This window comes from Asparagus officinalis, chromosome 4, assembly GCF_001876935.1.
Source record: "Asparagus officinalis chromosome 4, Aspof.V1, whole genome shotgun sequence".
NCBI lineage: Eukaryota > Viridiplantae > Streptophyta > Magnoliopsida > Asparagales > Asparagaceae > Asparagus > Asparagus officinalis.
The window spans coordinates 89760066-89832154 of NC_033797.1; the positions used below are offsets into that span (position 1 = coordinate 89760066).

The 72089-nt window shown below is 37.4% G+C and overlaps 1 protein-coding gene, 1 long non-coding RNA gene and 1 pseudogene across 2 annotated transcripts; all 3 read left to right on the plus strand.

The window, feature by feature from the left end:
* On the plus strand, nt 30672–43226 carry LOC109837830 (annotated as a pseudogene).
* On the plus strand, nt 38271–39248 carry LOC109837831. Its single transcript, XR_002246468.1, has 2 exons — nt 38271–38931; nt 39160–39248. It is a non-coding gene; the product is annotated as an uncharacterized LOC109837831 (long non-coding RNA).
* LOC109837829 (protein FIZZY-RELATED 2-like) lies at nt 44480–54207 on the plus strand. The gene is made up of 10 exons (XM_020406198.1): nt 44480–45149; nt 45255–45377; nt 45469–45573; nt 46892–47071; nt 47200–47262; nt 47393–47587; nt 52414–52515; nt 52629–52691; nt 52788–52856; nt 53615–54207. The coding sequence occupies exons 1-10, from the start codon at nt 44661–44663 to the stop codon at nt 53666–53668; spliced, it is 1443 nt and encodes a 480-aa protein (XP_020261787.1). The 5' UTR covers nt 44480–44660; the 3' UTR covers nt 53669–54207.

Below are 72089 nucleotides of genomic sequence, written 5' to 3' on the forward strand. Positions count from 1 at the left end.
AGTCAAGAAGTTGTTCAACCAAAGTATGCCAACTTTAATGAAGAGGATTCTTCAGAGGTGATGCCAACGCCAAGCTCGTCAAATCGCCAAGGTCTTAGAGGAGGTTGATGGACTCCGCTATCACACCAATCTGGAATTTAGGAGGCGTCAAGCAACTCAGCAGCCTCAACAACAACCACCTCCTCCAAGCCGTCAACAAACGAATGGGTCTGTGTCAAAAGGACTCGTTCAACTCTCGAGGGGCGTATCCGGAAATGTCGCGCACTTATCGTGCATGCACGTATTCTTGTGCAAAAGGTACAAGAACTATAGAAGGAAGAGGTGGCCAAACAACCACCGAAATCCAAATAAGTATGGGTGCTAAAGGCCAAAACAACGTCAAAATCAACTCGAAAAATATCTGAAAAGTCTCCCATAGGCCAAAACATTCCACACTATTTCGTACCTATGAGAAACAGTCCTGACTATTTCGTACCTGTGCAAAACAGTCCACACCGTTTCCCACCTGTGTGAAACTGTCCTAACTGTTTTGCACAGGGGTCTAGCTCTACGGGCGTTTCTCAGCTTCTGTTAGCCTCTGTTCCTACTCTGTCTGCTTCCGTACCTCCAATGAAGCCTTACGGCACGGTTGATCTATCAAAATTCAAAGTAATGATGGCAGATCAACTCAGTTCTATGCACAAGGATCGAGGCAAAGCTTCGGTAAAAGAACGCAAAGCTCCGATGATCAAAACCCGAGCAATTCCTCAGACTGGGGTGTTTGTGGTGAAAGTTGATATCTTCATTGCTAAATCTATTACACGTTTATCGATTATAGATTCAAAGTAAAATTAGTCTTTTATAAGACTTTCTTACACAATGAAAATAAGAAAAATACAACTCTCTTCAAATAAACGCAACGGGTGTTTATCGCCCGCTGCTTGCGTGGGATCTTGGCCTGTGACGGGGACATTGATATCCGTGGACCACCAAACGATCAGATTAGATCCGGAGCTTTGTTGATTCTTGAAGGAATCAAGAAACCGAAACGCTTATCTCGGCAACAGCGAAATAATTGCTCTTCTTAAGATCACCGTAACAGGGTAATCTTAAGGAACGAACTAGGCTCCAGATCTGATGAACTCCTCTTCTTTATGCCGAAGAATCTTCTAAAGTCTCCTCCTTCTCTCTGAAATTCATGGCTCTTCAGTCCTCAATCCGGCAGGGCTTCACCAACGCTCGAGAATTCCAGATCTGAAAAAATGAAGGGCCTGAGACTGTATTTATAGGCTTAGGGACCCTTATTTTCGGATAAAAATGGCCAATTCCCTCTTATCCTCAGTTGTAACCACTTAACCACGTTCTTGGATAGATTCAGATCAGTTGGAACAAATATAGGTGGTTAACGTCGAAAAACGGCTCAAAACAGCCAAAAACAGCATTCTGGGGGTTGCGGACACGCGTGGGTGTCTTGGCTTGGCCGAGGCACTCGTGGGTGTCTCGGCCAGGCCGAGACACCTCTGGTTGTCTCTGACATTTTGGTTCTAACTTCCTCATATGAGGCCTGGCCGAGACACCTCTGAGTGTCTTGGGTATTTTGGCTCTAACTTCCTCATATGACCTCCAAATAACTTGATTCTAGATGTATTGGAAATTTGACAAAGATATCTACAACTTTTATGTTTTGAGTTTCTTCAGATTCTAATCGAATCATGGCCAAAATTATCATTCTTCTTTGAGATACCAACACTGTCTCGGAATTCTAAGGCAGTTTGTACTATCTTTGATATTTTGGCTTTATCTTTTACATATGATCCCTAAATGACCTGATCCAATATGCATTGGAAATCTAATGAAGAGGTCTACAACTTTCATGTTTTGGGTTTCTTCATATTCGAATCGAATCATGGCCAAAATTACTCTACAAAGTCCGAGACACCTTTGGGTGTCTCGGCTTGGCAAAGACACCAATGGGTGTCTCGGCCAATCCGAGACACCAATGGGTGTCTCGGCCAATCCAAGACACCTCTGGGTGTCTCAGCTTGGCCAAGACACTTTAGAGTTTCTTGGCCAAGCCGAGACACCTTTGGGTTTCTCGGGTTGGCCGAGACACCTCTGGGTGTCTCGCCGAGGCCCGGGACGTAGTCCTGCACGTTCTGTCCGTTTTTACCGTATCTTCGTCGTCCGAACTCAGAATCATACGATTCAAGATGCATCAGAAATCCATCGAGAAGATATACAACCTTCCATGATTGAATCATTTATGGAGTGGATGGTACATGGAAGACATTTCATCTTTTGTAAGTGATGCGGAGCTCCCGGTCAGTTCGTTTCCTCGTTGTTCTGCAGTTCCGTTGCTTCACATAGTTCGTCGACTCACTTCATGCACTTGTCAACGTTAAATGAGCTTTTGTGACTTGGATAGTATTGTTCATCATCTTCTTTCTATCTCGAGCCACGTGTGGGGACCTATAGGTAATTTTTTACGCCTACAGATACCCCCTCCAAAGTGTTTCAGTCTCGTTTCTTTTATAGATGAGCCTGAAATACTTTGGATATGATCTATCCAACCTTCATTCGGTGTAAAAGGACCTGTTGATAGCTTTGATTCTTAACTCCTTTGATTTTTAATCTATTCGATGTTTTGACGAATAGCTGAAGTTCTCCCGGCGTTGCGTTTATCGTCTGGCCATCGTCGAAATCTTGAATCAAAACCGGTGAGTTGATTTTGGCTCGTATCATTGAGTTAACTTTGAACTGACTATCTCTATCATGATATATTAACTTGTATTGACTTTCATCACAACGTGTTGACTGGCGTTGACCTAGGATTACGAGTTGCCCGGCGTTGATATAGGGTTTCGGGTTGCCCGGCGTTGACTTTTTTATTGCAACACGTCGACTGGCGTTGACCGGTGTTGACCGGTGTTGACCTAGGGTTTCGGATCGCTCTGCATTGACCTTTTTATCATTACGCATTGACTGGCATTGACCTAGGGTTACGCGTTGACCGGTATTGACCTAGGATTTCGGATCGCCTAGCGTTGACTTATTTATTACAACGCATTGACTGGCATTGACCTAGGGTTTCAAATCGCCCGACGTTAACACAGTTTATATTTGTACGTTCGCTGGAGTATACACAGTTTAAGCTCTTAAGGTATTGGAGCATAGCGGTTCTAACAGTTGGGGCTGCAGGACCAACTGTTAAAACTGATTCGTCTGTAGATATGGATCTTATCCCGACGTTGTTGGATGATCGAGTCACGAGACCAACTAATAGGGCTGATGCGTTAATGACTCTCACATTCATAAGATTTTTGGTAAACCCTCAGCCATCAATGGGTTTGATGAGCCTTTACCGACTACCGTTTGAGTCAAGCTAGTATGCGAATTGTTTAAGTCCGTTCCGCATGTAACATTGTGTTAAAAGAGTTAACTCTTTTAGTTCTCACGGGAATAGACTACCCGGCCGCATGTATCAGGTGCAGACTCAGGATTTTTGGCAAATCCTTAGCTATCAACGGATTTGACGTGCCTTTACCGATTACCATTTGAATCGGGCTTACATGCGGATTGTTTAAGTCTGTTCCGCATATAACGTTGTGCTAAAAGAGTTAACTCTTTTAGTGCTACGATATTGAATACGTAGACTTCGTCTTTCTCACAGAATAGACTACCCGGTAACGCGTGTTAGTCGTCGACTTATCCCTTCTTAGGATTCAGGATAAAATACCCCATATTGGTATTCTGGTGTCTTCTTTAATCGGTAAAAGACTAAACCGGCAACGCGTGTTAGGTGTTGACTTATCCCTACTTAGGATTCAGGATAAAATTCCCCATACGTATGAGGCACGGATTATGGTGTTATTAATAATAACCTGCCACAATATCAAATATGTGGGCTTTTGTCCTTTTTTACGGTCAAGGGCTAACCGGCAACGCGTGTTAGACGCTGACTTATCCCTGCTTAGGCTTCAGGATAAAATTCCATATATTCGGATTCTGGTGTCTTTTTCATTCGGTGAAAGACTAAACCAGCAACGCGTGTTAGGCGCTGACTTATCCCTACTTAGGATTTGGGATAAAATTCCCCGTACGTGTGAGGCACGGATTACAGAGTTGAAGAATGGTGTCGAAAAAAATAGGAGAGGAAGAATTTTATATTCTATCTCCAGTTGTCAAGAAAACTCGAAGTGGGATCTCCACCCTAAGAATCCGAAAAAGTAAAACTAGGAATGGGATCTCCACTCCGAGAATCGAAAATATTCAAGCAACCCTAACTTTTATAGGATTGGTTGCTTTATCCAATAAAAGAATTCCTCATTTATTGAGGTGGAATTCCGATTTTGGCCCTAACTTTTATAGGTCTGGCCGAATAGGAAAAGGTATAAGTCTTTCGTTTATTGAAAAGGGGCATATCAATTTTGGTCCTAACTATCTGCAGGTTTGACCGAGTGAGGTTGGAAGCAATCCTAACTTTTATAGGTTTGATTGCTCAAATTAAAAGTGGACCTCTCGTTCATGGAAGGAATCAAGAAAGGATTTTGGTTGTGGTCCTAACTGTTTAAATGTTTGACCAAGATGGGAATTTGAGACGACCCTAACTGTTTAAAGGTTTGATCATTCAATTTGTGGACCTCTCGTTCATGGAAAGAATCGAGAGGGGATTTTGGTTGTGGTTCTAACTGTTTAAATGTTTGACCAAGATGGGAATTTAAGACGACCCTAACTGTTTAAAGGTTTGATCGTCTAATTTGTGGACCTCTCGTTCATAGAAGGAATTGAGAGGGGATTTTGGTTATGGTCCTAACTATTTAAAGGTTTGACCAAGATGGGAGTTTGAAATGACCCTAACTGTTTAAAGGTTTAATCGTTCAATTTGTGAACCTCTCATTCATGAAAGGAATCGAGAGGGGATTTTGGTTGTGGTCCTAACTGTTTAAAGGTTTGACCAAGATGGGAATTTGAGACGACCCTAACTGTTTAAAGGTTTGATCGTTTAATATGTGGACCTCTCATTCATTGAAGGAATTGAGAGGGGATTTTGGTTGTGGTCCTAACTGTTTAAAGGTTTGACCAAGATGGGAATTTGAGACGACCCTAACTGTTTAAAGGTTTGATCGTTTAATTTGTAGACATCTCATTCATGGAAGGAATCGAGAGGGGATTTTGGTTGTGGTCCTAACTGTTTAAAGGTTTGACCAAGTAGACAGTGGGAGTAGGAGTACAAATCACAGTAGGAGTGTTGACTTGTACAAGTCACTCAGAGGGGGTTCCTGGTGTTAAGTGACAAATACTTAGCACAGAGGGGTTCGACAATCATCAATGATCAGGATATTAAAATTCCAAGTATTATGTCTGGAATTTAACAATGAGAATGTTAAGTGCACAGACGCATTGGAAGTTTGAGTGGATTCCACCGAAAGGAATTTTGATGGTCCCATCATTAATTAGTCTGATCGGTGGGTATTTTGTGGTGGAAGACTGTGAGTCGTCAAACACCAATGGGAGTTTTGTGAGGGAAGATTGATCCAACAAAGTGATCGAATCTCGTCTCAGCAAAAGAGTATTCGAAAATCACCATGGGGGTTTAGTGTTTATCACTTTGTTTATAATGATCGGGTTATCCCTAAGAAAATTACATATAGCATTCTTCCGGGAACTTCCCGTTACATGAACTATCCACCCTCAGCTTTTCTTACAAAACTGGGTTTATCATTATATTTAGCTGTATGATCGGGTTATCCTTAAGATTACCATGCATGGCACCCTCCAGGAACTTTCCGTGAAAGAAAGGAAATAGTTTAGACTCATATACTTGTTGGAGTATCGAGGAGCAGTTTATACTCGTATACTCTTCAGAGTGGGTGTACCGTCATTTAGCTTATTCTAGCTTTATGATGCCAGAGTCGATTAGAGCTTGAATCTTATTCTTTAGACCGAAACAAACCTCAGTAGGATGGAGAACCCTCCTGTGATACGCACAGTAGTTTGGGTCCGTAACCTTCTTAGCTCCCTCCTGATCTTTAATAGGTGGTAGCTCAATCTCACTATTATTCAGGAGGTACTTAAAAATATCCTAAACTTCATCATTCTTGAAAGAGTACTCTTTTTGGAGTCTCGGATCTGGAGTCCTTTGCTGCTTTTGAGGTTGTTGTTGTGACGTCTGATTATTATCACTAGCAACCACAGGCATTGACTGCTGGCTTCTTTCGATCTTCTTCCTTCTGAGGAAGCATTCAGCTTATTCACCGTGCATCTTCTAATCTCTCCAAGTCTTGGATGGGTTTAATCCCATAACTCCCAACACGTCTAAGGAAAGGTTGTTATGGCAAGTTTGCAGGATGAATTCCTCCATGATCGGATCTCGGCAATTTATCGCCTTGTTCCGGAAGTGTTTAACAAAGTCGACGACTATTTCTCCATCTTTTTGCTTCTCATCGAAGAGTGTCCTGATGGATATCTCGGCGTCATCATCAAAGAAGTTGCCGAGGAATGAGCTCTCCATATCGTCCTAGCTGTTGATGCTCCTCGGCTTAAGACGACGATACCAATCGAAGGTAGGCCTACGAAGGGTGCCAATGAACGACCGAACCATCAGTGCTTCATTACCGGATACCATGCCCAAGTAGGACTTGAAGTAGATCAAATGTTGAGTGGGTGAGCCCTTCCCGTTGAACGGTATGAAGTTGATCAGGTTGAATCTGGCCGGATACGGGATCGACTCCCACTCTCTCGGGTAGGGACATGGAATGTCGGTCTTCTTCACCTCTCGAGCAGATATTAGAGCATTGATTTTACTCTTAAGGTCTTTCATCTATTCTTCCTCGTCTGTATCATGCTTTGGACAATTTATGAGAGGAACCATGCGGCCACCCCCGACATTATCATCTTTGGTGGGACCACCCCCGGTGTTATTATTCTTAGTGGGGCCACCCCTAGCATTTTGATCAACGAGAGAGTTATCAATATTAATGTGTTCATCCTCATCTGAATCGTTAGCTGCTTGGCTAACATCGTTGCGACGACTGGATTCACCTATCTGATTGGACAAAACTCAGATTTATTGGTCATGCTCTTCCCTCATCCACAGCATAGCCATTTCCATTTCGAACTTGAATGCTTTCTTCTACTTGGCTAGAGCATCCTTAACCATTTTGGCTACTTCTTCGGTGTTAATCATAAATACTTTGTGGGATTGTCCTGGGCTGGATACTGTTTTGTCAGAAGCGACTGCAGAGTTAGCATCTGATGCTTCATCATCTGAGGATAATCCCCTCTGCATTCTCTGATAGTCCCTGCATCTAGTGGTCCCTGCGTGTAGCCGAGTCAGACGATGCGATACAAGGGGATCAGAGCTAGAAGATCGAGTCGACTTTCCCTTATCAACCATGTTGATGGTGACCGCGGATTGTTTAGGTCCTACAACTTCAAGCTGGAGCCGAGACATTAATTGAGCTATTCCCGAATTGACTCTTCTTCCTGGAGAAAAGTTAGGGCTAGACTCGTTTGAAACCATCGAAGACTTTTCCTTGTTGACCATGTTAATGGTAACTTCTGGGAATTCATCATCTCGAACGACCGATCTTCTTTTGTGATAACGCCTTGATTTGGGTTTCGACGCTTCAGAGAAAAGCCTTTGGAACACCGAGACCCTCTGTGGAGCGGTCTTGGGGCAGCTACACGCTGATAATACTACCCTGATAAGTTTGGTACACGGACAGTGAGAGTCCGCTTACCGGGTACTTTTCTTTCAAGATTTATTCGTACCCCTAGCCTGATAGTACAACTCATCAATGTTGCGGTCAGAGCAACCTATCGGTTGTTTACATAAATTCTCAGGTATAACATGTTCGTCTGTTTGACGTGTTTTCTTCTGAGTAAACAACCCCTTGTTGGTGTCTGCAGGAGTCACACGTTTAGAATCACACTTTTCTGAGGGTGAAACCTTAACGGGCTCCTGGCATTCTGTACGCACCCCCAACAGGCGGTTATAGGAATCAATTTGTTAGGAGATCGCGTACGACCCCCAGTCTGGATGTATGCTCGGGGTTCCTTCAACTGTCCTAAGCGTTCCTTAATAGACGCCTTACCTCAATCTTCGTGTAGAGAACCGAGGTGATCCTTCAATGGAATTCTAACTCTGGAAAGCTCCATACCATTGTAGGGTTCTACCGGAGGCGTGGGAGCGGTAGGATCGGGATCCAAAGTTGACGAAGGCTGGGGAGCAACGTCGCCTGCTTTTGCCTTAGGCGTTGATTTAGCCTTTGGCATCCAAATTTGTTTGGATCTCGACGATCTCTTAACCGCCTCTTCCTTTTGCATTTCTTGTGCTTTTCGCACCAAGATCTGGGCATGCGCAAGAAGTGCGCGACACTTCTGTATGCGCTCAATAGTGGAACGGTTCCGTTTGACACAAACTCATTCGTTAGTAGGTGGTTGGGAAGAGGTTCCCTAAGCTTGCTGCTAGAATACTTAGCGCCTTCTGAGTTTCAAATCCGTATCATAGCAGATCCCGTCAACAGGCTCCAAAGCCTTGGCAAATTGACACGTGAGATGTTAACGGCGCCTTTGACGAGCCCTCTTCGTCAGCACCAGTGCACTTTCAATGGGCAGCTCCTTGACTTTCGAGGAGTTATCATGAACATTAGATCTGGTTTCTTTGGTGGCCGGAGAGGGGTCTTCCACTGCATTCGGGTTCAGATCATCAGCCCTGGTATTCGGATCTGAAGGCACGTTCTTCATGGCAGTGGTTTTCCTACGTTTGCAAGAAGAAGATCTGGAGGAGGAGGAGGAAATATATTCCTTGAATTTCTGCTGGTCGAATTCGTATTCGACCTCTTCGAACACCAGGATCTTGATCGTCGGCTGTGGCACGACAGCTTTGGCGGCGAAGCTGTTGGCTCCTACTGTGGTCGCCAGCTTGTTTGTGGTGAAAGTTGATATCTTCATTGCTGAATCCATTACATGTTTATCGATTATAGATTCAAAGTAAAATTAGTCTTTTATAAGACTTTCTTACACAATGAAAATAAGAAAAATACAACTCTCTTCAAATAAACGCAACGGGTGTTTATCGCCCACTGCTTACGTGGGATTTTGGCCTATGACGGGAATGTTGATATCCGTGAACCACCAAACGATCAGATCAGATCCGGAGCTTCGTTAATTCGCGAAGGAATCAAGAAACCGAAGCGCTTATCTCGGCAACAGCGAGATAATTGCTCTTCTTAAGATCACCGCAACGAGGTAATCTTAAGGGATGAACCGGGCTGCAGATCTGACGAAGTCCTCTTCTTTATGCTAAAGAATCCGTTGAAGTCTCCTCATCCTCTCTGAAATTCGTGGCTCTTCAGTCCTCAATCCGGCAGGGCTTCACCAACGCTTGAGAATTCCAGATCTGAAGGCCCTTGGGCTGTATTTATAGGCTTAGTGACCCTTGTTTTTGGATAAGAACGGCCGATTCCCTCTTATTCTCAGTTGTAACCACCTAACCATGTTCTTAGATAGATTCTGATCAGTTGGAACAAATCCAGTGGTTAACATCGAAAAACGGCTCAAAACAGCCAAAAACAACATTCTAGGGGTTGCGGACACCTGTGGGTGTCTTGGCTTGACCGAGACACTCGTGGGTGTCTCAGCCTAGCCGAGACACCTCTGAGTGTCTCGGCCTGGCCAAGACACCTCTGAGTGTCTCGGATATTTTGGCCCTAACTTTCTCCTATGACCTCTAAATAACCTAATTCTAGATGTATTGGAAAGCTGACAAAGAGATCTACAACTTTTATGTTTTGAGTTTCTTTAGATTCGAATCAGATCATGGCCAAAATCGTCATTCTTCTCTAAGACAACAACACTGTCTCGGAATTCTGAGGCAGTTTGTACTATCTTTGGTATTTTGGCTTTATTATTCTCATATGATCTCCAAATGACCTAATCTAAGATGTATTGGAAATCTAACGAAGAGATCTACAACTTTCATATTTCGAATCAAATCATGGCAAAAATCACTCTACAAGGTCTGAGACAACTTTGGGTGTCTCGACTTAGCCGAGACACCAATGGGTGTCTCGGCCAATCCGAGACACCAATGGGTGTCCCGGCCAATCCGAGACACCTCTAGGTGTCTTAGCTTGGCCGAGACACCTTAGAGTATCTTGGCCAAGCCGAGACACCTTTGGGTGTCTCGGGTTGGCCGAGACACCTCTGGGTGTCTCGCCGAGGCCCGGGACGTAGTCCTGCGTGTTCCGTCCATTTTCACCGTATCTTCGTCGTTCGAACTCGCAATCATGCGATTCAAGATGCATCGGAAAGCCGTCGAGAAGATCTACAAGCTTCCATGATTGAATCATTTGTGGAGTGGATGGGATATGGAAGACATTTCGTCTTATAGGCAATTTTTGACGCCTACATGGGGGTTGTACAAACACTCCCGTCAAGCCAAATGCCTTTGAAAGGTGTCCGGCCAAACAAACCAGGACACCTCAAATATAGTTGTTCATGTGACGTGCACATAAGAGGCAAGGAGGCCTCCCCTTTTGGGGGAATTCCTGTCACTTCTTGCCTGGGGGTGCGTGTCGAAGTCCAGGAGCCCGTTAATGCTCGACATCCGTATGCGGGTGGTTTCAAATGTGCAACTCCTGAGAGTGCCAATATGTTGTACATTCCCAGAATAAGACGTATCCGTCAAAATATGACGTTGTACCTAGGAAATAACATCAACAAGTGATGGAGTTCTCCAATCATCATGCCGACGAGTCGTGCCATCAGTCTGGGGGTATGAACAAATCTCGAAAGAAAAGTTCTCGAGAAACAAGTTCTCATTTTTCATGTGAGAGACTCATCAGGGTAGTATTATCAAAATATAGCTGCCCCATGACCATTTCACAAAGGGTCTCGGTATTCGAGAAACTTGTAACTGAAGCATCAAAGATTAGATCAAAACGCTTCCATGAGAGAAAACCCGCCATCCAGGATGATGAATTCCCTGAAGTCACAATCAACATGGTTGACAAAGGAAAGTCTACAATTGCTTCAAATGACTCTAATCCCGAGTTTTCTTCAGGAAGAAAAGTCGATTCAGTAATAACCCAATGAATGTCTCGAGTCCGGAGGAGTCATAAGACATAGGGATTACTCGAGAATGCATGAAGGGCTATCTTCGGATGACAAACTTTTGAATACCTGTTCCGCAATTGCCTTTGATGACACAATGTCCATCATAAGGTCCGGCAAAGGGAAAGCAAAGGAAGCGTTCATGATCACTTCGGATCAACTAACTCAAATGCTTCAGGATGCTCTAAAGAGGCAACAAGAAGAACTCAGGGCTAAGATGAAAACAAAGATGGAGTTGGCCATGTAGCAAATGAGAGAGTTGCAGACTCAACGACTTCAATCTCCTGAGTCCAGTCAGCAAGTTGAATTAAGCCACCGCACTCAGAACATCGCAGATGATAGTAATCTAAAAGTAGACAAAATCATTAAGGCTGATGCACCCCTCAATAACACTGGGGGTGGTTCAATTGATTTTTCTCAACGTCCTCCGAAGGAAGATATGGGCGAGGATAAGAAGATGAGAGAACTCGAGAGCAAGGTTAATACCTTAATGTCCGCTTGAGAAATGAAGAAGATGGGCATTCCATGCCCATATCTAAGGGAGTGGGACACAATTCCATACCCGTTGAAGTTCAATTTGATTAACTTCACGCCATTTGACAGGAGAGGCTCGCCAACCCTACACTTGGTTTACTTCAAATCTCATTTGGGTATAATCTCTGGGAATAAACCATTGATGATTCAGTCATTCGTAGGTACCCTTCGCTGGGCCGCCTTTAATTGGTATTAATGTCTCAAGCCAGGAAGCATCAACTGTTGGGATGACATGGAGAATCTATTCCTTAGCCATTTCTTCGATGATGACACTAAAGTGTCGATTAGAACTCTTATAGATGAGAAGCAAAAGGATAGGGAGATGGTTGATAATTTCATCAAACGCTTTCGTAACCAGGCGATAAGCTTCCAGGATCCAGTCATGGAGGAATTCATACTCCAGACCTATCATAACAATCTTTCCCTGGACGTGTTAGAGGCCATAGGAGTTGTAGCTTCAACCACATGAAAAGAGTTAAAACTACACGGTGAACTGGCCAAATGCTTTCTCAAAAGAAAGAAGGTTGAGCATGCGTATCACAAGAGGGTCCATCATCCAACTAAGACTTGTTTTACTCTGAAGAAAAGCTTTTAAGACTTGGTTGATGTTGGCGTCATATTGACAAAACAAGCCAAATGAGGATGGCAATGACACCGATGAGTACACGAGTATAAACTACTTCTCTATGTACCTCCAACAGGTACACAAGATTAAACTAATTTCCGAAACTCCAAAGAGTATACGAGTATAAACTAATTCTCCATGCTCCAACGCCTTAAGAGCTTAAACTATATAGACTCCAGTTAACATATGAGTATAAACTGTTCAATGCCGGTCAACGCACCACAATGAAAGTCAAAATCGGTCAACGCATTACAGCGCAAGTCAACGCTGGTCCACGTGTGATAAATGAAGGTCAACGCCTATCAATGAGTTATAATGAAAGTCAACGCCAGTCAACGTGTTGCAATAAAAGTTAACGCCGGTCAACGCATTGCAAAAAAAATCAACACCAATCAACACGTCCATAATAAGTCTCAATTGCACTAAACGTCTCGATAATTTCACCAAATAAAGCTCAGGAAAAATTCCAGGTCAACAAATAATCCTTGGGAGTTCAATCATGATTCAGATACAAACTTCCGACGAAGGTGACCAGTTCAACATCGATTCAACAATACGAGCTAATTTAGAAATCTACACACCAGTTTTAGTTCAAGATTTTCAGATGATAAACACAATGCCAAATTTTTTTAGCTATTTGACAAAATACTGAATAGACTAAAAGCTGAATAAGTCAAAGAATTGAAGGCTGGGCGTATCATATCCAAAGTATTCTAGTCTCCTCTATAAAAGAATGAGGCTGAAACACTTTGGATGGAGTATCTATAGGCATCAAAAATTGCTTATAGGTTCCCTCACATAGCTCGAGATGAAGAGAAGACGATGAACGTTGATGTCCGAGTCAAAGAGGATTATCCGATGCCAAAGGGGAAGTAAAGGAATACACGAGTATGAAGAACTAAAATTTCAACCATGATACATTTCAAATCCAAAAAATCTCAAAAGTCAAAAGTCGTAGGTATCTTCTCCAACTTTCTAATGCAACTAGAATCACCTCATTCCAAGGTTGGATGAAAGAATTACAACCAAAATACCGAAGGTAGTATAAACTATTTCGCAGCCATGTGTGAAACAACCAAGGTGTTTCGCACATAGTGCGAAACGCCCAAAGCTGTTTCGCACCAATCAACTTCATGGGATGCATTTTTGTCAATTTTTGATCTGTTTCAACGGTTTTGGAGCCTCCCTAACTGCCTTGAAGCTATCCTTAAATGTGGGAGAGTTGTTATTAGCTAAAGATACGCTCTTCTCCACGAACATGACATCTGAAGTCTATAAATACCCCCCTCCTTTGTCATTTGTGAAGCGAAATTAGCAATTGACAACGTGCTGATTAGGGAGATCTGAGCAATGGCAAAGCCCTGACGTTTTGGAGAGTAAGGAGCACGAATTTCAGATCTAAAGGTGAGTTATTGGTGAGTTCTTCAGCATAAAGAAGAAGAGTTTAAGAGATCTACAGCATTTCCACCTTTGCCTGGGATCAAACATCAATTTAATCTTGAGAAGGGTATTTATCTTGTATTATTGAGATATTTACTTATGTTCTTGTGTCTCTCACAAAACAAGAACACCGAGCCTTAATTCCGTTCAACCCGGATCTGGTTTTTGGTGATTAACGGATCAATGAGTCCCCGGCACAGGCAAAGATCTCATACAAGCAACGACCGATAAACGATCATGTGTGTGTTTCTAGGAGATTTTTGTTTATTTCTTTTGTATAGAGAATTCTTATAAAAAGGCTCGCTCTTTTGAATCTTGTAATTCAATAAACGAGTTGTAATAGATCCACAAATGAAAATGATTTCCAACGCAAACACCTGCCTAAGCTCGGTCAAAGTTACATATTCACCCCTATCAACTGGGTAAAAATGCCCTCATCACCTACTGACCACGGTAAGCAATCTATTGCTAAGAAAGACAATTATTAAGCAATCTATTGCTAAGAAAGACAATTATTGCACACTTGGACTTAGAACTTATTTAGTTCATTGATCTCCTTCTTCTCCGCTCAAACTTAAAACTAACATGTTCATCAGAGGAATCACCGGAGAACCCAACTTCGGTCCTCTAATGTGTTATGGTTCTGCAGATCTCTCCTCCTAATAGGGAATCGGCCACCAAAAGATACAAAGGGAACCCCAACATATATGTTGTCGACCTTAAGCCCCGTTGTTGTTCGGGATTAGCCCTTAATCGTGTTGTTGAGAGCTCAAACATTAACATTGGTGCCCATCCTGGGGCCCCTTCATCTCTTTTTGAGAAAGTGGGCGATCCCCTATATTCGAGCCTCGGAATAAGAAGTTGCCATCTTCGTTTGAGCGCTACGGCTGTCAAGAAATTTTGTTGTAACGCTACAATGGTAGGTTGTCATAAAGTATAAAACATTTTGGAGGATACCTCCCCAAAATATACTTAAGAATATACTCTCATAATAAGGGATATTTTTGTGCTATGTACTGACCTGTAAGTGTTTTTCGGCACTCGATCTTCATCGACTCGACACTAAATGACCTAAGAGATTGGTATCATTCTCATGAATAAGCCCAAGGCACGTACCCCGACACTGTCGAATTTGACATATAAGATCCTGGTACCCATTCGGGGTAAAACCACTACACATCATTAAATTCAATTGTCTTTGATTCAAAAGACCTTGGCATCATTCTCATGAATTAGCCCAAGGCACATACCCTAAGACCTTGGTGTCATCACGAATAAACCTAAGGCATGAGATTGAGTCGTCCTTAGCACAAGGAACAAAGCTAAGTCATCTTAACCTGGGAATATCTACAAAGAAACTCGTACTCAAATAAAGAAGATTGTAAATTCATAAAACATATAAGAATGCATTCACAAAGGTACACAGTTTAGTTTGACCAAAATAAATCTATTTTCATTCATATATTCAAAATATTTATAGTAAAAAAATGTCCTAGCAAAAAAGAAAATACATCTAAGCCCCTAAGGGGCTAGTCTCAAAGAAGGCACAGTACTAGGGGATGGAGCAACACTAGAGCTTTGGGTAGGCTTGGGAAAAGCGATGCTAGGTCCAGGAGCATAAGTCAAGTGTGGAGTGGCAATGGTAGTAGTTAACAGAGGAGTAGGCTAAAGCTCAGACCTAACCTCTTAGTCACCTTCCTCTTCCGGCCGATTCACCCAGCTATCATGGGCAAAACCCTTGCCTGTTCCCTAGGCCGACTCTTCAACGTCTTCAGCCCCACTCTTGGCATCGAGCATGAGCCCCTGTCCTTGCCTCTCTATCTCCTATAGAGCGTGAAGGCTGTTAGCCACTCGCGAAGGATCGTAGAACCGCTTAGGGCCAATTTTAAGCTCAGGCGGGAGCTGCATCTCCAGGAAGTCAAAGCTAGCCTTGTATGCCAAAGCCACCTCCAGCTTCCTAAGAGTACCATTGTGGTAATCCTCAATGATCATGAACTGATAGGTCTCAGACTCCATATAAGCAAGGCAACCCTACAATGCCTGCATTTTAGCTAGAGACAACATGCGTTGTCTCTTGGCTTCCAAGGCTTAGCCACCTGCCCTAGCTTTTCATGAGCAATTTGCTCCTCCTTCAGTTGATACTACAGAGTCTCACCATTCTAGGGAGCTAATCCAGCTCATTCATATGCATCGACACTTTCCTTCCTTTCAACCTCGATCTCCTCAGACAAGTATTTTATCTTCTCGTCCCACTCGCGGAGCTCATGTTTGAAATGGCGGTGGTCTTCTTGTAGCATGCTGATTTTGGCCAAGTTCTTACAGTTGGACGACTTTATGTTCTTGACCATATCGTCCTACATCTCCACTTCTCGGCACCATTTACTATCACTTCTTCTCTAGGCTACCAACTCCTCCTCTTTGGCAGTCAACTTCAGAAGAGTTGTCTTAAAGTTGCTTTCTAAGCTTCTGACTCTTCTTAGAGCTTGAGGTAGAGGTTTCGTGCATGCTCGAACCTAGCAAATAGTTCCTACTCTACCAAAGCCCTTCGAAGCATATAGCACTTCAGGGACTGATATAGGTTAACGTCTAGCATCAGCACAAGGTCGTCATCCTTAGGCAAGAAGAACTACTCCAAACTGTTAGACCCTAGAGGGGGGTGATTAGGGTCTTATGCTAATCTAATCCGATTTAATGCCAATTAAAAACTAATTAACAAATATATTCTTGCAAGATAGATATACAAAGAGTTATGTGCAAGAATATGCAATATACACAAGGTGATATATCCTATATGATAGAAATATATAAGCTCAATGGTAAACAAATTAACTACAAATGTGATAGGGCAAAATGATCAACAAGCAATACACAATGGCGATGTAAGATATGAATATGAAAACAAGTGCGCCAATGCAATCACAAACAAAGGATATGTTTACGAGGTTCTGTCCCCACGACCTACGTCCCCGCTCCTCACCTCGAGGAGATCTCCACTATCACAACCGGGTTTTCTACGTTCACCCGAACAACGTTTACACCTCACAATACAATCACTATGCAATCACACCTCACACACTAAGTGTTGGTCCTAGCCCGTGTCCTCCTCCTCAAGTGCTCGGTTACAACCTCTCTCTAGGCACGTCAACCGACGCCACTCCTCTTGGATTCGACCCCGTCTCTCACCACACACTTCTCTCGGTGTACAAGTGTATTACAAGTGAATCCTCACAATTAGGCACAATATGATAAATGATTGTTCTCTCTAATAAGGTGAGAACTCAATTAAGCACAACTCTTAGTCACAAACCCACAACCCCAAATTATACTATGAATGTAAATACAATAAGCTCAATAGGTTGTGTGTGAACAAAGAGATAAAACAATATAAACTCAATATGAAATCTAGCTCATGAAATTAAGAACAAACTTATAAAATACTAGAATTGAGTTTAATAAAACTTCTCTATAGATGACAAGAGAGTAGGAGAAGAGTGAATGCTCAAACACCAAACGATGATCTCCACTTGCTCTTGTGAAATTGAATTCACAAACTCAAACCCTCAATTGCTTAAAAGCTTCTTAAACCAAACTTAAACAAACACTAAACAAGTTTAAACCCTTGTTAAACTATTTTAAAACATTCTCTAGTCACTTTAGAAGTATGAGGGCATGGGGTATATATAGGCTCATGAAACAAGTCCAAAAACCAAGAAAAACACCCCCAAAACATTAAAATAAACAAAAAAACAGAACTAGCCATTACTGTGCAACGGTAACCTGACCGGTCGACCGCAGAGCATCGTCCGGTTGACCGCACTGTTCACAGCAACAAAAAAGGCTCTCTGGACATTTTCCGGTCGACCGCGGTGACACTCCCGGTCGACCGTGTTACTGTAGCACTACACATCTAGTTTTGTAAAATCAATTAAAAATAATAAAACAGATCCAAAAATTATTAAATTTTGTAGGAAGGTTCTAGACATGTAAAATGACATGTTAGAGAAAGAATTTCTGAAAAATAATTTCCCAATTGAGAGAAATAAATATTTGAACACAGATTTACAGTTTCTGAAAAACTGCTGACATACACGATTTTGTAAAATCAATTGGGCATAGTAAATCAACTAAAAAAATAGTAAAATTTTGAGAAAAGTTTCTAAACATGTAGATAAACATGTCAAAGAAAGAATTTCTTGAATACCGCTTCCCATTTATGAAAACTTATCTGTTTTGTAAAACATGCACGAACATGTGCACGAACAAAAACATGATTTTGTAAATTCCATTAAACATAGCAAATCAATTCCAAACTTGATGAAACTTTGCAAAATGTTTGTAAACATAAAAACAAACATGTTGAAAAAAGAATTTCTCAAATTAAATTTCTATTTGTGAAAACTCATGTATGTTGCAAGTATGTCCAAAACATGAAAACCCAAAACCATGCATATATATATAACTATATATATACATAGAAACCAAATACGTGTGTGTATATGATATTGAGCTTAAGGTACTTAACACACATAATATAAAATCTAAACTAAGTTACCCAAGATAGATCTTTATCTTCAATAAGCTTGACTTGGTACACTCGCGGATGAAGCTTGAACTTGATCTTTAACTTTGAATTGCATAAGCTTCACTTCACAGTTCCGCCAACCTCCTCTTGATATCGTCGTTATGGCGCAATCCATCCATCCTCCAACATATTGTTTGCCTAGAATAAATACGAAAACACAAACACTAGACAAATAACATTAGATGTAAATTGTTTGTTAAATCACATCAAAACAAGAAGGCCAACAATCTCTTTCGTATAGTGAGGTCACTGCTGTACTAGTGAATTATCAACTTCGGAAGAAGGATAAGGAGGCCTCCAACTCGTTGTTTGCCTAGAATAAATACGAAAACACAAACACTATACAAACAACATTAGCTGTAAATTGTTTGTTAAACATCATCAAAACAAGAAGGCCAAAAATCTCCCTCTTTTTGATGATGACAAACAATTTACAAAAAGGATATATGCATGAAAGGAATGCATATAAACAAGAAAGAATATACTCACAATATTTCTTCCCCTTTGACAACATCAAAAAGGGGACAAAAGAATTTAGAGAGCGAAAGCTCCCCCTACAAATAAGCATGGGTGAGTATGAAGCAAGTATAGGGATTGCTCCCCCTATCAAAATGCCTCATGAAAGTAATAAAGAAAGATCATGGCAAATATGTGATCAAGCATAAATGAAAAGATATGCTAAGCATCACTCACATACAAACAAGATACAATGAGGACACATAATGATATGACATTATAAAGATAGTGGCTCATTTATAAAAACCATGTAAGAATAGATTTATGAAATCAAAAGAAGAGGAACATGAGAATCATGCAAAAAGTTTTCAACTGAAAACAAATCAACCAAAAGAAATCATAAATCAAAGTTTAAATCCAAAAACGATGTTTGATTAATGAAGAAATTTTTCTTTGTAAAATTTAATCAAACCACATATAGAATACATTATAAGGCACGAATAGATGATCCATAAGCACAAACACATAAATATCATCATATAAGTGAAATATAATGAATTCAAAGTAATAATTCAAAACAAAATCTTTGATAAAAGAATTTCAAGAGAGGCAATAATATATCAAGCTCTTAAGCTTGTTCTAACCCATATAATCATTCTAGCATCCGGTAAACATGATTTGGGAATAAACACCCAATAAACCCGGAGGGTTATATAAATGCAAACCTCTCATTAAAGCAAAACCAATGATCATGAAAACAAAAGAATTTTGCGAATAAAAGAAATTGTTTTCATAAAAGTTTAAAATGCATTTTTCAAAACCAAGAAAGAAAAAAATAAAAACACTAAAATTCTTGATTTAAAAAAAATCATTTTGGCACCCAAGAATTCTTGGTGCCGGATTGTTTAGGGACATGACCCCTATCATTCAAGCTCAAAGCCCTAGGGTTATGAACCCTCTTGGGCACATATGGTGCACGAACACGGTCATAACAAAAATTACTCAAATGACCATTCCGATTGCAATATGTACAATGGAAAGGAAGCATTTGCTTATGTTGACCATTAAAAGGTGCACGTGGAACATTTGCAAACAAAGGTAAATTATTTGAAGCTTTTTGCAAATGTAAAACATTATCAAAACAAAACTTTCCTAAGTGGCCAAATCTACCACAAACATTACATTTGTAAACATGTGGTCTACTAGAAACATTTGGCAAATGAGACTTATTTTTCAAATCAAAACAATATTTGGCCAAATGACCAAAACGACCACAAATAACACATTTAAACACATGAGCATGCTTATGATGAACATGATGAGTATGTGCATGTGTATGTGATGAAGAAACTTGATGAGATGCACAATGAGCTTTAGTATTCTTATATTTATGTGCATCATAGCAAAATTTAGATAAGTGGCCTTTACGACCACAAATTGAACACTTGTAAACTTTGCTATAAATATGTGCATAGTGAGTGTTGGATTTAAAGGAATTAACACGAGACTTTGCACATAAGTCCATAAGTTTCTTATTATTAACAATGCATGTTTTAAGAGTTGAATCTAAAGATGAAATGCGATTTTTAACAATGTTCAACTCATCATTAGGCACATATGCATTTGAACTAGAAGTAGAACATGTATGATTATCAATTTTATTTCTAAAGCTTTCTACTTCTAAAAAGGCATTATCTTTAGCATGAGATAAGCTAGACAAGGATGAGGTCAATTTTTTATTTTCCAAATTTAATAAGTCATTGTTTTCTTTAAGAATAGTATTTTCATTTTCAATGACATCAAATTTGGACACTAGCTTTTAAGATCAATAAAGTTATTTTATAATTTTGTATAGGCATGAGATAATCTTTCATATGCACAAGCGAGTTCATCAATAGATAAATCATTATCGGAATCGGAATCGCTTACTACACAAGAGTTATCCTCTTGTGGCCGAGTGCATGAACTTGAAGAAGAATCCTCCAAAGCTTGTCGGATTGCCTCCAAGTTCCCCTGATGTGCTTCATTAAATTTCTAAAGTTTGTAAGCACTATCAAAATGAACAAATTTGTTAGAAAAGGATGAGTCAAAAGCATTAAGCAAAAATTCTAACAACATTCATTGTAAACATTTTATTATCATAATCGCTCCACTTGGATTTCTCCAATGTGGGCATAATGTAAGCACAATCAATAACTTCCCATAAATCAATATTTCTAGATTGCACAAATAGTTTAAATCTAGAAGCCCATTGTGCATAGGGGAAATTAATGAATTTAGGAGCAACATTTGATTCATAGCCTAAACGAAATACATTTATATTCATAATATATATATGAAAATATGCAAGCAAGATAAAAGTAATCATAACTAGATTAGCACAAATAAGATAACTTGGATCTTTAACTCAAGGTGGTTAGACCTTAAATCAAAGAGCACCAAGCTCTGATACCAATTGTTAGACCCTAGAGGGGGGGTGATTAGGGTCTTATGCTAATCTAATCCGATTAAATACCAATTAAAACTAATTAATAAGTTATCCTAGCAAGTATAAAATACAACAAGATATGTGACCTAGGATAAGTGATATACACAAGGGTAAACAAAATAAACAAGATAGTGAATGATATAAATAGTGAGCAATGAACAATGGCGACAAGATATATAAACATAAGATTAAGTGCGCCGAAGCAAACTCAAACACACAATATGATCACGGAATTCGGACCTTCCGTCCTACGTCTCCGCTCCCCACTCCCGGGGAGAAATCCACTAACACAATCCGGTTTGGAAGCCGGAACTTCTTCTACACACTCAGTTTACAAGTTCATCGAAAACTCTCACACAACAAACACTATGCAATCACACTCTACACCCACTAAGTGTTGGACCTAGCCGTGTCTCCCTCAAGTGCTCGGTTACAACCTCTCCCTAGGCACGTCAACCGACGCCACTCCTCTTGGGACGATCCCCGACTCTCACCACACACTCCTCACTCGGTGTACAAGTGTATTACAAAGTGATTCTCACAATAAGCACAAATATGACAAATGATTGTTCTCAAAACAAGGTGAGAACTCAATTAAGCACAACTCTTAGTCACAAACCCACAACCCCAAATTATACTATGAATGTAAATACAATAAGCTCAATAGGTTGTGTGTGAACAAAGAGATAAAACAATATAAACTCAATATGAAATCTAGCTTATAAAATTAAGAACAAACTTATAAAATGCTAGAATTGAGTTTAATAAAACTTCTCTATAGATGACAAGAGAGTAGGAGAAGAGTGAATGCTCAAACACCAAAGGATGATCTTCAATTGCTCTTGTGAAATTGAATTCACAAACTCAAACCCTCAATTGCTTAAAAGCTTCTTAAACCAAACTTAAACAAACACTAAACAATTTTAAACCCTTGTTAAACTATTTTAAAACATTCTCTAGTCATTTTAGAAGTATGAGGGCATGGGGTATATATAGGCTCATGAAACAAGTCCAAAAACCAAGAAAAACACCCCCAAAACATTAAAATAAACAAAAAACAGAACTAGCCGTTACTGTAGCAACGGTCGCAGAGCATCGTCCGGTCGACCGCACTGTTCACAGCAACAAAAAAGGCTCTCTGGACATTTTCCGGTCGACCGCGGTGACACTCCCGGTCGACCGCATTACTGTAGCACTACACATCTAGTTTTGTAAAATCAATTAAAAATAGTAAAACAGCTCTAACAATTATAAAATTTTGTAGGAAGGTTCTAGACATGTAGAATGACATGTTAGAGAAAGAATTTCTAAAAAATAATTTTCCAATTGAGAGAAATAAATATTTGAACACAGCTTTACAGTTTCTGAAAAACTGCTGACATACACGATTTTGTAAAATCAATTGGGCATAGTAAATCAACTCCAAAAATAGTAAAATTTTGAGAAATATTTCTAAACATGTAGATAAACATGTCAAAGAAAGAATTTCTTGAATACCGCTTCCCATTTATGAAAAATTATCTGTTTTGTAAAACATGCACGAACATGTGCACGAACAAAAACATGATTTTGTAAATTCCATTAAACATAGCAAATCAATTCCAAACTTGATGAAACTTTGCAAAATGTTTGTAAACATAAAAACAAACATGTTGAAAAAAGAATTTCTCAAATTGAATTTCTATTTGTGAAAACTCATGTATTTTGCAAGTGTGTCAAAAGCATAAAAACTCAAAACCATACATAACTATATATATACATAGAAACCAAATACGTGTGTGTATATGATATTGAGCTTAAAGTACTTAACACACATAATATAAAATCTAAACTAAGTTACCCAAGATAGATCTTTATCTTCAATAAGCTTGACTTGGTACACTCGCGGATGAAGCTTGAACTTGATCTTTAACTTTGAATTGCATAAGCTTCACTCCACAGTTCCGCCAACCTCCTCTTGATATCGTCGTTATGGCGCAATCCATCCATCCTCCAACATATTGTTTGCCTAGAATAAATATAAAACACAAACACTAGACAAACAATATTAGATGTAAATTGTTTGTAAATCATCATCAAAACAAGAAGGCCAACACAAACCCCTAGTTTGCGCGAGCTGAGACTCCAGAACTAAACCCCTCCTATCAAGACACTACCTAGGCTCGAATCTAAATTCCTCGAACGACTCTTTATGATAGCCAGACCGACTCTGGACGACCTCATTAGTAGCATCTTCAATTAACCCCATTTCTTCACATTAAGCTTATCGATGCGGTAGGGGAGAGGCCATCCGATTTCCCGAGCAGAGGACGCCCCTTCAGCAACTGGCTCCTTTCCATGCCAATAAGCCGACTCAGTAGGTGTATCAGGGGCCGCCTCCCTCTCTGCTGGGGCCTCGACCTTTTCAGCCTTAGTCGTGATCATCTCGGTCCTTATTTCTATTTTAGGGGACCTGTCGTCTACAAAGATGACATCTAGAGGTAGGGCCATAGGAGTTTCTTAGGCAGGGATGACCAAAGAATCGCCCTCAATAGCTTCATGGGGAAGAGGGATCTCGCCTGATGGATGGCTCGCCACTCCCCTCTGGATAGCAGAGTGTGTGCCCGCCTCCCTCATAGCTCCAACCTTGTCTTTAGGAGCCTCAATGCTTCTAAAAGAGCCTTGACTGTCTACCTTCTTTAGCCATCTCTTTTTCTTTTCATACCTCTCGACCTGAGTAGTGGTGGATATCGAACCAGCTAGTCGAGTCACGATCTCGGCTGCATTGCCTGAACCCTCTCAGCCTCCTCAAGGGCTAAGTTAGAGTGGAGGCACTTCTTCAGCCTCATTAAATGCCCTCTCTGAGTTCGAGCGGGTAGGGCTACTGGCACCATCTCGGTTTCCTCCAAGCCTAGCATCAATACAGCTGACTGTGTTTCATCACCTGCAGTTGGAGGAACTAAAGAGATGCCCACAACTCATAGTAACGAGTTGTCAAATAAGTTCTTGCTTCGACGGGAACCGGTGTAGGCCCTGAACTTGTCAAGTGCATGCTTCTCATTGCTCGATGACAGACCTAGCCTCAGCACATCCTCATTGATCTCAAGCCACATGGAGTAGGCCAAGATAGCATCGCCTCTAAAGACCCATACAAATCTCTCCTCCCAATCCTTGTTGGACTCGGGGGACATTTGAGACAATTTTGTGACCTCTTAAAATTTGGAGGTAGAAGTGGCCCTCCTGCTGATTCACTTTCACGTAGACAAGGTGGCCAAGAATTCTCAAGGTTGGCTTGACTCCTAACTAATGGAAGATGACAAAAGTCCCACTAGAGGAGTGATGGAGTTCAGCTTTATCTGTGACGGTGACACCCCCAAATATTCAAAGATGTAGTGGAAGAAGTGGTGGAGTGACAAATGCAAGACATACTTTAGATGCTTTAGGTACACCAGAGCTATGTTGCCACCATGGTCGAGGACTACCTGTGTACGCACCAGACCTAAATAGCGGGAATGCCTTGGGGGCATCAAACTTGTCGTAAAGTGTTTCCATCAACAATAATAACACTTTGAGTGGAACTTCCAAAGATGCTTGATCTGAGTCTTGTTCCAAGCTACTGAAGATGAAGATGTCATTTGTCTAGAGATCACCAGAGAAGAATGCAAGGATCACCAAAAATCTCTCATGGAGTAAGAAAGAAGATGAGTTTTTATTTGAAATAACAGAATCCCCCCATCTCAGTGCAACCATACTTATAGGCAAAGGAGTCGATGGGTGGCGAGATAGCAATAGCCAACCCGGTCTTTGACAGACGACCGAGATCATTTCCAGAATACGAGGCAACCACTCTAGAATCAAAACATCATTTGCCTTGATTGGCTCATAATCCTATCTTGAGAACTTATGTGGTGGCAAATCAAGATCTTCTCTGACGTTAGAAGCATCATATCAGAAACAACCCTCAGCAACCCCTCATAAATGCGCCTCGAGACCCGACTAGTGGTAATTTAATTTCACTCGGATTCGACCACCCGACTTCAAGCGAAAGGGGCCAATGACATGTCATCAAATGACCTGAGTGTTAATACTCCCCATGGAGTTGATACATGTCCCAGATTATAGGGACCTTATCATCTCTTGACCCTAGGCAGGAAGGGTCCATTATGTCATCTCTCAACCCTTAACAGTAAGGGCCGAGTCGAGAGACATTCTCACTCAAACTCGCCATTTGAGTCGGCCCCGCTCATTCACTCTAACGACTAGAAAGGTGGTACTTATCGGCCCTCTCGTAGCCAAGGCGAGAGGCATCATTTGTCAACCCACTCACATAGCCAAGTCCAGAGGTGTTTTGTCCTCGAACTCCTTGCCAACAACTGGCCACCATCCTATCAACCTTAGTCAGCATCATCATTACTATAGCCACAAAAGTCTCCATTGTTAGGCCCTTTTGTTTTGATGATGATTAACAAACAATTTATAACTAATGTTGTTTGTTTAGTGTTTGTGTTTTCTATTTATTCTAGGCAAACAATATGTTGGAGGATGGATGGAATTGCGCATTCACGGTCATATCCAATGGAAGTTAGCGGAATAGTAGAGTGAAGCAATGCAATTCAAGTTGAAGATCCAAGTTCAAGCTTCATCCGCAAGTTTACCAAGAAGAGCTTATTGAAGATCAAGATCAAGCTTGAGTATATTTAGTTTAGGTTTTTTATATTATGTGTATTGGTACTTTAAGCTTAATCATATACACACATACACGTTTTTAGTTTTGTATATATATAGTTATATATACATGTTTTGGTTTTATAAGGTTTCAAGTTTAAATATGAAACAAATGAATATAATTGGAAAATACATACTTGTTTCATGTTTATATACTCATATATGATTTCATCGATATCAAGTTTATATAGTTCAATGAAATCATGTTTATTGTTTTGAAAGTTTGCAAAACATGCATTTTTGTGAAAATGTTGAGTTATTTGTTTATAGACTTAACAATCATTATATACATATTTCATTAAGTCTATATAATCACTTTATAAAGTTTCAAAACATGGTTTAATCAAAATGACAAAACAACTGTTGTTCATTTTCATGTTTTAGACTATTTTGAAAATGAAGAGATTTCTCATTTGGGAGGTGTTTTTTGAAAACCAGTTTTTGTAACATGTGTATTATCAAAAATCATTTCCCAAAGTTTTATATTTTTATAAATTTATTTGATATTTTTTAAGGTAGTTTAAAAATCAGATTTCTACTTTAAACAGGCTGTATATCTGTTATCAGTCGACTGGTCAGTCGACTGATGAAATCAGTCGACCAATCAGTCGACTGAAGAAATTGCCTGCAATTCAAAAAAAAATTTGTTTTGTTTTGATCGACTGATAAGGTCCGTCAGTCGACTGATGAGCTGGAAAACGCCTCTAATGGTCAGCTCATCAGTCGACTGATGAAAGCCGTCAGTTGACTGATGCTGTAACGGCTAAATTTTTTTCCTGGTCGACTGATGAAAGCCGTCAGTTGACTGATGCTGTAACGGCTAGTTTTTTAGCCTTTTACAGATTTAAGTTTTTGATCTTTTTGCCTTGTTTTCTCTTGGCTTTGGGGTTCCTATAAATATCCCCACATATCCCCAGTTCTAATTACACAAGAGAATGTTTTAAGAAAGTTTAACAAGGGTTTAAAGTTTAGTTTAAGTTTGTTTAAAAAGCTTTTAAGTATTTTTCTAGTTTTGGTTTGTGAAGAGAATTTCACAAGAGAAAGTGTAGATCATCCTTTGGTGTTTGAGCATTCACTCTTCTCCCTCTCTCTTGTTATCTATAGAGAAGTTTTCTAAACTCAATCTAGCTTTGCATTTATATATAATTGTTTGATTATTATTTTTCTAAGCTAGAGTTTATTTTGAGTTTAGTTTGATATTGATTTATTGAATCTCATTGTTACACACACCCACTTGAGCCTTTTGTATTTTCATACATAGTATAATTGGGGTTGTGAGAGATTGTAACATTGAGTTGTGCTTAATTAAGTTATCACATTGTTTAGAGAATAATCATTTATTGTTAGCGAGTGTAATTGTGAGGATTCACTTTGTATTACACTAGTACACCAAGAGGAGTGTGTGGTGAGAGACAGGGTCGCCTTAAGAGGAGTGGGGTAGGTGGTTATACCTAGAGAGAGGTTGTAATTCCTAATACTTGAGGGAGACACGGGCTAGAGACCAACACTTGAGGTGGTAGTTAGTGTAGTTATATTGTGAGATTGTGAACGTTGATCGGTGAGCGTTGAAAACTTATATTGTGAGATTGTGAACGTTGATCGGTGAGCGTTGAAAACCGATATTGTGTGGTGTAAACATTTTTGGGTCATTGTTGAAAACCCGGTGTGATAGTGGATTTCTCTCGAGAGTGGGAAGTGGGGAGTGGAGACGTAGGACAGAAGGTCCGAACTCCGTGATCATATTGTGTGTTTGCACTGTTTACATTGCCCTATCACAATTGTATCTTTTGTTTATCTTGTTTTACCCTTGTTTATATTCCTTATCCTTGCTAATAACTCATTGCATATCTTATTTGCTAGGATAACTTATCAATTAGTTTTAATCAGTATTAAATCGGATTAGATTAGCATAAACCCTATTCACCCCCTCTAGGGTTCCTTCCTAGTGGAAATAGGGTGCTTTCATCCATGACTCATCGCCTTTCATCAGCAATATGCCTCCTTGGTCGTCATCACATCAAACTCATAGATGACTTATCTCATTTGTAGCTGACACCTGTAAAGCATTTGTCGACTCAGCTGCCTTCCTGGGCTTGACTTAAAAGTTACATATTCACCCCTCTCAACCGAGTATAAATATCCTCATTGCCTACTGACCAAAATAAGCAATCTCTTGCTAAGAAAGGTGATTACTGTACACTTAAACTTAGAACTTATTCTGTTTATTAGTCTAATTCTTCTCCACTCAAGCTTAATACTAACTTGATTGTTGGAGGAAAGGAGAACCTAACTCCGGTCCTCTAACGCATTGTGGTTTTGCATAACTCTTGTCCTAATAAGGAATCAGCCACCAAAGGGGACGAAGGGACCACCTAACATCTTCGTTGTCGACCTTAAGCCTCGCTGTTGTTTGGGATTAGTCACTAATCCTATTGTTGTGAGCTCAGACATTAACACATGTATAACCAAGTAATGAGAATGTTCATATAGGTTAATTAATGAGAAGGATTTGGACATCTCATAGATAACGTGTCACCTAGTGTTGTATTTGAGCGCTAGTGCTAAATGAGCATGTGCACATAAACTAAATAAAGTAAGAATCCAGGTAATGTTCCTAGCAGGTACACCAAGCACACATTATCCCACGAGAGATTTCCCTAAGCAAGATCAAGTAAAAATTGATTAGTTAGACACATACACTATCTGTAGATCACATTGCAAAAGTAGTGCACTGTCGTTATTATCTCTGTATTGATGTTGTTTCAATTATCTACTTTTGTCTATTTTATGTTATGGATTCGTGAGATGCATGTTCTTTTCATGAAAGCAAGCAAAGCGAACAGTTATATAGCCTTTCTTATGCTTAAATCAGTCATGCATTTATAATGCAAGTTACATGTACACAACCCATCCTTCATTTTACACTTGTTGCCAGCTTTCTAACAGTCATGGTTTGCACATTAGTGGCGAACTCTGACCTTTCACCCCTTCTTTTAGGCACATCAGAATCTAATGATCTTCCGTAGATGGAGTTTCTATCGACCAACTTGTCTATCCATTTATTTAGTTATGTTTCAGCCTTTTTACCACAACTTGTTGTTTATATTCTCCGCTGCTATATAGTGGCTCTGATGTATTTAATAGTTATAGTAGTTATTTCATCCTTATGAGACCATGTGGCCTGTTTTTATGTATCCTAGTTATATGACATTGAGATGGGATTCATGGTATCTTTTATGTGCTTTGTTATCTATGAGACTTATTAATATTTGTTAAGTATCATGTTTCATTATGTATTAGTATTGAATAATTGCTCATGTTGTATATCAATTCCTTGTATTTGATATTTATGTGTGATTTTGTGATTCTATTTATGTATGGTGAATGAGATGTATGTACCGACTATTGTTATAGGCTTAAGTATATACTTTTATGGTGGTGTTTGACTCGATTGAATATGCTGCCTAGTCACATGCCTGACAGCCGCTTCTGAGACACGGAGCATGATAGAAAGGGTTTTGTTTGCCCTCTCTGTTCTCCCAAAATCAAATACAAACATATTCTTTGGTACGCTTGAATGCGTGAGAATAGAATGTTTATTCTCACATCACATTAACACATCTTTTTTGAAAGCTAGAAATTTTATTCCTACTTCTCATTCATTCTTACATTTTATAGATATAAGCAATTCCTATAAGATGTTGCGTCTTGTTTGGTACGCATGAACCGAGTCCAATGAGAGCGGAATGAAGTGAGGAATGAAATGAAATAAATGAAGGAATAAAATGCTCATCTCTATTTTCACGTTTGATTGTGATAGAGAATAAAGTGGGAATGATAATCCTTTTTATTTATTTGGGTAGTTAATAATTAATCATAATATATTTAGATTTTATTTTAACTTTTATTCTTATTTAGGCGAGAATTTCCATTCATTACCATCTTATTGGGTTATATTGGGAATAACCATTACCATTCCTACGTAAAGTAGGAAATAATGAGAAGTGTGAACGAGATTTCTAGCCTTAAAAAAAATTTGTGTTTGGTATGAATGAGTGAGAACTGAGAATTTAGATTTCATTCTCACATACCAAACAAAAACGTTAGGGAATGAGGATTCCAAGTTAAGCGAAAATCAAAAAAATTATATAAATTCAAAATATGGCATGATTCCTCATTAATTACTCAATTGAAAAGATTTTCATTTGCGCTTCATTTTTTAATCGTACCAAAATCTGAAAACAAAAATGATCATTCTATTTCCACATGCAGTCAATTTCATTCCTTCAATCAATTATCTTCGACTTGATTCTTGCGTACCAAACAAGCGAAAACATACTTTCTCACACCAAATAAAAGTTCAAACTCCTTGACTAAATACTCACATTACAAATTCTCACCAATTTTGAACACTTGCCCTCTAGTTTTCGCAGGCTCAATGGAGAAGATGAGTTTCAAAAGGAGGACTTTTAATTAAAACGAGTTTGAGCGTGAACACATGTGCAAGTTACGTTGGTGATGAGTTAGAACTCACAATGAAGGGGGCACAACTGTTAACGTAAGTAGGGCGACTTATTCCGTACGTGGAATATGCCGGGGGCCAATAGCAATATTAATATTCTTGGGGTGCTAATATCAAAATATGAAAGAGTTGATTAGTAGTAATCATGAAATAACCCGATGGAAATCAAGCAGACGGATCCGACGGTGCAGATCTGATCCCCGATATAAACCCTCTCCCCCAAATTCCGAAACCTCTCCATCTGCTTCCCCTTCGCAGCTTCCCCTTCGCATCGAAAAAAGTCGCGGCTCAGCGGAATCAAAACCGAAAAAATAAAAATAAAAATAAAAATGGCGACCGACGCGGCAGCAAGGAACGACAAAAGAAAGAGCAAGAGAAAAGCGAGGAAGGACAAGTGGGGCCAGCCCGTACTCTCTGACGACGCCATTGCCGGGGCAGAGGAAGAAACATTAGAAGCAGAAGATGAAGAGAAGCGATCTTATCGGCTACGAGCCCGGCAAGGTGGTGGTCAGCGGGATGCCGTATTCGACGACGGAGGAAGAAATCCGGGACCTTTTCAGAGATATTGGCAAAGTTCATCAGCTCCAGCTCTCGAGGTTTCCCGATACTGGAAATTTCCGTGGTCTCGCTTTTGTCACGTTTGAGGTAAGCCAAAACTTGCCCTTTTGTTTTAATTTGTTGAAAAGATTGAATATTTTAAGGAGTCGGTCAGGTCAAATATATCAGAGTCACTTGCCAGGGTGCTCAACATAAACTTGCTCAAGATGAAATATATCAGGTCCAGCCACTTGAAGAGAATTGGTTGCACAGAGTAAGGAAGTATTTGTTGTAAAATATGGTACCACAGTAGACCCACTTGAATGGATTATTGAAATGATGAAGACAGAAGTAACCTATCTTTGTCCTGCTTCAGGTCATTTAGGATAGATTTGTTAGTTATTTTGATTTGAGACGGTTAGGTTTGCAAACCAAAAAAGTGGATAAAAGTAAGAGATGAATTAATTTAATTGACGGCTTAGGAAGTTGCCTTGATAAGTTTCTTCAAACGATGATGTAGTGAAATTCTGTGAGAGTAAAAGGTTGGGTATTACTCTTAGTGGTCAGTGGTCTCATAGCCAAGTGATCAATTGTGCGTATTGTAGAGTAGCCTTAATTAGTGACTTGCATGCGGAATGTAATTGGTGGTTTCTTACTTTGAGAATGCATGCTTGTTACTGAATCATTAAAGAAAATAAGATACATGACTGTTGAGAATTCGTTGTGCACAATATACAAGCATTATGCCTGAACCTCTTTTACCACATCTTGCAAACTGGACTGACTTTTCCAGTAACTTTGTATGTGTCTTTAAGTTCCATTTTCTAGCTTGCCTAAACCATGCTATCACATTTTCCCTATTAGGTTTTGTTAATCTCCTCTGTCTTATGCAAGACTAATTTTCGGCACATGAAAGTCGTAGTATATTAACTGATCGACATGATAGTCCAAATTACTAAAAGGGCTTTAGTACTTTTGCCACTAGGTAGGAGCTCCTCTTTCCATTTTCACAATGCCACTGCTAAGGGAATCGAGTTTGACTGGTTGTCCATCTAGGTGAGTATCGAACATGATAATGCAAATCACTAAAAGTTAACAAATGTATGTACATAAAACCAACGATCCCCAATATGATTCAAAACGTGGAAGTATAATTACATAATTGGGGAATCACTTTACTCTCAAGTTGAAGGCTTCCATATTTGAACCTTCAAATTGAGAATTGTGTTTAAATATTATTTTCATGCCCTAAGATAATAATTTCCTAGGATGTCATTTATTCTAAATTACTCCTACTTAAATATGCCTATCTTTTCACAGGTTTTCCTCAATATTAGTGCTTTGATTAGTTCCTAAGATTCATAGGAATTGTTCTACCATAGATCCTTCTAGCATGTGTATTTAGTTTTGGAGTCTTCACCCGTGCATATTTCATCCAGGAGATTCATTTTTTCTAATTGGGCCGGCTAACAAGGATGTCTAGATATTTTTGAGCATCCAACTAATCTCTAGGACATGTGACATCCCTAGTAGTAGATCAATCATTAGCGCAAATCCTTTTGGGATGCCTTGTTTTTTATTGATGGAATCCTAAGTTGCATGTGTTCGGTTGCGGACATGGGACATGACAAGTTTGTAAAATGTAGGATACAGGGACACACACCTTTTAAAAGTATGTGTTTGGGTAAATCTTTCTATGTTCAGTATTACTTGTATCTATTTAGATACTATATTGTTATCCTATCCTAATTAACCAAACTTTTAAAAATTAGATCATAATTTTTTGCGAATTTATATAAAACATAAGGAATTGGTAACAAATTTATTATATCCTAAAGTCTTAATCTCAAAACTTTAATTGAGTCATAGTTTTAGTGAATTTGTATAAAAGATAATGAATTCATAACAAATTTGTTATATCCAAAAGTATTAATCTCAAAACTTTTGCTACAATAGTTAATTTACCTTGTTCACCTAAATGCTAACCACCCACTTCTCTCCCCTCGTGTTTTCATATTGCATAAAACATCTAAATGAGTCTTACTTATCTTGTGCTCCACTAAAGGCATTCTTATGTATTCATCAATTAGTGTATCTTTATTGTGTTTTCCTTGTTCCATCTCAACATTCTCATGTCAGTTAATGATTTTCTTAGGTTTTCTTAATTTTTCAAACATTGAATATGAATGAATCATAGTCATGGACATTAACGTAATTTAACTCGACATTTTAATATTAAAAAAAAATATAGTATTGGACAATAGTAGATTTGTTCAACATAACCATCGTGTCAATTTTATACGGAAATTTTTTTATTGCCTAACAATGAAAGATGTGTTAAATATATGTATGTGCAACTCTTTGAATTCCATATAGCAATCATGTAATTTTCAAATAACGATCTTGAAGGTGATATCTTTATTGTGTTTTCCTTGTTCCATCTCAACATTCTCATGTAAGTTAATAATTTTCCAAGTTTTTCTTAATTTTTCAAACATTGAATATAAATGAATCATAATCATGAACATTAACTTAATTTAACTTGACATTTTAATATTTAAAAGAAAATATAGTACTGGTCAATAGCAGACTTGTACAACATAACCATCGTGTCACTTTCATACGGAATTTTTTTTTACGGCCTAATGATGACAGATGTGTTAAATATGTGTATGTGCAACTCTTTGAATTCCATATAGCAATCATGTAATTCTCAAATGATGATCTTGAAAGTGATAAGTAGGAACAAGCAAATAGAAAACATTAGAAATTGTAATATTTGAAAAGTTAGGTTCATTAGTAATTAGTAATATCTTCGTAAATAATTTTAATATTCTTAAACTGATTGTATAATGTATTTTGCCTATGAAATCTTATATGGGACAAAATCTTTCTTATCATCATTAATGGTTTGTTTGGGAGATGACTACGGGAAGGGAAGGAAGGGAAAAATTTTCCTTCATTCCGTTTCCCATCTTTACCCCCAATTTAAGGGGTAAGATTTTAGTTCAAATTTCCCCCTCATTTCCATACTCTGCTCTTCTAAATAGAACTCTCAAACAAAGGTAAATTAAAATTTTCTTTCCCCTTCTCTTCTCTACTATCCATCCAAACAAACCATTAGAAGAGGTTTAGAAAAACTATTCTCATTTAGTGCAATATACTATATGGTAATGTTTCACAAACGAGTTATAGTAAAGACAAACCCAAAATAAAGAATCAAAGTATTTGACTGCTCTCCATGCATGTGCGTCCCACCTAGTTTCGATAAAAATTATTAGTATACTATTCATTTTATTTATTTGATTGTAAAAATTTAATTTATTCTGTAAAAATCTAAGATGAGGTACTCTATCATAAATCCAAAATTTTTTCATGCTTTAACACCTATGGATCTTATAAGTGGTTGTTCGCTATGCTTCCAAGTGTAAATGCAACAAATGTTGTATGCAGAAAATGCAACATATGTTTTTGAAAATTGACCTCAACCTTTTGTGTAGATATTTGTATTTTATTATAAAAAATGTATTTCTAAATCTAAGTCTATGACTTGGTTAGTTGTAAATGTTGGAAATTTGCATTTGATGTTGTGGGAAATGTATTGTATTGCAAATTCATTGCTTTGTTATTTATAACTATAGAGCTATGTTACCTGGGTACTTCTATTAGGAAGTCGTACTTGTACTTGACTTGTATCATATCCAAACCTCTTGGACACTTACTTGAATATATGCATATGTTTATTCTGGCTCATACTCAATTATATAATACATGGTGTTTTAATATAATACACTCATACAATTCTTGGATATATATTCTACACTTTGCATCTATTCCTTATATATTTATCTTATAAATGAAAATATAATATTTATATTATGTAAATTATTAATTTTAATACATATGAATATACATAACATGCTTATATAGCCATGTTCCCATACTCTACATTTTACAAATTTGCCATGTCCTCATACCCGTACTCATGCAACCTAGCTATAGTGTGATCTACATTTTATGAGTAGGAATTCAATGACATTTTATTAGTTGGCTACAGTAAATGGTGCACCATTTTTACAAAATGAAAAGTCAATGATTATCTCCAATTAGGTGGTTGACCAACCACTGGAAAATAAAATTTTACTTGCAGCTCTTGTTCTTATCAACTAGACACCCTAAGCAAATTCCCCTCTAGATTAATAAGTAGCTGGACAAATATCATTTCTCCTATGATTAATTGTTTCCTCAAAAATACATACATCTCAATTATTTAATACTTACACAACAAATTAACCAATGAAGAATACAAATAAAGGAATACAGATATTGAAAAACAAATCAAAGAAAATATTTTAAAAATACATCTCTACTAAAAAACGTATATATCATCACCATTGTTAATGCTCAAGTATCCTCCTTCAAGTTGGAAGGAGGCAAGAAACAATTCGTAATCAACTCCCACAAATTAAAATTAGCTTCCTCAATAATAATGACTCCTCCAACTTCATCTTATAATTAATAGACTCCTTTCCGTACCTAAACAAAGTAACCGCAGTCTCTTCACCATGAGCAACATTAGTCCAATTATTACACATAATGTTTGATCATAAACTTCATGCTTGTCTCCCCAAAAAATGCTCTCTCCTCTTTGTCCCACCTTATTTCGAAAGGGATGGTTATCTTCAAGCTTGATGATGAGACTGGTGCCTTGGCTGAAGTACCCTCACATTGTGTGGGGGATTAAATTGAAATTTGAGGCGCTTTGGGCTTTTAAGGCTTCGAATTTGGCTTTGTGTTTAAGGATGAAGCATTCTTCGTCGTTGATTATCTTTTCACCTATGCAGGCTGCTTGTGAGAAGAGGCTAGTCGTTGTCCTGGGTTCCAAACCCTAAGGGTAGGCTATACATCAGAGCATGTTTTGTGCTTAAGGATTAAGTAAAATTCTTGGGCACTATGGTCTACAATTTTTTTGGCTTAATAGACATCATTAGTATGTGATACGCTAAGATTTAGTCCACATTGGATATTGATTGAGTGATTGAACGGTTTATAATGTAAGTCTTAGGAGTCAAGTGCAACATTGACGAGTCAATTTTGACAGTGGATTGAGCTAAACTATGTATTACACTCAGTGGGTCCCACAATTTACATCGCATTAACGGGCTTACGGGCTCAGGGCATGATAAATGTTATTAGAGCGGTTAGCCAACCGGAAATGTAAAGCTAAGTGCTACACTACATAAGTATAGTAGGAGCCACCTCTAGAGTCTACACCATTTGGTGGTGATATTGAGATGACCCGATTGCCATGTCGGGATGAGGATGTAGCGTAATTAAGGTGGGGTGATTGTGATACCCCAAGAGTTAGTCCTATATTGAATATTGATTGAATGATTGAATGATTTATAATGTAAATCAAAGGAGCAAAGTGTAATATTTACTTGTTAATTTCGGTAGTGGATTGAGCAAAATCATGTGCTTCACTCAGTGGGTTCATCATTTACATTGCGCAAACGGGCTCGTGAGCATGTGATATGACATAGTGTATGAATTTGTAGCATATTGTCCTTGTAGTTTGGTTTTGACAAATATTCCCCTCAGTGTTTAATTTTAGCTGATTGAGTAGACAGTGAGAAAGGGAGGTTTGGAGATAATAGTACAAGGGCCTATCTGCCATAAATCTCTAAGAACTTTCAATCTCAGAGGGTCCATCATTTAAAATCAAACTATAGAGAGAACATGTTTCAAAGCGTAATCTATAGTTGTGCTATTAACCTATGCTTATCAAGTAAACTATCATGAATTTCTGAATATTATTTTAAATAGTCTTTTTTACTCAAATTAAATTAAATTAAGGGTTTATTGCAGATGGTTCCTTTGTACTAACCTATACTACATCATCGTGCTTTATATATTATTGGCATATACACCCACGATTATGGAAATCAAATAGTGTTGTGTAGTGGTGAGGCACCGCTAAGACTATTTGGAGCTATAGTGACAAAAAAGACAAAAAAATGCAAAGTCGAAAAGCAGCTCAGTTTAAATATATATTAACAAAATTTTTTAAGAAAAAAACTAAAAAATCTACAAATGCATATTTGATGATTTATAGAGATCCTAAGCATGGAATAGACATGTTACAATCACATAATATTAACATAATAATAATATTAACATAGTACTGTACATAATGAAAAATATTGTACAGAAATTAAAGGATTTGGCACCCATCAATGTAATAATTTCAGATTTTGAGCATGATTTAAATTTAAATGAATAACTAAATTAGGAGACTTGAACAATATATTTCAACAGAACAAGCTTCAAGTTTATTCAGAATACACAAAGGACTCTCATCTCATAAATTTTACAATTTTTATAGGGATCTACAACAGATGCATCTAAAACCATCAAAAACAGATTTTACAGAATTGTAAATTAATAACTAAAAATTAAGTAAATAAATGAACAAAGATGTGATTTTTTACCTTCAACTCCACGCGATGTTGAGGGTTAAAGCCATAGAGGGCTGAGGGAGTCGAGTCGTCGTCAATGACTATTGTGCTGAAGGAGTTGCTGAGGAGAGAGGACATGAGAGAAGAGAGGAGGTGGCGGTTGGAGGCAGTGGTAGGTGGCAGGAGGGGAGAGAGGAGACGAGAGGTGGCAAGGAAGAGCAAAGATCGAATTTTGGGCTTTCAGGATTTTTTGAGTCGAATAGATCGAGAGACGGAGGGAGAGAAACGATAGGGTTTGGGGTTTAATATTTTAATCGAGTTAGGTTTGATGCAGATTGGGTTAATTAGAAAATAAAACATATTCTAGAACCACTGTTAACGAGGAGTAACAAGCGATAAAAAGCGGCTTTTTACCACTATGTATACACCCCTGTTCCTAACAACTAAACTACGTTAGTTTTTAAAGTTCTGCAAGAATTACTTGAAAATGTTCTTAGAAAATATCTAACTCTATTCATCATGGATATAAATAGATTGAGATTAACAAACACTACATTTAATTAATTGAATTATACTTGAAAGGATCTTTATAATGTTCTTGGTTATAACTATAGTTGCGTGCAATAACGTTGTGGTATGTTAGTTACATACAAGTGTCAATTGCATGTGAGGACAATTATAAGATATCTGTTGCAAGCAAATAAACTAGGGGTGGCAAACGGGTCGGGTCGGGTCGGGTCGGGTCGGGTTATAGTTGACCCAACCCATATAAGTGAATAAATGGGTCAATATGATCCTACCCATTTATTAAACGGGTTACCCGACCCGACCCGAATAACCCAAAGATCCCGTTTGCCACCCACAGACATTCAAAACCATTCTCGAAAATTGACCACACCTCTAGAATTTTTTGGTAGCGTCTCGAATCAGCGATCGCAAAACCTTAACGTGTAAGGCTCCGATTAGTCCAAGGCCCATACAAAGAACCACTCGATCACTGCCACGTCAAAAACATATATGTTTGGTATTCTGTCTCCACAGCTATCGTAATTTGGACGGTACATTGTCAACTTTTTTATCAAATTCTGGATAAGATTGCTGACGTGCACTTGTACTTTCCAAAATTGTAAACAAAAAAAACCAAGTCGCCATTTGACCCAAGACTTAGACATGTGGGACCTACGAGCAGGGAGCGATTGGGTCAGTCTGATTTATTACCACAAATTTAATCCACTGATTTATTATCTTACTCTAAAATTATCAATTAAGACACAAATCTTCCAAATTTACCCTCTCAATCCCCCTAATTCCCCACTTATAGACAGTAAAATAGTTCCAAAACCAAGGGTATTTACGTAAGTAGATCTAGTCCCTCACTCATGCTGCAAATTATCCCCGCCCGCTGTCAGAGGAACAGGAAAAAATTAAGAAAATCATCGAAAGTTAGAGAAGAGAGCAGAGATTAAGATCTATAGTTGTCTGCAGGAGGTGACGAGATCAGGGCTCAAAATGCTGGCGGTGTTTGATCGGACGGTAGCGAAGAGCCCTGAGGGGCTGCGATCGACGGCGGAGGGCGGCGGCGAGAACGGCGGTTGGGTCGTCGCTGGTGAGCCATTTCTTGTCGGTGAAACAAGGGGTGATGACGATAAGCCTTGGGTCCTCTGTGCCTGAATCTATGGTTATTCGGGTGGGTATGTGTTATACGGGTCACAGGAGGTGACGAGATCAGGGCTCAAAATGCTGGCGGTGTTTGATCGGACGGTAGCGAAGAGCCCTGAGGGGCTGCGATCGACGGCGGAGGGCGGCGGCGAGAACGGCGGTTGGGTCGTCGCTGGTGAGCCATTTCTTGTCAGTGAAACAAGGGGTGGTGACGATAAGCCTTGGGTCCTCTGTGCCTGAATCTATGGTTATTCGGGTGGGTATGTGTTATACGGGTCAGGCAGGTCAACCCGAATTTACCCATTTAATAAATGGGTAAATTTGGGTTGACCCGTTTATGACCCGACCCATGTAATTCAACCCATACCCATTATAAACGGGTCGGGTCGGGTTGGTGGGTTGGGTCATAGATTGCCACCCCTAAAATAAACGCTACCTTCATAGATTAATTGAAGTCGAATGAAGTTTTTACCTTCAATAAGCATCACATGCGACTACTTAGACTGTTTCCATGCCACCTTACCATCACTTTTCTGTACTCATCTTGCATCCAACCATTATAAGCTCGCAGTAAAAGAGATCGGGAGTCTTCTGCCACAACACAAATCCTCGTTGGTCGCCTCGCTCTAGTTGCCCATGTGGATCTCTGACATGCTCATCTTCACCTTCCCTATTGCGTGCATGCTTCTTAGATTTTGTAGAGCAGAATGCCCTCCTGTTGCTACGATGTATTGTTAGAGGATGTATTTGGCCGTAGAAGCTTGTTTCAAGATCATCATAATAACCGTTGTTAATTTTGCATATATAATCCTTCTAGTTTCATTGTTGCAGGTAGACCCCTTGGTTATACATGCATACGTACATATGTACGTATATATATAGACTCTTTCACCCTTGTTAAATTTTGACAGATATTGCCTATGTGTGAAATTTGTGAGCCCATCTAAGGATAAAAAGAGTCAATAATTAACTTAGGTGGTCTATCTAAAACAATGTAAATACATGAATAGTTAAATCATGTTGTTTTGACAAATATTCTCTTTGACATGGCAAATTGCGATATCAAGTTATCATCATAACTGTTAGGATTGATTACATTTGAACCATTTTTAGTATCAATGTTTATTGTCCTTATAGTTTCATTGTTGCATATAGACTCAGGTTTAATTTATTACTCCTTTACCCTGGTGAAATTTTGACAAGCATTGCCTCTAGTGAAAATAGTGAGAATATCTGAGCATAAAAGAGTCAGAAAAATTTAATCCAGGATGTCTATCTACAATAATGAGCTATATGAATAGTGAATTTAACAGATTTGGAAGAATATCTCTTTGAATGAAAATAAATTCAAAACTTACAACAAAGCAATCGTGGATTGACTTGCTAAAAGCCTGATCAAAAGGCACTGGGCACGGAATGAGCGGCAAGCTAACAAAAGTAAGAAGTAGCTGCAACTTGGTGTTTGTACTGACAGGCGACGGTCCTTCAGTTGCTTTGTCGAAGGCCTATATTCTGAACCACGCTTGCATGTTCTTCCACTTCGCCAATGCAGTGTTGCCAATGCTTGCCAGTATCTTGTTTGGTAATTGGTACTTTTAACCTCGACACCGTGGCGGACCTGTCTTCACGATCAAGGTTAGGGCACAATTTTCGCATTGGGGAAATATCTTAATTGCTAGTCTTTGAGGAGGCGGTTGTGAGAAACACTGTTCTAGAACAAGAATTAAAATTTGGAAAAATAATTGTAGGATTAATTTTGGAAGAAGAAGAAGTGATTTGTTGTTTCCTTTCCTAGGTGGTAGCTTGTGGGAGAGTTTGATTAGGATGTCCTCGGTTCATGGGTGGCATGGACACACAAAAAGTGACTATGTTTGAGGGAGAAAATTTTAGAACTTTGCATGATAATTATTTGGAGTTGACCAACATTAAAAAAATTTCTTTCATTATTATTTTTGGATGGTTCTATGTCTTCTTTGTTTCATTAAGAAGTGTTTTCTATATAGATCCCCTATTTTTCATATTTAAAAATTCATTTTGATAATCATATTTATTTATTTATTTCTAATATCATTCTTCCGAATCTAAATTAATTTTAGATAAGTCCCACAAATCTCATATATTTTAAATAAGTCCCACAAATCTCATATATTTTAAATAAGTTCCCTAAACCTATAAGTTCTTTTAAATAAATCCCCCATTTAAAAAATGTTAAACTTAACTACAGCTCAACTAAACCGCATTAATCTTAGCCTATCTTGCCTTCGTCTTCCTTGGGTAGTCACATCCAATATCCGCAACAGGGTGCAATAGATTACTTCCCCACAAATAACAAGCAGGTGAAGAGATGTGGAGCGAGGGAGTGGTTGAGGAAGGGGAAGAGCGAGTGCAGGAGGGGATACTATAGGTCAAACTGTTGTTACTCAACAAACATAAACCATAGGTCAAGCTTCTCTGAAACTGTTGTTACTCAACAAACATAAACCATAGGTAAAAATAGCTAAGAAAGACGAGGGAAAAGATAGTTGGTACTATGAACTATAGTAAATTTGGAGTTAGGCTAAGAATTTTTATTTTGTAGGAACTAATTTAAGGAAGCTTATAGATTTGATATGTTAATTTTGACAGTATTAATTTTTGTTCTGACAGTATCAATCTTTATTCTGGTGAGACACGTATCATTATTTCTTATGCCCAATTGGTATATAAGGCCCGCGTATGCTCCTCTTTTTGAAAGCTAGTGTCTGTACCAGACGATAACTTTGGGTTCAACAATAAGTTAGGAGTCTGGGTATAGAAGCAAAGCTGAAGCCACTTGCTGTAAGATATAGATATTTTCCTAGTGCGAGAAGTAATTTTTTTATTGCAGTTAAAACTTGTGTTATAAATTCCTTCAGAAGCTCAAACAAAATAGGCTCAGATGAATAATTTGAATCACTATAAATCTTGAAGTAAAGGTCTGAGGCTACTAGTACCTTGCATGCAAATGGCTTCCTAGTTCATGCGGACTCTGTCTCTTCATATTCTATGTGAAATTGTGATTCATATATGGCGTTATTTGTTTTTCTTTCAGATTTAACCCACGTGTTGATTGAAAACTTGAATAATCAATAAGATGCTTATTGGTGACCAACCAGTTTTTGTAGAAGAGCCCACATTTTGAGATCTGATATCAACTTAACCTTGTTAACTTTTTTTTACAGCCAGATTTAACCCTTATGTGCTGATGGAAACCTGAATTAATCTAAATGAAATGTTTAATGTTGTGCTCAGCTCTACATCCGAAGTTTTAAATCATAGCTGATTTTAGACCTTTGCTAATGCTTGGGATTCCTATGGAACTTGCCATTCTCCACTTATTTCTCGCAACTGACCATTATACAAAATATTTAAGTATCTGATCAGTAATTATGTTATCTTAGACAGAAGAAGCTGCAGCAAGTTCTCTTAGTCTTGATGGAACGAAAATGTGAGATTTTATGCACTGCATCCAGATATTTCATCTTTCTCTTCCTCTTTTGTTTGTTTGTTTATTGTTGGTTTCCAGGGGAAATAGGTTCGTAAAGATTGAAAGATGCAGAGGAGATTCACAACGTAAGAGGAAGAGCGAGTTCCTGAGTGAACCCGAGAAGGTTGAAGGGTGCTTCTCGGCATACATCGGCAATCTCCCATATGATGTTACTGAAGACGACATAATGGACTTCTTTGAAGGATCCAAGATTGCTTCTATAAGATTCGCCTTCGACAAGAGAACAGAAGCATTTAGGGGTTTTGGCCATATAGACTTTGAAGACGATGAATCATTGGAAGCAGCCGTGAAGAAGAATCAGGTGGAACTACACGGGAGGCCGATGAAAATAGCTTATGCAGTCAGCAACAGGAGCTAAATTCATAAGGAATGTTTATGACTGGAGAGTTTCAGATGTATTGAAGAAATTTATACATCACACTTTTATTGGGATGTATTTGAACTACTAAAACTGCTGCTCTTGTTACCTGTCCTATTTTAAAGTTGAGGCTGCTTACAGCTGGAGTACTGGCGGACCTAATACTGACAGTAGCATGGATTACTCACCAGTCTCAGTTATATGATTATGTCAATGTTAGCAGTTGAGTGGTTTTTTTTTTTTCCGTAAGCTCTGTGGGACTCAAGGCGTGTGAAATTCCACAGCCAGATACACGTGCTTGGTTATTGACCCTGATTTTTCTTAATAATGCTTGTATTAACCATAGTTAAATATAAAAGCAGGCAATCATTTCCTATGACCAGCCCGAAAAAAGAAAAAAAAAAGGCTAAAGTAAAGATTCTTATAACCTTTGTTTTTTCTAAGAATTCTCTTTCCTTTCTCCACGGCCAGCTTTAGAGAGTTCCTAGAGAGGGGGAAAAAAAAAAGAAAGGTCAGCTTTGACCCTGATCTAGTTTTAGATTGGTTTGTTAATAGGTAAAAATTAGATCAGAAGTGGTCTAGTTTACTTTAGTTTAATTTTTGGCATCTAACTGGTTTAGTTGTGAATGAGAGGTACTAAACCAGTTTAGTCCAGAACCAATTTAAGGATCACGTGTGGTCCACTTTTCTTGAGTTGCCAAACGCACCTTGGGGGCTTCAGTTTAAGTTGGTTCATTTTTTGTTCTTTTTCTCATATTTGTTCTCCAAAGAAAATAGTAGACGTATGATAAAATTTGTGAAGAAGAAATTTTCTAAATAAACTCATTCATATATGTTTTTAAAAATCGACCCTATTGAGTTTTTTTTTTATAAAAATCGACCCATTTTCTCGCCACGTCAGCATCGTGGCGAGAAAATGGATCGATTTTTTTTAATATGGTTCCTAAATAGCCGGGGTTGTCAGCCCCGACTATTTAGGAGGTTGTAAAATCCCAATTACAACTCTAAACCCTAACCATTCTATGCACTAAATAGTCGGGGTTGGCAACCCCGGCTATTTCGGAACCGGATTAAAAAAAAGGGTCGATTTTTGTAAAAAAAACTCAAGGCGGTTGTTTTAACAAAAATATGAATGGATTTGTCTAGAAAATTTCTTCAATTTGTGAATTCAGTAAAAAGGAAGGACAAAAAAAAAACTATTAAATCTAAGTGATCGAAATCTAACCTTAATCCAACCTAATATTCCAGGGTCCAGGCTGGTGTCTGAAATCATGAGACCCGATCCAGATCGCCACCGATGCAGATCTCACTCATCAATCAATAGCGGAGAGAGGACCGGTCATCTCAGTTTCGGGTCCTGTCAAAAACTCCGCATCCGCCCCCGAGGAGTAATTACCCATCACGTGACCATAAAACCTTTTTCCTAAATCGGATTGGATCGCACGCGAGATTAAACAGAAAATAAATAACGATCGGGTAGAAATTACAAGCTAGGAGAGAGAAAAAGTCCGGGAAAAATAACCGGAAGGGGGGCAAAGTTTCCCTTCAGGAAGAGGAGAGACAGCTGAAGTGTTTTCACCGTCTTCAACCTCGACTATGGATCTGTCACTATAAAAAAGAAAAAAAAAAAATAGAAAAAGAAAAAAGAAAGGAGAATCCCTCCCCCAAAAATCGATGGACTCCTCAAAACCTAATTCCCCCTCCGAAGTCCCTCGCCCTAACATCTTCTCTCAAACCCCGACCGCTTCTTTCTCGACCCCCTCATCGTCCTCCTCCTCCTCCTCCTCCTCCTCTCACAAGGTCATCTACAGCGATCGCTTCATCCCCAGTCGAATCGGATCCAACTTCTCCCTCTTCGATCTCCCCCCTCCTTCTCCTTCCTCCGGCGGCAAAGAGGAAGGCTCCAGCACCTACTGCGCTCTCCTCCGCAGCGTCCTCTTCGGCTCCGGTCACGTGCTCTCCCCGTCGACCCCCGAGAAATACGCATCCATCGGGCCGTCCTCCTCTTCGTCCCCTTTCTCGACGCCCAGCCGGAATATTTTCAGATTCAAGGCCGAGGTTCCGAGGTTCTCGAGCTCGCCGGTGGGCTTCGAGGATCCTCTGCCTGGGATTGTGCATAGCCAGCCTAAGACCCCGAGAAAGATCTCAAGATCGCCGTATAAGGTTAGGAGAAGTTCTTTTCTCTTCTTTTTTTTTTCTTTTTTACTTGGACAAGATTGGAATTTCAAGAAGCCCTTTTGATTTGTTTTGATTTTTCTTGGGTTTTAGGTTTTGGATGCGCCGGCGTTGCAGGATGATTTCTATTTGAATCTTGTGGATTGGTCTTCGCACAATGTGTTGGCTGTTGGGTTGGGGAATTGTGTTTATTTGTGGAATGCGTGCAGTAGCAAGGTGAGTTCTTTTGGTCTTTTTAATATGCTAGTTAAATTTTGATGGTGACTGTTGAGTTTATAGGGTGGTTATACCGAGTGGTTTCTTGTAGGTGACGAAGCTCTGCGATTTGGGTGTGGATGACAGTGTCTGTTCCGTGGGATGGGCACAAAGAGGAACTCACTTGGCGGTCGGAACTAATTTAGGGAAAGTTCAGGTTAGTTGTTTACCTGTGTAATGTTTGTTTATTTTCATTATTATAGAAATTGTTTGGGTCCTGAGTAGATTGTGGACGTAGTATAGTTATTATGGGTTGGATGGGTAAATTATAATTTAATAAAGAGAGAATCCTGTCATAATTTAGTCGTGAATTTCGAGGATCGTTGTCCTTCCAATTTCATATTGCTTTCAGTAAAGAATGATTTTTAAGCTGTCAGAACCAAAGGAAAGTCACTTGGCTGTTGGATCTAATTTAGGAAAAGTTCAAGTTAGCTATTTCATCGTGCAGTATTTGTCTTTTTTCATTATCATAGAAATTATTAGGATTCTGGGTACATTGTGGATTTGGTGTATTTATTATGGGTTGAGTGAGTAACAGACAAAATTAGAAGTAATAATCCTGTCATAATAATCTAGTCGTTAATTTCGAGGATCATTCTCCTTCCAATTTCACATCGCTTTAATGATAATGGATGTTGTTTTAAGCTATTACTGCAAGTTATTAAGCGAAAATAGCCACTTATCTGGATTTGAGGTGTCATGAATCTCACTTGATATGTTTTAGTGTTTGATATACAAATCTTTATTTCAGGTTTAGATAGAATAATTTTAAATTATTTTGCTCGTCCAGTCTATTGCACAAACAGGGAAATGCACAGTATCAGTGTTGTTACTTTGAAAAAAAATGTGAAAGCAAAGAAATTGGCATAGAGTTGTTGCTCCATTTCTTGTTATCATAGTTGCTTTGGCATCTATTGGTAATATTTCTACAAGTAAATTTTCCGTCATTCCCTATAATTATCTATGTTGGTGGTTTCACGTTAAACCTTGAATCATGATTCAAATATTCCCTATGACTTTTTTTTCCTGTCATAAGCACCTCACTTTCCACATGAAGTATGTGATGAGACATTCGCAAACGAGCTATTATTATTACATCATGAAATCTGTAAAAAGAAATATTCGCAATATAATAATGCAATATTTGCAATAATTGCATGATCCGTTTCATAGTAACTCCACATAAATAATATGTTTCTTAATGCAGGCATGCATGTCAGATCAGGATCACCTGTTATCTTTTAATAAAGTATGCATTTCCATTAATAATTCTCACCTACTAAAAGAAACACGAAATATATTAAGATGACCTACTACCAGTAAATGGAATAAATATTTTCCTTATTATTGTTCTCTTTTTGGTGTAGGTGTCAATAGTCAAACATGCCAATAATATAGCTTCCTGTGTAATACACGGGAATAATAAGAACTTTTTGTCTCACTTCTATATTACCTCTGACGTTTGAATTCCTTAGATATGGGATGCATCTCGATGTCGGAGGATAAGAACTATGGAGGGCCACCGCCTACGAGTTGGATCTCTAGCGTGGAGTTCATCAATGTTATCTTCAGGCAGTAGAGATAAATCAATACTTCAACGTGATATCCGTGCTCAAGAAGATTTTGTTAGCAAGCTGACTGGTCACAAGTCAGAGGTAATCTATACTTAAGTGCTGTTGATAATGATACCATATCATCTTTTGTATACCTGCACCTTTGTGTTTTGTTCTACCTGACACTTGTTCTTTTCCTTGGGTTTGGCTGCTGACATGCAAATATATAGGTTTGCGGGTTGAAGTGGTCCTATGATAACCGTGAGCTTGCATCTGGTGGAAATGATAATAGAGTATGTTCCTTTCCTTCTTTTTCTTGTTTGGATGAAATAAATACTTTCAATATATGATGATATATTTAGGTATAAATCAGTTAACATATTTCTTGATCTCTCGTCTGACAAATATGATTTCTTTGTTCAGCTTTTTGTTTGGAATAAACATTCAACACAGCCCGTACTGAAGTATTCCGAGCATACTGCAGCTGTAAAAGCTATTGCTTGGTCTCCTCATTTGCATGGGCTTCTTGCTTCCGGTGGCGGCACTGCTGACCGATGTATTCGTTTCTGGAATACCACCACAAATACTCATCTGAGCTGTATGGATACTGGAAGTCAGGTAGGTTACTATTCATTTACTTTAATTGTTGTATATAAATTTATTTCCATAATTTATAGTTACATAATTTAGTCTTAGTGAGTGAGATATACATAAGTAGGCTGACTTATTTCATCCCCAGAGCCTCTTAACCTTTAGTCAAACAATATAGACATGGTGAGCTTTTTGGTTTGGTGGGTTTACTATTTTGTAGATTTTGTTCTGATATTTTTGTTGTTTAACGTAATTAATATTTTTCAGCCTGTGTCCTATACTACATTTTCCTCCTTTTTAAGTAGAATTTTCTGTAATTATGTGCGGTACCTACTGTAAGCAGTTACACAATAGATCTAGTGGAGAATGATGTTTGTAAAATTAAATTACTTTTTGGAATTCCTGAAATGCTTATTCTACAGAATAAAGACTTTTAAACACCTTTTCACTAGTAAAAAGTTTTAGTGCCTATATCTTGGTGTCTCTTGAAAAGCCTACCATCATATTTAGTCAGACTGCAGTTGATAATTGGATATATCATAAGATGTTGATAATTGCATTAATAAACTGGAACAGATGCTCCATACAAATATTTAAAGCATATTATACAGAAAAAACTACGAAAAAGGAAGATAATGTACCTTCAATTGTTATTTTTTGTATTCTTTGGTCTGCTTCTTTTGATATGTTTCGATGCTAGTGACTTGGTGATAGAAGCATCAGTAAGAAAGGTTGTTTCTTACTTTCTATATATTTTCAGTTGCCTTTTGTGCTTTCCATTTTTGCTTCACTTCCTCATGTGCTTCGACATCACAATCCACATTGCGGCAGGTAAGAATTTTGTCTAGATGATGAAATAGGAAGAATGGACAAGCATTTTCAGAGGTCGTAATCAATAAATTTAAGTAAAATGACAAGAAAGAAAATTCAACTGGATATTAATATCACATTCATTAAGAAGTTCTTAACGTAACAGCTAGTAATGGGAACAAATGACATCTTTCCTTTCATTATTTTTTGATAGAAAAGAACTCGTTCTAGATTGAAGAACATGATAAAAGCATCGCCTTGATGACAACATACTATGCCATTGTTGAACCTCTCAATCATCTCGGAAAAGTTATTCAAATTTGAAGATTTTATTAAACCAGTGAATGTGCAAAATTCATCTAAATTGATTCTTGGGCTTGTATAGGTTGCACACATGTCTGCACATTTATTTATTATGTAGCAGTTTAGACTAGTTGGTAAGAGCCTGTAGGAGCCACATCTAGAGTTCACATTGCCTAGTGATATTGGATGTGCCAATTGTCATGTCGCGATGAGGATGTCGCTTATGTAAGGGGGGTGATTAAGAGACTCTTATTTGGTCCCACATCAGGAAATGAGTGAGAAGTTAAGTTGTTTAAATAGATAAGCCCAAGACTCAAGTGTAACATCGGCTAGTCAATTTTAGCAGTGGTTTGAGCCAAACAATGCGTTACACTCAAGTGGGTCCCACGGCTTGTACCGTGCTAACGGGCTCATGGGCCCGGAATATGATAAATGATATCATAGCAGTTCACCAGCTGGAAGTGTGAAGCTAAGTACTATGAGGGGCTGTGCTACATTGCATGAGTGCGGTGTGAGCCACTTCTAAAGCCCGTGGAAGTCACCTCTAAAGTTCACATCGCCAGGCGTTAAAACTGGGATGTGTCAGTTATCATGTCGCGACGAGGACATTGCTTGTATAAGGTGGGGTTATTGTGAGAACCCCCAAATTTAGTCCCACATTGGTGGGATAGTGTGAATGTATAGTGTTTATATAGTGAAGCTAAAAGGTTCAAGTGTAACATCGGTTAATCGATTTTGGCAGTAGTTTGAGCCAAACAATACGTTATACTTGGTGGGTCTCATGGCTTGCACCGTGCCAATAGGCCCGTGGGCTCGGGGCATGACAACATTTTCTTCTGTTTCTCCCTTTCTTCCACTTGTCCACTGTTTTTGGTGTTGACTCTCAATCCTCACTTCTCATCCCCAAAGAAAATTTTAAAAAAGAAGTCCACTCCCTGTTTTTTTCCTTTTTCTTCTCTTTTATCTTTAGTTTCCCCCCTTTGTTGCTTTTTGAATGTTTACTTCTTTGTGTGAAACTGTGAGTTTCTTCTTGTTCTTATTTCTTCTGTTCTTCTCCTTCGTTCTTTATTATTTTCCAGTTTTTCTCCTTTTTTTGGGGAATTGTGGGGTTGGACTGGGTGAAAAGAAGGGAGCCGTGTTTATAAGTAGTCCTTTTGATCTGTGACTATTTGATGTAGGTGATAATGATGTCTTATAGTTACAAATGCATGGATAAATGGACTTGTCATATGACCTGTTACTAGCCTGCAACACTTGATTTAGGATATTTGTATTTATAAAACTCCGAGCTATGAGTCTAGCTTAGAGATTCTGAGAAGCTTTCTGAGAAACATCTATTAATAGAAATGTATTATAGAAAGATCAGTCTGTTGTGCTAAGAAAATACCCTATCATGAATGGGAAGAGCATAATTAAAACAGATTTTATACTCCATACTGATGAGGAAGGAATGTGAAACTTGATTTTCCCAATACCAATATCTGGCGGTTTGTGCATGACTTTGAGGCCTTTCTTGAGAATTTTGTATTCCACGTATATTGAGGGCAGCTTTGTCTCTCCGAACTATGCCTAAATTCCTCTAGCTTGTTGTCTGAACTTCTATTTTATCTCAATACAATGTTGTTATAACATATAGGCTTACAGAAAGCCCGGTAACAAGAGTAGAACGGGAAGGGGCAAAAGCTAGAATCTAGAGATTGAAGAGTGACTGAACTAGCTTTTTTTGTGATCTGTACAACTATTGTAAAGACCAAGAGCTTAGGGATGTGCGTTAAAAGTGTTCAATAAGATCTCTTGTTGCAATTATTTAGTTTATTATTACATAATCATCACTAGGTTGCTACTTTACCGTAGCTTACTGATGGAGTTCTATTTAAGATATTTGAGGAAGAACTTCCGCTGTAGTAGAAAGAACAGTTCGAGTCAAATTTAATGGTATGGCTTGCTTGAGATATGCGGAGTTTGCTTTCGGATTTTAGATTTTTGGATACATGATCCTAAGATGCACTCGGATCAAACTACTCAGAACATCAGCAACGTGTTTGTATAAACATGTGAAATTGATTAGACATTTCTAAAGTGTATTCAGGAATTTAAAGAAGAAAATTTAATGTTATCTGAAGAAGTCATGTCATCTTAAATTTGTTTGGTGTCAGTTGGAAACTAGGATTCAATATGAGCCAACCCAACCCAATAGAGTCAATATGGCATGTTACACTTTGTCATTTTAAATGTGAAAAGTAAATAGCAAATTTTTAATATACACATGGCAGAAGAACAATAACAAGATAATGGATTTGTGTGCTGCATGCATAGATCCTTTATTTTTTTTGTTATCATCAAGTCATTAAAGAAGCATTCAACATTTACCTCATGAGCCTTAAGCAATGTGGTGATCAGAAATGCCAAGTGTTTGTTTCCTGGCCAGTATCACCTTATTTCATTGAGGGAAAAAGGCTTGAGATTTTGAGCAAATTCTACTTGAATATTCCATCAAAAAACTGAGGTAGAGAATCATTCTTATCAATTCAATAGGAATGCATAAAAATCATCTAGTACTTCAAATGATTATATTTATCTCTTTTTTCCCCTAAATTTGATCTCTATTTTCCTTCATTGATTTGATTCAATCCCTTGAGATGCAAGGAAGCTTCATGCATAATCACTCATCCATCTATTCCAATAGAGTCTGAAACATGGAATCAGTATTATACCATAAGATCCCGCTAGAAATAAAAAGTGTCGGTTACTAAATACTAGACAAAGCCTGTGTTGGGATTTAAAAGTTCTCTTTGGTACAGGATAATTTTGCTAAATCTGATCTCCTTTCATCCTTTGAGATTTAAGAGTTGCTAAAATGGATCCAGATTGAACATCAGCTACAAATTTTTCACTTCTTCACCTCTTTTAGCTTCCTTTGATCTCTAGGAATGAAAAGATTTATCTTCACATTACTCTATAAGTCTCCATTTTAACCCTTTTTGGCAAATGAATCTCCGCGAAATTCGACATGCAAGAATCATCACGCATCCTTCATGTCACCTTATTCATCTTCTTACCAGCTGAAAGTCATATTCTGCCAGTTCCGGGTAACCTATTCCCAATATTTTTGAAACTAGGGCAAGACCTCAACCTCATAACTTGGTTTTAACATACAGTCATTTTCTTCCATAAATCAGCAATATTTCAAATCGTTGGAGGCTTCTTGCCTTATTTTTGCCGTTCTATGCCCACTGAATAGAGTGACTAGTGTATTGTTGTCATATCTGTATTGATGTCTGGCTGAACCTTTTATGTTCAAAGCCATGTGAAAGATTAAACCTTATTTGTTTCGTGTCCATTCTTGTGCATGTGCACACACACTTTAAGTGCATGTTTAAGAAGAAAATTCATCCATCTTTTCTTTGTTACCTTTTAGCTTAAAACGTTCGATTAACCCTTTGGGGTGCACTACTTTTGAAAGTATATTACCAAAATCTTTCTATGAACACCCTTAAAAAATTGATACCTAGGCATCATACAAACATATGCATGCGCGCGCGCAAACACACACATCACTGTGTGGAATCGATGATGATTCAACTTGAAGGTAAAGGAATTTCTCTGAAATTATTTACATAGGTTTATGATGATTCAACAGTATCAATATGGTAGCTTGGTAAGGAATATTTATGAAATTATTTACATAGAAATCTTCATCAGCGAAGATAGAGAAATTAAATTTTCATGAAAACTTGCAGGTTTGCAATCTCGTATGGTCAAAAAATGTGAATGAGCTTGTCAGTACCCATGGCTACTCCCAGAACCAAATTATTGTATGGAGATACCCAACGATGTCCAAGGTGCTTCATTTTCCATATGAGCTGTAACTTATATCTCAAACTTACTAACATCATCTGCTTTTGTTGCAATCATACTATGCTCATGCACTTGTTTGCTTCATCTGCTATTGTAGCTTGCGACTCTTACCGGTCACACATTCAGAGTATTGTATCTTGCGATCTCACCTGATGGGCAGGTATTATCCAGGCATATAACTTCTATGATTATTTATTATTTGTTTTTGGTGTATTTTGAGAAAGTTCTTTTATTTGATTTCATCTTCTGTTATTAGACCATAGTTACTGGTGCTGGAGACGAGACACTGAGATTCTGGAATGTCTTCCCTTCTCCAAAATTTAAGGTGATTATTGAACAGTTGAGATGTTCCTTTTATAACAATTATTCTGCATCTGTTGCTTCATCTACTGTGATCACTATCCTTATTTTTTGACAATGCTGATTATAACTAATCCAACTTCTTTGTTTCTTAGGGGTTTGTAAGATGTAGGTTGTTAATAATTAGCCTAGTTGGATAGAAGTCCCTCTGAAACGTTTTATTTGACGCAAGTATTTTAAGACGTAGGGCCTATCTACTACAAGTCCTTTTGGAGCACTATTGGACATTTCAAATTCATCTAAGGGGCTCATATTCAACTATCAAGTTTGTGGGGGCTTAGTACCATGATAAACTAATAATTTGGAGGCTATATCCTAGAATTCCTTTTTTATCATCTACAAATGTGCGAATCCAACTTGTGTCTTCCGATGAGATTACATCTTCTCAGAAGTCATAGACGCTCCTTTCACAGGTGCACTTCTTCCCTTGACCTTTGTTCCTAACCAGAAGAGAACATGTGAAGACTACTAGAAACTTTAGTTTATCTCATGCTTTATTCTCATGCAACATGTAATCATCAGGTAGTGCCTATTCTGTCTGCAATATTGCCCTAGAATTATATGGCTCTTGTTTTTTTGTTTATCTGAAGTTTTATTTTACCCTATCATATTATCGAAGTTGCTATTTTTTTACAGATGTACTTTTCTCCTTAGTTTTCACTTCTGCTACTCACACAATTAGCAGATAATGACGTATTATACCTACTTTTATTTTTATGACAGAGCTCGGACAGTGACATTGGATCCTCATCCTTCGGTAGAACTCAAATAAGGTGACCTCTGGAAGTATTAACTATGGGAAGCTGTCTAATAATTAAAGTTATCACGCTTGGTATTATTTATCAGTTGGCAAGGTTTTTGGTTGCATTTGCTTCACCATTGTCAGCAAGAGCAGACATGCCATTATGTTCTGCTGGCTTTCTTCATCCGCTGGTTAGTATTTTCCATAATGCCAGTTCTTCCACCAAGACATCTAAAAGAAAAGGGAAAAGGAAAAAAGAAAAAAGGGGGAAAAAAATGGAATCTAAGCCACAGAGCAGCACTATTGTATATCGTCCTCTTGTTTATAAGGTGCAGATTCTCATTTAATTAATTAGCTGCATACATGTACTGGGAACATGTAACAAGGTGGCGGTACCCTCTCGTGTACCGTTTGAAAGCTTCAGCTTGTTCCTCGTCTCCAATCACCCGGAAGTTATTTTGTATCTATATCAAAATTAGTGCATGTCTCTTGATGTTCCAACGCGCTATACATTGTTCTTGCTCGATATTTATCTTACTTATACAGCAATCAATACCGGAATGTTTGAGGCTGATGATGGGTATAGCGATTTTCTTTTTTTTTTGGTTTTTTTTTGTTTTTTTTGTTTTTGTTTTTTTGGGAAAAAGAAAACAAGGTGTTACGAGATGCCTACGCTTTCTATTAGTATTATCTACAGTTGTTTCTATCAAATGATTGCATGTCTTTCATTAATGGAAAATCATTAATTTTGTGATCATCAGTCAATAAATGGGCTAGAGACCTTCAAATTAAATGTTTTTTATTCGTTAAATTTTCAGGAAAAGGAAAATTTTCTGAAAATTTCGATCATTTAATAGGTAGAAACTGAAAAATGTATATGGCGTGCCTTTCAGACTTAGTCCTTACCTTTGTTAATTTCCTCTTTATTGCTTGCTAAATTATTTTGTTATTGCATCAAAACTTTGAAACTAAGTAAATTTCTGAAACTATGGTGAAGGCCGATAGTTATAGTTTTATACTCGAAGAACAACTGCTCTGATATGAATCCATAGAATTTGTCATGAGAGAACATAATGTTTATCTCATGGGTTAGTATGAGCGCAGGCGTGACGTTCTTAATTATATCAAAAATTTCCTGGTAGACAGACAATGTAAGCTCTTATGTCAAATTGTTTTAGCCGCGAAGGGCACTACACTTGCTGTTTTTCTTGAAAAAAAAAATATAAATAAAAAGTTTCAAGGGGTTTAAACCATATTGTTGGCCCTTGTCTATACATTTTATGTTAGTTATAAAATATAAACTACCCGCATGTAAGATCTTAGGCGAACGACACATCCTCTCAGAACCATCCGCACGAAGCAACTTTGTTGCCCTCCTATTTGCACACGGATGGTCAGAACCGGCGGGTCAAATAAGAACAATACTCATAAGTTGCAATCAGTGTTCCTACCTACGAAATAGTGTAGGAGTTACAGTGTAGTTAGTTAGTATTTCCCTTTATTCAAACGCGACTAAATGCCAGTTAAATACCGTATCGTTTCACCACTTTTACACTTAAATATCCAAAGTTGTAAAATGTAGCATAAAAACACCCCAAGTTGATAAAACGTAGCACATTGCTACCTTCTGTTAAATAGGTGTCAGAATATTCCGAGGAATACCCCCATGTACTTGGCCCATAGGAATTTTATTGTTCTATTGCCCCAAATTTATTGCTTTAATTATCATTTTACTTGCCCCTTCAATTTATTATACTACCATTTTAATGGAGGGCATTTTTATCAAAATAGGTAATTTTTTTAACGGTGTTAGCCTAATTCTAACGGTATAAGACAACTTGGGGTATCTTTATGCTACTTTTTACAACTTGCGATATTTAAAAGTGTAAAAATAGTGAAATCGATAGGGTATTTAAGTGCCATTTAGCCTCCAAACTTTTGTTTTCTACGACACACGAGTGCGTGTACAGTCTGGGGCTGCTTTGCATCTTGGATGTACCTAAAATTAGCTAGCGCCTTTAGTTTCTGGGTCCCCATATATAACTCTGGCTCTTCTAAACAATGATTTGCTTTAAGACTTGTTTTGGTTGCTGCCTAATTGAAGGTAAAACAATCATCAGGTTTAAAAGGACATCAGACCAATCGTCAGATCATTAATATTGTACACCTCTCTGACTGTAAACACGCGAAACATGATGGAAATTAAAACCATTCCGTTCTTTACTTGGACACTTCTTTCGTCGTTTCTCTAACAAAATGGCAACGATATCTTGGTCGGTTGGAATTATTAGCCAAAGATGTACTTAACCCCGGATCATATTAATCTTTCTTTAAGGTGTGTTTTGGACTTTTTTCTATTTGGCAAAGACTTGGCTTCGGCTAGCATGGTTTTCCTTGGACCATAAACAAGTCATAAACTAGAACTAGTCTTGATCCGTTTAACTGATCGTTGCGCTTTACACAGCGTTTAATCATCCTTAATTAATAGAGTTGAGTGGCTTTAAATCCCAGCAACCGGAAAGCAGCGAACCTGTAGGTGGACCAACCGATGTGGGCCCCGCTTACTATCCTAACCGACAAGCCCAACCACTGTAGCAGGGGCTAGTCACATCGCCCTCATTCTTTCTTCGGCCGTCACCTTTTTTTCTCTCTTTATTTTTTTGCTTTATTTTCTTTTTTTTATTAAATTACTATTTTGCTTTGGTGAGACAAGTAGTTGTACTTGCTTCATCCTGACCAGGAGGAGTGTTGAACAGTTCTGCAGGTGAATTAAACGCCTTTGAGTAATTAAAAAGAAAGAGAACTTGAACCGAAATTATCACCTGTAAGTGAAAAAGCCTGTGATTAGTTAATACTAAATTTCAACAGGGTACGGCCATTTCTGGTCGACTGCTTACAGAACTATGATTCACATCTTTATTCACTTAATACGTACGTAAATTTGTGTAAATTTTATGTGAATTATTTTGTTTTTTTTTTCTTCCAGAAAACTATTGTAAATCTCTACTTATGTGAATCAAGAACCTTTAATGATCTTTTAAAAATAATCTAAAACTTTATGATATTTATTTACTGTCTACTAACATGCTATATTAGCGAGATGAACTCTAATTACCTTATTAACACAGCAGTTAAACGCACATTTTGTTGTAATTAATACTTACATTTAAACTAATGGCGAATTCATGGTGGCACTCACGATGCCACTTCAACTCTTTTTGCCTATTCTTTTTGCTACCGTCATCAATAACGAGAGCTAGCTGACAATATACTTACACTCGACTAAACATATACCCGAAATGTGATGACTTTTCTACCAGTTGTTAGGCCAATTTTTCTAATTACAATTAGTAGATGTTAGAGAAGAAAATATCTCTCGTCTGTCAGTACAACTTTAAGAGTTCTCATATTGTGGAAATCCAACCGAAATGATATTGTTGGAAATGGGAATCATCAAGTCGATCTAGAGGGAGTGAATGAGATTGATACAAATTTTTCTGACAAACAAAAAAGTATACAGTGGAAAATAAATAATGAAAAACTAACAGCAACCAAACAAGAACACAAGAGATGTTTAATTATAATGGTTTGGATCAAAATTCTATATTCACTCTTCCTTCTTGCGAATGGCCTTTTTATGTAGAATGCACCGCGGATATATTCATGGAGAACAGCACCGTCAAGAGCCTAAGCGCGGGCCCAACAGAGGAAAATAGTTTGCAACGATGAAGGGTCATATCTCCCAAACCGTACGTTGAAATTGGACGAATTATATATGTAAATCGTGTATTTTTTGAAATGGAGCCTATCAAACTGATTGTTGTTCGGTTTGTCACCATTTGTTTCACAAAATTCCCTCCAAATTGAGAGATATTATAGTTTTTGTTAGTTTTTTTTTTACTATTTTAGGTAATGTTATAGGAGTCTGTTTTGATTAGGAAACAAATACAATTTGATTACAAATTTGACTAATTTGCTTCCCCAATTATAGGGAGCCTTTTAAGAAAAGTTTTGTTATTTTTATTTTTAGTAAAGTCCGGTTCTTAGTAGAAGTCTTGTTTATTTTCTATTTAAGCAGAGGATTGTAAACCCTAGATGCATAACTTTTCATCAATAAATATTCTCTTTTACTATTTTCTTCGTAGATATGGAGATCGTTTTTTGTGGAATCAAAGAGCACCCTTTGGTGGATTCTAATGTTTTCACTTCTGCACTGTGTTAATTGGTATTAGAGCCTTGTTTCTCTAATTCGATATTGGGAGGCGACGAAGCCCCTATTTTTCGAATTGAGTTTGATGAGTTGAAGGCCGATGTTAATCAAATTAAGACTACCATAGACCGACTTGCATTGGCAATGGAGAGACTTAACATGATAGGAGTTTAAAATCACATTGATGATCGCCAACGAAGTGATTTGACTTAATAGGATGAATTCAACAGCGATAGTGATGACTATGAAGCCTCACACGTGGTCATGACCGCAGAGATCACCGATGATAGGACAATTATGGTGCCGAAGGGTTGAAGATGAAGATGGATATACCATCTTTTAACATGCAACTTTATATTGAAGAATTTCTTGATTTGATTGCAGAGGTAGAGAGGTTTTTCAAGTATATGGAGATCTCAAATGAACGGAAGGTTAAGCTACTGGCCTATTGACTTAAGGGTGGAGCATCTTCTTCGTGGGAATTAGTATGCATGAATCGATCTCGTCAACGGAAGCCGAAAGTCGATAAGTGAGAGAAGATAAAGAAGTTGTTGAAAGTTCGTTTCCTGCCTAGTGAATATGAACAAGTCTTGTTCAAATAATATTAGAATTACAAACAAGATGGAAAAACAGTTGATGAGTACACACATGAGTTTTACCGGCTATCATCCTATAATAATTTAAATGAGAATGAAGCCCAACAGATATCTCGTTATATCGGGGGATTGAGGACAGTGATTTAGGATCATGTGTCCTTACAGAAGATATATACTTTGGCATACACGGTTAGCCTATCCGAAAAGGTGGAGCAATAAGTTGGATGAAACAATCGAGGATCATGGGCAACTTCCGATGGTTCGTGCACGAGTTATAATTATGGTAGGAATAAACAGTCCCAATTTGCCTCTGATCAATATTCTACAGCTAAGAAGGGTATAGGATCGACAATAACAACAGTAAAGAAGTCTACACTAGCAAACCCATATGCTAAACCCGATCCAATCAAGTGCTACAGATGTGGTCAACCTAGTCATCGATCCAATCAATGCGCTACAAGAAATACTGTGAATATGGTGGATCATGGTGAGGAGGATGTAGACCAATATGATGCTAAAGACTATGATAATGAGGAGGTTGAATATCTGATAAGGATCAACTTTTGCGTATTGTGTGATAATTATTATTGGCTCCAAAGATAGAAGAACCACGCCAGGGGCATAATATCTTCCGCATGAGGTACACCATAAAACAGAAGACTTGTGATGTTATCATTGATAGTGGCAGTAGTGAGAATATTATCTCTCGACATATGGTGGAGAATTAGGTTTGAAGACAGGTAAACATCCCACTTCCTACAATATCAGTTGAGTTCGTATGTATAATGACATGTGGGTTGATGAGGTGTGTCGGTTGTCCTTTTCCATTGGTCGTAATTTTGTTGATGAGATGTTGTGTGATGTGGTTGAGATGAATGCTTGTTATATGTTGCTAGGCAAGCTATGGCAATTCGATGTTGATGTCACGCACATGGGTAAGGATAATGTTTATATTTTTAAGAAGGATGGACGCCAAATTATGCTCATGCCTCTTACAGAGAAGGGGGCAATCAAGACAGATGTTGCTTAAAAGAAGACTTTTTTTTGGTTGTTAACAATGAAGATTTTATAAAATATTTGAAACAGTCTGAAGAGATTTATGTTGTTATTGTATCAAAAAAGAGGATTCTGCCTCCACTAAAATTCCACGTAAAGTATAGAACCTTTTGCAACAATTTAAAGCAGTTATGCCTGAAGAACTGTTAGGTCTCATGTTTATGAGCCTATTATCTAATTTGGTTTTGATGATTAACAAATAATTCCTAACATCATTTTTGAGTATTTGCATTTACTCGCTAGGTATCCTCACATACATCCTTTGTTGGAGGTTGGATAGGATTGCACGTTAACGTTGACATCCTTTGGAGGTTGGTAGAAATTTAAATGAGGCCTTTGCCATTCAAGTCAAAGACATACTATTGCGCTTCATCTCTACTACCAAGATCAAGCTTCACGAATATTCTTAGCTTGGTTATAGTGTTTGTAGCTTACGTGTTTACTTTATGTGTTATACTTAAAGCTCAAACCATACACACACATTATTTCGCTTTATCTCTTTCATTTTTTTGTTTCGCCTTGTTAAAGGATTTTTAGAATATCTTTGTGGATATGTTTAGCCATACAAATATAAATTAGTTTCATATTTATCATATTATACATCTATTTGGAATGATAATGTGTTTGAAATGATTTCATCAGAATCAAGTATTTAACAGTTTTGTATTTTTGTTGATTCTGGTAATCTATGAAATCATATTTAACATTTCGTATGTTTTTGCAAAATAAGGATTTCTCACAAATGGGAAGTGCTATTTTAGAAATTTCTCTTTTTAAATATTTATTTTCATATGTATGAACGTTTTCCTAAGTTTTACTATTTTTGGAGTTATTTTATTATTTTTAATTGAGTTTAGAAAATCAACTTTCAGTCTCTGTTATATCAGCCTTCCAGACTCTGGGCAGTCGACCGAATGAAAAGACCAGTCGACTTGGTAGAAGCAGTTTTCACAGCAACTACTATTTCAGTCAATCAGTCGACCGATTGTTTAAATCAGTCGACCGAACAGTCTTTTCAGTCAACCGACCAAGTTTTTCAGTTAACTTGCCAGAAGCAGTTTTTACAACAACTGATATTACAGTCAACAAATCGACCGATTGTTTTTACCAGTCAACCGGTATTATTTTATTTTTCCCAGAATTGGCTAATGGTCAAATTTCTCAGTTGATTGATATACCTATCAGCCGACTGATCAGGTCTTTTTTACTGTAGCGGCTAGTTTCTGATTTGTTTGTTTGAAAGGCTATAAATAGCCCTCAAGACGCATTTGAACTATATGAAAATATAAGAACAGAGTTTGGACAATTTGTTTCATAGTTTTTGAGATAAATCAAGTATATATGTTTATGTGAAATAAGGTTTTACAAAGAGAAGGATCTCAATTTTGTTGTTGAGGCGTTCATCTTCAATTTTCTATCTTTCCTTGCTTTAGAGAAGTTTTCTAAACGTTCTCTTTAGCTACTCTATAATTTTTGATATATTTATTTGTGTTTGATTTTGTTTTACTTATTAATTACACACACACACACCCACTTAAGCTTTAGTATTTCACATATCAAGTAAAATCAGGTTGTGAGAATTTTTCATTGAGAGTGAGTTATATTTTTCGTTCTCATCTATTTAGAGAACAAAATTCCATATTTGCACTTATTGTTAAACACGTTGTAATACACAAGAACACTTATAGGAGTGGTTGGGAAAGACTGGGGTCAATTTCAAGAGGAGTGAGTTGGTTGTAAATCTTAGGGAGATGATGTAATTCCAAATACTTGAGGAAAGTGACACGGGTAGTCCAACACTTAGAGAAGTGTAGCTTGTGTGATTGACATCGTGTATATTATAAAAGTTATCGGTGAACTTTGAAAACCGTTATTGTGTAGTTCTTGAGTAATAGTGAAGATCTCCTCGAGGTGAGGAGCTGAGACGTAGGTCGAGCGTTGACTGAACTCTGTGATCATATCTTGTGTTTGTGATTGTGTTTTGGCGCACTATTTTACTTTCATCTTGTGCTTATTGTTTATATCACCTATTATCTCATTGTTTATCCTTGCATATCTTTTTGTATATTATATTGCTAGGATATTATCTTATAAGTTTTAATTTGGCATCGTAATCGGATTAGATTAGAATTACCCTATTCACCCTCCTTCTAGGGTACTTTTATTTGGTATCAGAGCCTGGTACTCTTGATTTGTGGATTAATCACCTAGAGTCAAAGATCCTTGCTGTTATATCTTACAAATCTAGTTTTGTGATTTTTCTTGCTTGCATCATCACTATGGATATACACGGTGCACCTAGTTTAAGCTATGCTATAGATATTGCTCCTTCATTCAATGCTTTCCCTTATGCTCAATGGAATTTTAGATTTAAACTATTTGTTAGGTCTAAATATGTTAATATATTTGAAGTAATTGATTGTGCTTATGTTGTGCACACGTTGGAAAAATCCAAGTGGAACAAGGATGATAAGAAAATATTTATTATGAACAAGCTATTATTAGAACTTTTACTTAAAGCTTTTGATCCATCTATTTCTAACAAACTTGTTTCTTTTGATAGTGCTTATGCATTATGGAAACATATACAAACATATCACGATAACTTGGGGGAAATTCAACAGATTCTGGTGGATTCTTCTTCAAGTGAGATTGTTGACAACATTTGAGCATCTTCATATACACGACCACTAGGCGATTGCCCTATTGAGGTATGTGAGACTGAATCCAAAAGTGAACTATATATAGATGAACTTGCATGTGTATATGAAAGATTAATGAATATTTACAACAAATTGCATCAAAAATTTATGTGTTTGAAAAGTAAGCATGTATAATTAAATTCCGATCATGATTTGCTAGCATCAAAATTTGATATCATTGCTAAAGAGAATGTAATTCTTAAAGAAAATAATGATAAATTAAAATTGAATCAAGATGTTTTGACTTTAAAAATTGCTAGCTTATCTCATGATGCCATGTTAGAAGTAGAAGCTATTAGAAATATATTTACTTCATTCAAGAATGATCATGTTTGCTACTTCTATTGCCAATGCTATTGTGCCAAACAATGAGTTGAATGATGTGAAAAACCGTATATCTTCTTTAGATTCAACCTTAAATACATGCATTGAAAATTATAAGAAACTTATGGATATGTGTGTTAAGTCTCATGCTACTACTTCCAAACCACTCGTTCACTATGCACACATGTATATCAAAGTTTATAAATACTCTATTTGCGTTTGTTACGGTCATATTGCTAAATTTTGCTATGATGCACAAAAACCTATTATTACCAATATTAGTACTCCCTGTGCATCTCATCAAGTTTCTTCACCACACACGTACACACATACACCCATTGCTTATCCCAAGCATGTTGATGTGTTTAAATGTGAATTTTGTGGTAGATTTGGTCATTTGGCGAAATTTTATTTTGATTTGTAAAAAGTTTCAAATTTAAAAAATGCATCAAAAAGACCATCTTTGTTTAAAAATGTTTCTCATGCATAATTAAATGGTCAACAAAAACAAGTGCATCCATCCCGTTACACTTGTTATAATAGGATGGGTCTTTTGCGTAATTTTTGCTATAATCGGATCCGTGCACAAAATACGCCTAAATAGGATTATAACCCAAGGGCATTTGATTATATTAAAAGTGGTCATGTATCTAAACTCTCCGACACCAAACAAGTTCTTAGTATTTTTGTTTTCTTTTCTTTTTAAGGAAAAACGTGTTTGCAAAACTTTGTTTTGGAAATATATATTGATCAAAATTTCACTTAAATAAAAACAAAAAAGCAACTTTAATGAAAAGCTAGATTGGTTTTTTTTCATTACATATTATAATTTTTATTAATTTTGATTTTGATGAAAAGCTAGAGTGATTGTCCAAGGATACATTTTGACGAAATATTTGCACCAATTGTAAGGATGGAGTCAATTCTCATATATTCTTATATTTCTTTTGCATTTGCTAGTATTAAAAGTTTTTTTTTGAAACAAAACTCAGTTAATTTTGACTTACATCTTCATTATACAAAAATCCTTTGTGATAATACTAGTACTATAAATATTTCAAAATTCAGTACATCATAGCTATTCGACATCACTTTTTGCATGATCATGTAGATGGAAAAGATGTGTCCCTTGTTTATATTGATACAGAATCTCTATTAGCGGACATATTTACCAAACATCTTTGTGAAGAAACTTTTTATCGTATAAGAAGTGAAATATCTCAATTAGGGATATGCATCCCTTGACTCATGTCTGCTTGATCACTTGTTTTTTATATTCCTCAAAAATAATGTTTTATGATTTTTCATGGATTTATCGATCAAGCATGTTTTGATGTTATTATGTGTGTTTGAGTGAATCTCTGGTCAGAAAGTCAGTTTCACAAACTCTCTGGTAAGTCGACCGATATATACATTAGTCGATCGATTATCCTATTCAGTCAACTGATATTTGATACCTTAAGTCGATCGATTTATGACATTTCTAGTCGTGTGATACCTTTAGCAGTTGACTGATTCATCATCTAACAGGAGTTTCATGCTTTTCATGAGTCTCGTGATTTTCATGATTTCCTTTCATTTGATATATGATTTGCTTTCATTTGGAAATATCTTCTCATGATTTATGATTTTTGGCTTTAATGGATTCATGGATTTTCATGACTTTCTTTCATTTGGATTCATGGCTTTCATGGATTTTTATGGATATTCATGATTTTCTTTCATGGATTCATGAATTTTCATGATTTTCAAGACTTTTATGATTTTCTTTCATGGATTTTTATAAATATTTCTGGATGATGCATTTGGATCCTTTGTTTTATTCAATCGACCAAATGGTGAATGGTGACCCAAGAGACTTTTTTTTAACTTTACTTTTTTTTTTCTAATGTATCTATGCATTAAGACTTTTATAACACCTTTCATGATATATATATATATATATATATATGTGTGTGTGTGTGTGTGTGTGTGTGTGTGTGTGTGTGTTCTCTTAGGTCATTTGAATGTGAGTTGTGATTAGTATATTGTGACGCCCCTGGGTTCACACAAGGCTGCAGTCCAAGGTGAAACCAAGAATGTCAAACCTGCCATGCACCACACCGTGTAATAACATCCTAATGTGGAACTCCAAAAGAAAATATATAACTAAATAGACGGCTGAAGCTAAAATGCATCGCCATCAACCTGCGACTCTCCGGGCTCCTGGCTCGTTACCTGAAAGGGGGAGGGACAACGAGCGTCAAAGCGCTAGCGAGTAACATCACAACCAACCCCAAGGGAACAGGGCTTGTTGTATAAGAAAATACAGATAATACGTAATAGATCTAAAAATCATTGATCTCATTAAAGAGGGTTTTAGTATTTAGAAATTTACAACACGAGAATAGGTACGTCGAGCAAAATAATCCAAACAAGGAAACCCTCATGTATATACCTTATATCTCAAATTGTAAACCCCTAACCACCAAATCCGAGGTTCTAGTACAGGAACAGAAATAAAAGAAATACAACAAATATCAGAGCATCACTACAGTGCTATAACAGAGCCTACATGAGTATCATGTTATTACTTACATGGATATCTCGTCAAAATCTACATATATGTCATGTCATAAACTCCTATGAGAAAGTCATATGCAGGGTTAAGAAATGTGTCCGATACAGGGACTATATACTGTGGTTTCCAAACTTATGGAATAAGTGGCAAATGTCCAACACGAGGACTAAAATGGATTATAGTCCAACACGAGGACTTCTATGGATTATAATCTAACACGAGGACTTCTATGGATTATAGTCCAACACGAGGATTTTGAAATGGTGAAAATATTGGTACCCTCAGGTCATCTATCATGCATGGATACATAGTAAGACTAAAAACTAGAGTCAAATAATAGGCAAAATCCTCGAACATGAATAAAACATACAGAACAGGGATTTTGCAACAGACTGTGCGGCGATCGACCGTACTGGTCGACCGCACTCTGATACGTGCCTGGTGGTCAACAACTGTGACATCGCGGTCGACCGCGCAGAGCATCGTGGTCGACAGCTGTTCGCGGGGAAAATCGTGTTCTTTATTGATGTCATTGCACACTCTTTGATAACAGTTAATCAGTTACAAAGATCCGGTCTTTTTATAAGATCCGCGACCGCTGCGGCATCGCGGTCGACCACGCAGAGCATCGCGATCGACCGTAATGACTTTGCGGTCGACCGCAGCACTTCAGCGCGCCCAGCGATCGACCGCCGCGGTCGACCGTAGAGCTGACAGAAGCCCAAATCTGGGTTTCTGTTAGCTCAAAACCTAAAATAAAATTTCTTGATCTCTACGATAACAAAAATTTCAAGTCTCTAAAATCATACAGTATTGCACACTCTTTGATAACAGTTAATCAGTTACAAAGATCCGGTCTTTTTATAAGATCCGGTTACAATGAAATCAAAGAAAAAGAAATAAAAATTACAACTTTCCATTCGAACAAATCACGAGCTCCTGTTTTGCGGTCACTCGCTTTGGTGGGTTCTTCACCTGCGCCGGGGTTTATCCGTGGACCACCGCATGATCTAGATCCGTTCGGATCTACGTAGTATGACGGGTATTATTTCGCCAAGGAAATAATAGCCGAGGGTACTATTTCGCCAAGGAAATAGTAGCCTTTAGAACTTTTATAAACTGAAACCTTTGATTCTTGCAATCCATATTATAGAGAACTCAATTTTATACGAAAATACCTTTTGGGCTTATCAAAACTCATGAAACATCAAAAGAAAATTCGTAGAAAATATAGGTGAGGGATTGGGCGAGATGATACTCGCCTCAGGTGCTGACAAATGCCCTGAAGATGATCCTCCTTTGATCTGACCTGCGAAATCCCGCTGAAAATGCTTCGAACTTCCCAAAATCGCCAGATCCGAGCTAGGGTTTAGAGAGGAAAGAGAAGGGGGCTAGGGTTTTAGATCTCAGCTGAAAAAAGGCTCTTTTGGGTTGATTAGAATATATACAACTCCCACAACCCGACCCGAAACCCGTTAAGACCCAAACCACTCGTTAAAATCCAAACCCAAGAGACGACTCTGTCCGCTGCGCGGTCGACCGCCGCGGTCGACCGCACAACAGGAAGAGTGTTCTTGTTGTTGCTGGACTATCCATCTGATTTCTCTCACATACAAATACCTGTTGGGTTCCCAAACACTGATAAATACATTCATCTAATATATATATATGATTATTTATCACAAAAGAAATATTTATTACTATAAATTCACACATTTTCATTATAAAAAATTCAGGGTTTTACATATATTTCTGTGTATGCTTGCTCACATATAGCTACCTTATTATTTTATTTTTGTATATGACCTGAGGTTTTCTGATAGAGGAAGTCTTCCCCATTTGTTTTATACTCACTGTACTTACATTTAGGGGGAGCTTTCGCTCTCTGTTTCTTTTTTCTTGCCCTAATTTTTGATGTTGCCAAAGGGGGAGAAAAAGTGTATGTATTCTGTGAGTATCTCATTTGGTATCATGCAAAAGAATTTTAAATTGTATATTCTAAATTATATTTTCATGCATGTCTTGTGTAGATTGTTTGTCATCATTAAAAATGGGGAGATTGTTAGGTCTCATGTTTATGAGCCTATTATCTAATCTAGTATTAATGATTAAAAAACAATTCCTAATATCGTTTTTGAGTATTTATATTTAATCGCTAGGTATCCTCACAAACATCCTTTGTTGGAGGTTGGATGGAATTACGCATTAACGATGACATCCTTTAGAGGTTGGCATACTTTAAAATGAAGCCTTTGTCATTCAAGTCGAAGACATATTATCGCGCTTCATCCCTGCTACCAAGATCAAGCTTCACGAAGATTCTTAGCTTGGTTATAGTGTTTGCAGCTTAGGTGTTTGCTTTATGTGTTATACTTAAAACTCAAACCATATACACACACATTATTTCGATTTATCACTTTCATTGTTTGATTTGTCTTGTTAAAGGATTTTAGAATATCTTTGTGGATATGTTTAGCCATACAAATATATATTAGTTTCATACTTATCACATTATACATCTATTTAGAAAGATAACGTGTTTGAAATGATTTCATCAGAATCAAGTATTTAACAGTTTTGTAGTTTGTTAATTCTGGTAATCTATGAAATCATATTTAACATTTCATATATTTTTGCAAAATAATAAGTTTTCACAAATGAGAAGTGTTATTTTAGAAATTTCTCTTCTTAAATATTTATTTTCATATGTATGAATATTTTCCCAAGTTTTATTATTTTTGGAGTTGTTTTACTATTTTAAATTGAGTTTAGAAAATCAACTTTTTAGTATCGTTATATCAACCTTCCCGACTCTGGGTAGTCAACCGAATGAAAAGACTAATCGACTTGGCACTGTTAGCCTTCTTGTTTTAATGATGTTTAACAAATAATTTATCACTAATGTTGTTTGTCTAGTATTTGTGTTTACTTATTTATTATAGACAAACAACAAGTTGGAGGATGGATGGAATTGTGCATTCACGATCATATCCAATGGAGGTTGGCGGAATTATGGAGTGAAGCCTATGCAATTCAAGTTAAAAATTCAAGTTCAAGCTTCATCCGCAAGTGTACCAAGATAGAGCTTCATCGAAGATCAATCAAGTTTGGGTAAATTTAGTTTTAGGTTTATATTATGTGTGTTAGTACTTTAAGCTCAATCATATACACACATACACGTTTTGGTTTTGTATATATATATATATAGTTATATATATACATATATGTTTTGGTTTGATAGTTTTCAAGTTTTAATATGAAACAATTGAATATAATTAGAAAACATATTTTTGTTTCATACTTACATGCATAAATATGATTTCATCAATATCAATTTTATTTAGTTCAATGAAATCATGTTTTAGTGCAATATATGTGTATTTTGATAAAATATTATATTCATTATTTATAGACTTCATAACAATAGTTTACATCTTTCTTCAAGTCTATAAAATCATTTTGTATTGTTTTAAAACATGGTTAAGCTAAAATGTCAAAACTCATATGTTTACATTTTTATGTTTTGGACTATTTTAAAAAATGATAATATTTTTCATTTGGTAGGTCCTTTTTAAAAACCAGTTTCTGTAGCATATTTATTATCATATCTACAATCATTTTCCAAAGTTTTATATTTTTTTGAATTTATTTGATATTTTTAAATAGGGTTTCAAAATCATCAAACTGCTTCTAAACCTATTATTTCTTATATCTGTTTGCGGTCGACCTCCACGGTCGATCGCGCCTGTGTCTTTTCCTGAGTGGGTAGCAGAAACTTTCGCGATCGACCACCACGGTCGACCGTCAGCTAAAAAATTCCCACGATCAACCGCTATGGTCGATCGCAAAAGTCTCAGGAAATTTTCCGAGCCTCGAAAGTGGCTCCCGGTCGACCGCGAGATTTTCACGGTTGACCGCCGTTCACCCCAATGGTCATTTTGGTACAGAATCAGATTTTTGATTCTTGGGCTTTTTGGTCTTTTCCTTTAGGGTTTTTGGCTGAGGTTTTGGGAGCCTATAAATACCCCCTTGCTCTCATCTTTCAAGTGTATCAAAGAAGTTTTTAAAACAAGGTTTAATAAGGGTTTAAGCTTGTTTAGTTTGTTTTAAGTTTGGGATTTTTTATTTACAAAGGAGGAAGCTTACATTGCAAATTGAGGGATTCGTCCTCAGTCTTCTTCATCCTCTCCTATGTGTTTATAGAGAAGTTTTTCTTACTCTTTTCTCTAGTAATTTTATTATTGATTTTTATATTCTTATTATTGCTAATTTGCTATTTGAGTTAGATTTTATTTCACTCATTGTTTACACACACCCACTTGAGCTTATCGTATTTTCATACATAGTATATTTGGGTTGGTGAGAGTTGTAACAATTGAGTGTGAGCTTACATTGTGTTCTCATCCATATTAGAGAACAATCATTTGTTGTATTATGCTTATTGTGAGATTCACTTTGTAATACACTTGTACACCGAGAGAAGTGTGTGGTGTAAGTCGGGGATCGTCCTAAGAGGAGTGGCATCTGTTGACGAACCTAGGGAGATGTTGTATCTGAGCAATTAAGGGAGACACGTCTAGGTCCAACACTTGAGAGGGTGCAGTGTGGGATTGCAAGAGTGGTGATTGTAAAGTTTTTGGTTAGCTAAAAAGCCAAGTGTGAGGTATAAACGTTGTTCGGGTAAGCGTAGAAAACCCGATTGTGATAGTGGATTTCTCCCCGGGAGTGGAGAGAGGAGACATAGGATGGAAGGTCCAAACTCCGTGATCATATTATGTGCTTGAGTTTGCTTTGGCGCACTTCACTTATGTTTATGTTTCTTGTCGCCATTGTCCATTGCTCATTATTTCTATCATCCACTTTCTTTTTTATTTTGTTTACCTTTGTGTATATCACTTATCCCAGCTCACATATCTTGTTGTATTTTATACTTGCTAGGATAACTTGTTAATTAGTTTTAATTAGCATAAAACCAGATTAGATTAGCATAAGACCCTAATCACCCCCCTCTAGGATCTAACAATTGGTATCAGAGCTTGGTGCTATTTGATTTAAGGTCTAATCGCCTTGAGTTAAAGATCCAAGTTATCTTTTTGTGCTAATCTTGTTTTGATTGCATTTGTATCTTGCTTGCATATTTTTATAAATTATGGTTATGAATGATGCATCTTGTTTAGGCTATGATTCTAGTATTGCTCCTAAATTCAATGTTTTCCCCAATGCTCAATGGTGTTTTAGATTCAAAATATTTGTTCAATCTAAAAATATCAATTTATGGGAAGTCATTGATTGTGATTATATTGTGCCCATGTTGGAGTAATCCAAGTGGAGCAAACATGATAAAATGATGTTTACAATGAACAAGATTTTGTTAGAATATTTGCTAAATGCTCTTAATTCATCTATGTCTAACAAGTTTGTCCATTTTGATAGTGCTTACAACTTATGGAAACTTATTGAAGCATATCAAGGAGACTTGGAGGCGATCCAACAAGCTTTGGAGGATCCCGCTTTAAGTTTATATGGAGCATCATGCACACGGTCACTAGGCGATAGCCCTAGTGAGGTTTACGAGTTCGAATCTATTAATGATTTATCTAGTGATGAACTTGCTTGTGCTTCTGAAAAATTATTGTATGCCTTTAACAAATTGTATAAAGATTTTTTTTGATTTAAAAAGCAAGCATAATAATTTAAAATCCGATCATGAGAAGCTAGCTTCCAATTTTGATATCATTTCTCAAGAAAATATAGCTCTTAAAGAAAATAATGATATGTTAAAATTGAAAAATGAGAAATTATCATCATCCATTGCTAGCCTATCTCATGCTAAGATTGATGCCATGTTAGAAGTAGAGAACATAAAGAATGATACTGCTTTTTTTTATAAATAACTATATATGTTCTACTTCTAATAACAATACTTGTATGCATAATGATGAGTTAAATCATGTTAAGGATAGTATATCATCTTTAGATTCAACCCTTAAAACATGTATTGTTAATCATGATAAGCTTATGAACATGTGTGCTAAGTCTCATGCTAAAACATCTAAACATCCTATTCATCATGCACACATGTATAACAAAGTCTACAAATGCACAATCTAAACATCCTATTCATCATGCACACATGTATAACAAAGTCTACAAATGCACAAATTACGGTCGTAAAGGCCATTTTGCTAGATTTTGCTATGATGCACATAACCCCACTAAGGTTCACTTTAATCCTCCTTGTGCATCTCATCAAGCTTCATCATCACATTTTTCACACACACATGCACCCTATGCTCATCATAAACATACACGTGTGTATAAATGTGATCTATGTGGTCGGTTTGGCCATTTGGTAAAGTTTTGCTTTGATATGAAAAAGAATTCTAGTTTACCAAATATTTTTCGTAGACCACATGTGTTTAAGTGTGATATTTGTGGTAGATTTGGCCATTTGGCAAAGTTTTGTTATGATTTGAAAAAATATTCAAACTTGCCAAATTTCTCAATTAGACCACCTTTGTTTAATAATGTTTCTCATTTACAAAATAATTTTAAAAGATAATCTTTATTTGTAAATGATTCCCGTGCACGAGCTAAAGGTCCACAAAAATAAATGGATCTCTTTTATTGCACAAATTACCATCGGAAGGGTCATTTGAGTAAATATTGCTTTGACCGTGTTAGTGCACCATATATACCCAAGAGGGTTCATAACCCTAGGGCTTTGAGCTTTATTGATAGGGGTCATGTCTCTAAATAATCCGGCAACAAGAAAGCTTGGGTGCCAAAATGATCTTTAAACCAAGAATTTTAGTGTTTTTATCTTTCTTTTGTCTTGGTTTTGAAAAATGTTTTGAAATTCTTGTAAATGAAAACAATTTTCTTTTGATCAATTCTTTTGTTTTCATTTTATTAACTTTAATTTTGATGAGAGGTTTGTGTATATATAACCCCCGGATTTATTGGGTGTTTATTCCCAAATCTTGTTTACCGGGTACTATAAGTCCT

Excerpts from the sequence above, each read along its gene's own strand:
- LOC109837829 (XM_020406198.1), top strand. The coding sequence starts at position 44,661 with ATGGACTCCTCAAAACCTAATTCCCCCTCCGAAGTCCCTCGCCCTAAC. Across the intron at positions 47,072-47,199 it reads TGACTGGTCACAAGTCAGAG|GTTTGCGGGTTGAAGTGGTC; the intron begins GTAATCTATACT and ends GCAAATATATAG. Across the intron at positions 52,692-52,787 it reads CGATCTCACCTGATGGGCAG|ACCATAGTTACTGGTGCTGG; the intron begins GTATTATCCAGG and ends TTCTGTTATTAG.